Raw genomic sequence first — 72,089 nt, 5'->3', positions numbered from 1 at the left:
GGAACTTGCATGAAAAAATATCTGAAGACCCCTGGTCTATAAGACTATTAGGTAAAAGAATTCTAGTATGAGGTCACTCATATCACATTATAAATCGGTACGTATTGATACATCAATTACTCAAAATTACATAAATCTTCTATTGTGAAGAGGAGCTAAAACTCCTGATGCTGTACATTAGTTTTAATCAATATGTAAAAATGAAACCTCTAAAAATAAGACCTCCAAGACTCTCTTCTGAGACAAGGAAATATCCAGAATGACATTTTCCATCTAAATGCCTTTCGTTGCAAGGGACGAGACAAGGGAGTGGAGGAGGTGTGTGGGAACAGTATTTCCCAGCAAGAGCTCAGGCACGTTACTTGTTATTCTGGGACAATAGTGGGATTTGTTAAATATTTCTTTACTAGAAGGGTTCTGGGAGCTCTTAATAGGAACTCATAATATGCACTGTGAGTCCCTAGAGGCAGAAAATGTTGTGCAAAGTTCTTTGACCATGGGATTATGCTTTTGAGAAGCATTTTATAGGAATGGTATGCCAATGAATGTAGTTGGAAAATATTGGCTAAAATAGATTTTTGTTTTCTCTGAAGTTTCCTGCCCAGCAGTCAAACCTCTACCCTTAAATTAGTGTCCACTCCAATTTAAGCTCATTCTATCTTAATGGAGGCCTTTCCAATGATCAGAATAAATTCTGTCTCTTTTCTCTTCTACTTCGTTCCTCTTATATTCAATAAATACTTACTGAGTGCTTTTCATTTCTCCAGTACTGTGCTAAGAGTAGGGAGACAATGGTAAACAGGCCTGGTCTTTGTCCTAACTGAATTTAATCCAATTGGAGAGACAGACATTATGCATGTAATTATCTACAACTGCTATAAGGGAGAAGTTGTAAATGGGTATGACAGGGACACTGGGCTTAATTTGATGCGTTAGGGCAACACCATGAAGAAGTGGTGTTTTTGCTGAGATGGGAAGGAAGAATTCCAAGTGAACATGTGGAGAGTTCCTGAAACAAGAAAGAAATGTGCAAATGCTCTGAGATGGGAGACACTTGGTTATAGTCACCGTTAGACAGAGGGCCAGTGCGGCTGGAAGAGAGTGGGTGAGGCAGAACACAACATGGACTGAGGTGGCAAAATCAACAGGAACCAGATTACACAGGGCCTTGAAGGCTACAGCAAGGCTTCGGGGTTTAATCAAGAGTACCTGGAAATTATGAAAAGTTTTAAGTAAGGAGTGATATGCTCAGAGTTCTCTTTGAAATAATCACTCTGGATGTTGTGTGGATAACAAATTGCAGGGAGACAAAAAAGAGGCATTTCCATATTCCTCCAGATAAACCCCACAAAGGCAAGGACGTTTTCTCTTCACAGAAGTACTCAAGCATCTATGATAGTGGTGGGCACATGCTAAAAGCCCGATAAATATTTGCTGAAAAAGGGAATTAAGGTATAGATCCAGTTAAGACCATAGACCGCCAATTCACACAGAAATGTTAGTGTGCTGGACTTGAAGTTGACAGCGTAGAGAACCCTAGACACAAGACAGACATGCTTGATTGGAAGAGTGACGGCTGGTGGTGAAAAACAATTGGTTGGAAGAAATCTAAAGTGATTCTCAACACAATTTTTGTGATTAACGATTGGTTCGATCTGCCACTACTTTCTGAAATACGTGCATTTCACTGGGAGACAGTGTTCTGGTGAAATATCGCATATTAGCCAGACAGTGACAGTGTATGTATTTTGGAGGCGCGGGCGATTCCTAGCCGCTCACGTCATAGGCAGCTGTCTGCTGAGCCTGCGCACTTGACAGCAGTGCTTAGTCACTTTTCACTTTCTGACTCTTCGTTTGAACTTTAAGTGTTTCAAAATTAAAACAAACAACCATAGACTCTAACTCGAAGTATTTGATTTATTATTTTAAATCCACAATATTTAGGTTTTTATCTTTTTTCTTTGCTTTCATTTATTTCTTCTTTTTCAGCTTTATTGAGATATGATTAACAAAGAAAACTGCATATATTTAGGTTGTACAATATGAGTTTTAAAAAGATGTACAATGTGATGATTTAATATATGTGTAAGTCATAAAATGATACTACAATCTAGTTAGTTAATGCATCACCTCACTTAGTTACCTTTTTGTATGTGTGAGTGGTGAGAACATGCAAGGTTTACTATCTTAGCAAGTTTCAAGTCTACAATATAGTATTGCTAACTGTAATCACCCTGCTGTATGTTAAATCCCCAGAACACTGAAAGCTTATACACTCTGCAACATCTCTCCATTTCTCCCATCTCCCAGTCCTTGGCAACCAATGTTCAATTCTCTTTCTATAAATTTTGGATGTTACTGTAAATTATTTTCTTAATTTCTTCTTTGAACAGTTTGCTGTTAGTGTATAAAAATGCAATTGGTTTTTGTATATTGATTTTGTATCCTGCAACATTACTAAATTCATTTATTATTTCTAACAGGTTTTTTTTTTTTGGTGGGGGGTGGAGTCTTTAGGATCTTCTGTTTATAAGACAATTGCCATTTGAAAACAGAGGTAATTTAAGTTATTCCTTTCTAATTTGGATAATCTATATTGTTTTGAAGAGCCATCCACATACTATTTTTAGTACATGTTTTTATAATCTGTAGATTTTAGGCAAAAAATAAATTGTAAATAATGTTTCAAATAAAAATGAGGCAAGTGACTTTTATGGGTTGAATTGTGTTCCTTCAAAATTTATGTGTTGAAATCTTAAACCCCAGTACCTCCAAGTGTGATATTATTTGGAGAGACAGCCTTTAAAAAGGTAACCAAATTAAGATGAGGCCATTAAGGCAGGTTCTTATTGAAGATATATATATATATATATATATATATATATATATATATATATATATATATATATATATACAGGGAAAACACTGCATGGATGTAAAGATGGCGATTTACAAGGTAAGGAGAGGGCCTGGAACAGATCCTTCCCTCACAGACCTTGGAAGGAACCAACCCTGCAACACCTTGATTTCGGACTTCTAGCCTCCGGAACTGTCAGTCAAGACATTTCAGACAGTTTATAATATTTTGTCACTGCAGCACTAACAAAGCACTGTATCTGTAACAGCAACAACTTGGCTATTAACCGTCACTGTGTTTCTTATTGTGGTTAACTCTGCCAAATTTAACAGCACAAGCTAGTTGCTGCTGAGTATCGTGAATAGCTCTGTTGTTTACAAAGTTATACAAATAGTATTTTAAATGTTATTTTAAAGTTGGGAAAAGGTTGGAAAGCAGGAATAGCAATCACAGCTTCAGCTAAGGCCTGTTTCCGACCCTTTATTATTGTTAGGAATATACAAAAGCAGGAAAGTACTATCTTGCATTGAGAAGCCAGCTCTTTCCCTGTGTGGTTATTCAGAATAAATATTATTGGCAAGGTCACTGGAGCGCTAGTTTGAGATGGTGCAAATGTTATATGAATTCTCAGCATTTTGCTTTTCTGAAACAGGTTTTTTTCCCATTTAGCTATGAAAACACCCACTCCATCTTCTTCAGAAAGAAAATGTTTTCTTCACTATGACTGAGCCACCACTTTTAAATATATTTAAACATTTAATGTTCGAAATGACATAAATATTTTAATTTGTTGCGTCATGCTTTTGGGATTGGAGGATATAACATTTAAATCATATTAATACACAAGGATCTAAGGGTTATCTTGAATTTAATGCTGTTAAATTCTCCAGAGTCTAATACCACGCAGATCACATTTGTATTTATCCTCAATGTTTTTTCTTAATCAGAAGGTTCAATATTTCAAAGAACTTTTCAGATTTTATACCTTCATTTCTAAAATCATTGTCAATAAAGATGCTACAGAAAGCTAGACCCAGAGTTATAATTCTTCAGTGTTGGAAATATTACATACTGTTCTCTTTTCATCATTATTTGTAAATTGCCTAGAATGACAATACACACAACTGAAGTTGCCAACAAAATTGAAGACGCAACTCTTGTTTTTATATAGACAGAGAAGGTTTCACAGAATAAGTTGAACCTGGGTTAAAGTAAAAGACTGTGTGTGTGTGCGTGCGCACACATGCACTAACAGAGTAGCATGAGCCAAACACAAAAGCCATGGTGAGTACACTTTAAGTGAAGGTAAGTACATTTGTCTGATTAGCTGTCAATGAGACTTGAGTTACATTAGAATGTGTGTGTGAGAAGAGATTCCTGGGGGCTTCAAATGCCAGGAATGAAGTTGTACCTGAGGTTGATGGTAACAGGGGCTTGTTGCAGAGAATCCAGAGTCCCATGGCCTGGCTTTCCCCGCTGGCTTGGTGACTTACTACTCACTGCACTGCGCGTTCCTGCCCTGTTTTATTTTTACAGCATGTGTCACTCTACCAGACATTGCTATAAGATCCTTTGTTAATTTATTTTATTAAACTGTTTAAAACTGCACTAGTCTATCTTCCCCAGCAAGATGCCCTACTTCTAGGACAGAATTTTGTTTGGTCCACCGTTACTTCCTAGGTGCTATGAACCATGCCTGGGATGTTGTAAAAACTCAATAAAAGTGTACTGATTGGATGGATGAATCAGTGACCTAGCACAATTGTTTAATGTGTCTCGAACTCAGTTTCCTTACATGGATATGGTGGTTATGATGAAGAGGTTAATAATAATAACAATAATGGTACATATATAGTGGCACCATGAGGTTTACACAGAGATGCACCTTATACAGTGCTTTGCATGTACTTAGTGCTCAGTAAACTTAGACATTATTTTTCTCATTGCAGATTCTTGCTTTGAAACCAAAGTAAGAGTAGCACTCTAACATGAGTCTTGTGGATTTATTTTCAGATGTTAATTATTTGCAATTTGTCCATTAAAAAGTAAAAAACTCAAGGGTAAAATAAGTGCATAGTCCTGGTCCTCAAGGATCAAAAACTTTGTTTGAAATTAAACTCAAACATAAAGGTAGCAAATGATGAAGACAATGCATGAATTGTGAGATCCAGGATATAGCAGAGCATTTGGAAAAAGAAAAATATCAGTGAGAGCAAGGACAAGACACACGTGAGTCTTCAGGAAAGGCTTCATGGGAGAAGAGAGGATTTGAATTCGGGGTTGGAGAACAGGCCAGATCTGAATCCATGCAGAAGAGCTTTCCTTGGGAGATGAAGGGCAAAGAACACAGAGTTCAGTTGGAATGACTATGGTATAAAGGCGAAGGTGGTGTTGATGAAAGACAAAAAGAGGTGGGCGTTTGGAAGAGGATTATGCCTGCATATGCGGGATAGCAGGTCCTTCAGTAAACATGCAGGACACTGGTTTAGCCTGTTCAGGCCTCAGCAACAGAATGCAACAGACTGGGTGGCTTATAAACAGAAATTTATTTTCCCACAATTCTGGAGGCTGGAAGTCCAAGATCAGGGTGCCAGCAGATTCACTGTCTGGTGAGGATACAAATAGTCGATAGCAGACACTGAAAGTCAGGCAGAAGAGTTTAATTTTGATGTCATAAGAAAGAGATAGTTGCTAAAATGTGTGTGTGTGCAGTAAAATGTCATAAAGTCACCAAGGAAGATTGGAATTAAGTAAAAGCTTAGAATAAGGCAAGCTAGGTAGGAGACTGTTTTTACATCTTCATCCCGTCCTCCATTTTCCTTCCTCTTTCTTACCAGCACGATCATTCTTAGCTCTAGACATGTTTATGCACTTGTCTGCCCAAATTCTGATCATCTACCTCCAGGGTCAAGTCCAAAGTCATTCAAGATCTGTAGTAAACCAGGCTCAGCGTCTCTCCAGCTTCATCTCCTAACAACCCCTCCAAACCCAAACAAGTTCTACAAGCCCCGCCCCCGCCCCACAGGCACACCAACGTTCTCGCCATCCCTTTAAAAAAGTTCTGAATATTTACAGCCTGGAATAGCATTTCTCTTTCTCTTATGCCTCATATAAAACCCTTCAGCCTATCTTTCAACGTCAAATGTGGCCTCTCCCTTTAAGCCTTTTCTAATATTGTCCCACGCCTCTCCGGGCTCCTTCTTTTCGCCTTCCATTACAACTCATACATCTTGTACTTGCAGCATGAGACTTATTTAAATTCCGTTTATCTTCCCACTTCTCACATTCAATCCTGAGTTTCCTGAAGGTCAAGCGACTTTGCATCTACAGTGCCTACCACTGAAGTGACACATTCTAAGAATGTAATGAATGGTTGATGCATAATATATACAATTTCATGACATGTGGAAGGCAAATGCATATGAGGCACTAGAAAAACATATTTAACCGTGAACGAATGATGTTGCTACATAGAGCAATAGGGTCAGCAGGAAATAGGGCTGGCTTAGAGTAGATGGTAAGTTTAGAGTTCTCTTGTTAAATTGGATATGTCAAAAGGTATCTGAGAAAAAAATATTCTGCTATACTTAGAACTACAAAAGTGGCTCTTGAGATAGGGAGAGAGCTACACCATTGGAGGTGATAACTGAAAAATGGAGACTAGGTGTGGACTCTGAATGAATGTTAAAGGAAATAAATATCTGATTAGAACTAGGACTTTGCGGCATTAGGGGAGGAGTAAATTTAGTGGATCAGGAAAGAGTGATCAAGAGAGTACTCTGAGAGGTGAGAGGAGAATGAGGATGATGTGGCACAGAGGACCTGGACCAGAGTACATTCAAGAAGATAATGATCAACACTATCAAATGCCTGGAGACATCAGGGAAGTTGAATCTGAGAAATGATCAGAAGGGAGTAATTGCTCATTTGAGAGAGAGATTTATGCAGTGTGATTGGTATTGAGGATGTGGAATTCAGATAACAAAAGAAGTTGTTAAGCAAGAATTGCAGTTTTTATAAGTGGGTTTCAGGCATGTCCACAGCTTTAGAAACAGGAAAAAGAACGTTGTTAAGTGTGAATATACTGTTACGGGTTTTTTTTTTTTTTTTATTTGTTTGTTTTGTTTTGTGATACTACTGCGTTCTAAAGCCTGAGCTTTTAACTTCAAGTTCAGTTATGGGATAAATAGAGCATATTTGGAGCTTGAGAACTCCCCAAATGAGATTTTCATTCTCTCATCAGTCACTTCTGAAGAAGGTTTCCGTGTTAAGGATTCCCTTTGCAAACTTCGCTTTTCATGTAGGAAATTCTACCCTTGGCCACATTTTCCTTTGCATACTCTCTAAAAGAGTTAGATTTTGTGGGTGAGTTCTGCAGACGTATTGAGAGCAGCATTTCCCCAAATATGGAACCCTAGTGTCATAGACTGTTAACAGGTTAATTAAATGGAAACCAGTTGTCCTAGTCAAATGCATCTTTGAAATGCGGGTTGAAACAAGCTCAGACAGCTTTTCTTACTGCCACGGTCCTCACAGCCTCCGCCGTGTCCACTGTGACTCTCAGAGAAGTATTTATATTCGCAGTTGTTTCCCGAACATTTTTTGACTAAGAAATCATTTTGTCAGAAGCTCACGTTGGGGCATACTGCCCTAGACATATTTTATCTAATATTTTCCAGTTCTTTTTTTTCTCAAACTAAACATTGCATTGCACTTACATGTTGCCTAGCGTAGTATAAAAAATAACTCGGTAATAATACTAAGAAGCATGCATAGATCCACAGCCTTACTCCCTTCCTTCCTTCATATGTTCCCTCTAATTAGGAGATTGTGTCAGTGGACTTTCTAGTTTTTATTTTAATTAAGGAATTTGTACCAGTGAATTAGGTTGCAATTCATAACTATATGTGAAAAAAATGTAATAACTCCTGGGAAAATTCATTAACAGAATCTGTGGGACTAAGATATCTAAATTCCTTCATTTCTAGTTTGAAAGTTTTAGAATTGTAGGGTTTTAAGTTTCCTTGAATACATATGAGATTATCATATTGGGTGAAGTAAGTCAGACAGAGGCAAATATCATATAATATCTCTTATATGTGGAATCTGAATAAATTGACACAACACAAATGAAATTATTTACAAACCAGGAATAGACTCACAGACCTAGAAGACAAACTATGGGAAGGGGGTATGGGGAAGGATAAATTAGGAGTTTGGGATTAACATATACACACTATATATAAAACAGATAAACAGCAAGGTCCGGCTGTATAGCACAGGGAACTATATTCAATATCTTGTAAACACCTATAATGGAAAAGAATCTGAAAAGGAATGTATATACATATGTATGCATATGTATAATTGAATCACTTTGCCGTATACCCCAAACCAACACAACACTGTAAATCAACTATATTTCAATTAAAAGAAGAAAGAAAGAAAGAAAGAAAAAAACATATGAGGGTTTGAGGCGCTGGCATGCATCAAATTCTTCAGCAAAACAAAGATGTTGGATCTGCTTTTAACTTTAACACTAAGCTCTGCTGTGGCTGCCTCACAGCTCTTCAATCAGCTCTGGGCCAGACTACGGCAGCTCTCATCCTGCGGACTCATGAGGAGGGCATATGTCCTCAGCCGAGACGTGTGGGATGACTCTGCATTACATCACCACCACCCACCTTCATTTATGTTCTGGAAAAAGGCAAGCGCTACCAAATGTTTCCAATTTTTATTCTGCTTTCGTCTCCTACAGATACTTCTCAGGAATGTGCTTATCTCATCCTCCATGACTTTCTTGTTTTTCTACTTTGTTCGTCTGCCCTTCACTGAAGTTGTACGTTCAACCGCTCCCACTGCAAGTCAGTTGCGGGTGTCTGTTCCCTCAGTGGCACTCCTGACCCCTTCTCCTGTTTTTGTGGCTGTTCCCTTAGTGCCCGGAGGCTGCCACCCTGTTTCACAGTGAACTTGCTAATGTTGCCCGCTTTTTGATTTACACTTTCACCAGCCTCTAGTGCTTCTCCTGGGACGTGTTTGGCCTCCCTACATTTTTTTTAAGCTACTCCAAAGAAACACTGAGATTATGTATTTAAATTATTCAGATTGCTCTATAAAGCCAGTCCTTTGTGAAACTTCCCTTTGCAAATTCCAAGGTAACTTGACCACTTGGAATTCTGCATTCCTGTGGCCTGAAATTCTTGATATGCTGGTGCAGCAGAAAACAGGAATGCCCAGGAAGAGACCTGATAGTCTTCCCTGTGTCGTGATCAGACTTAAATCCCTGCTCTTGGGGCACCTTCACTCAGAAGCCCTTCCCCGAAAAAAGCCCGGGGCCCCTTCCCTGCTCCTATTGTTTCCCCCAGAAACAAGAAGAAAGAACACCCCCTTCCATTCCATAAAGAGGCAACTACTTCAGATGGAGTTGTTTAGGCTGAAGTCACAGGTCGTCTGACGATGCCTATTTCACAAGCATAAAATACTCTTAGTGACTGAGATATAAAAGAGTTGGTTTCATTAAAATCTCTGCAAATACTATGCATAACAATTTACACAGAACTCACGAAGCTGCTTGTTTAATAAATGAGGTTTATCTACAGTAAATGGCTTGGTGCAACCGAAGTGGCTCTAATCAAATTGGGGACAGATGAGTTCTGTAGATGTAGCTTATTTCATTAATTTACTACTGTTTAGGGTTCACAGTCAATGGCCAATTGATATTATTTGTGACAACACTAAATAAAATAAGTAAAGGAAAATAAGGTGCGTGATGTATTGCAGAGATAAATCACGGCCGGGCACGTGGGGAGGTGAAACCCTCCAGCTGAAGCACTTAGCACACTTCATGTGATTGCCATTCGTCAGCCTCAGTGCCCATGGCTCAAAAAGAATGCAAAGGTAAATGAACACCAAAATATGATTTACTGCGCTGGAAAACAGTCCTCCCCAAATAAATCGAGGTTCCACTCCATTTCAGGCATTGGTTTATTCATAATACGGGGCTCTTACAACCAAAACCCCACCGTTGTAAACAAACCCCCGTGAAACACGCACCTGCACCGGGGGATGACAGACACGAAACAGTGTGCGCGCAAAAGGCGAAAGAGGTTTAAAAATGATGGCATCTGTTGGGTGGATCGAAAAAGGAAATGAACAGCATATTTTAAAAGACCCTGCAGGTTTAAGAAATAACGTTACTGGGTTCTGCTCACATTGTCTGAGCAGAGAAGCCACATCAACTTTCAGAATATGTAGATTTAAAATGTTTAACTGGACGGTGTTTATATACATAGCTTTGTCAAAACTCCCGGGAAGTCTACCATGAGGGTCCATTCTCTCTCTGGGATTCTAAGAATTGAGTGAGTGGTGACATAAAAGGGGAAGGAGGGGGTTAAGGGAAGGGTATGTAGATCTATTAAACTGGTCGCCCAGACAGTGATTTAGTGAATTGTCATTCTAAGCTTAGCAGATTATAACTGCCTTCTCTTTAGTAAACATAGGTGGTTGCATGACATGAACATAGTTCCATGTTGATTTGTTTAATTAATAATAGACTTATTAAGAAATATATTACTCAGTTGGAAACAAACAAAAAGACAGGCTTAAGGTGGTAAGTTTTAAGAACAGCAGGGCTCTTATAGATCATCTAGAAGTCCAGTTACCAAATTCCAAAAAAGAGATCCCAGGAGGTACAATGAATGAGTTAGCCAAGCTCATACCACAGATTAATAACAGAGCCAGGCTCCGACCTTGGGTTTCTGGCTCTAAAGTAAATGAATCCTGTTAAGTAAAAAGACTTATTGCAGAACTTCAAATTCTTTGAAAGTTTTAAGCAAGCATATATTGAAATCTTTATATCCCACAGGCTTACTGTGATATACCATTAAATAGGAACATTTCGTATTCTTATCTATCCTGTGAGTGTGCACTCGTGTATGTCTCAGTGACTTTTTATTTTCAGTTTTCTGTTTCTCTTATAAACCTATTGCGATGTTTTATCTACTTTTATGATCTTCACACAATTTTCCCAGGAAGCATTCAGTGAGGTTTCCAATCTGGAAGTGGCCTCTCGCTGATTCTTTTAAGACTTGTTGCACTTTAAATGGCTTTTGTTTTTCCTCCTTCTCAATTGTCTCCTGGGAAAGAGACACTGGACTGGCTGGTTAGTGCCAAGTCCCCAAAGGTTATGCAAGGACTGTGTTTCCTTTAATGTGCTGCAAAGCAACTGCCTTGAGAAGCACCGAAAACCAAATACCGAGTGTTTATATATATACACACATGCACATTTTTCTTGGGAGATAATATACTGTTTCAGTATTTGTACTACAGATACTACTGATATTATTGGAAGTTAATATTTTATCCCTAGTTGCATAGGTATTACAAATTACCAAACCTACAAAACCTTGCTGTCTGAAATTAGGATTATACATTGCTGAGGTTTAAATAGCTGTTTGCCTAAGAGCGGCATTCTCTACAGAAAATAAGTTTTCAGAAGGAAAGTAGAAGCAGTTGCGTTTTCATTCTATTACCATTGAAATTGCACTTCTTTTTGTTAATGATTGAATAAATCAGAATTTTGGTGGTGTATTCTCAGCATTTTCTCCTATTTATTTCATCTGTTATGGGAAAGCACGGGCAGCTTGAGAAATAACCCACTTTATAGTCAAAAAGTATAGTCTGCAAATTTAAGCTGTTTATTGTGGGATAAAAATAACCATAAAACAAACCAGCTCTCCTTGAATGTTTGTGCCCCTGGTTGGAGAGCTCTTCCGTACCCTGGAAGAGTTTGGGCTATAAACCACGCTGAAACATAGTTCCTCACAGCCTTAGCTCACATGCAGGAAGCTGCTTCTCTCATTCCGATGAGCTTGACTACAGGTTTGCCTGGGGATTAAATAAACCACCTCACTTCCAAAACCCCTTTCAGGGGGAAAAGGTCTCGTCTGCCTTCTGTAGCTGTCGTAACGGCCCCTGACACCCAGGCGGGGGGTTTTACTTGGCCCAAACCACAGCACAGAAAAGAAACCCCAAAGAACATGAAGGCTTCCTGTGGCACTGCTGGGAAATGAGATTCTGGACCATTCCTCCTGGCTCATGTTTTCCCTACCTGTTACAAGCCATTTATTTTTATAACACCTTTAATGAAAGTGACCTATAGAACAGGTTTTATCTGGGCTGTGGGGAACTAAGGAAAGAAAAAGGAAACTTGGAATTATAGTGGTTTAAGTAACCATCAAGTAAATAAGAAGAATAAGAGAAGTATGTTCTCACGAGGAAAGATAAGTTATTAAAAAACTATTCTAGGCAAAATAATATAACACACAAGAGAAAGAAAATCTAATTGAGTGCTCTTTCCAACCATAATTGATTCAACAAATATGCATTCAACCCAAGCCACCTGCAAGCTTCACTGCTATCTTTGTCTTTTCAGTGTCCAAATGCTACCACTGCTGTAAATAAATACCTGTGCCTCAAAGTTGGTATTTTTATAACTTAATAAATTCCATTGACCCAGGTTAACTATTTCCCCCAAATTTACAGTCATTAAACATGTTTGTATTTTGAATGACAGAGAGGTTGGTATAACACATTTTTTACCCCCTTGTATTTATCTGATACTAAAGCTTGAGGGAGATGTCTAAGTTTTCCTTCTAAACAGTCTTGTAGATTATTTCCTTGTTTGGCAAGGGAATGGAATTTACCATCACTGGGGAAAATTCTGAAGTCAAGCTGTGAAATTGAACAAAATTTTCATCAGCAAAAATTGAATTTGAAAAACATGTGTTTCCCTTTTGGTAACAGGAGGCTGCAAGGTGGATAGGAGGCAGAATTGGAGAGCTGAAACCTTCATTATTCTTTGCGGTGGAACTCCTCCCAGAAAGGCAAAGAAAGGGGAGGAACGCCAGCTGCAATGCCCAAAGCAAAATCTTTATGAGAGTGAGTGATCGAACTCAGAGAAGCAAACCAGGTGTCTACCTCCTTGATCTTAACACACAACATTTGTATACACAACAGAGGAAGAAAGCCAAGCTAAGGAAGGACAGCTCACTGGGGAAAATGGGGGCAGAAAGTAGAGCATAAAGAACCTTAAGAGGCTGCTGAGCCTCGTGGTGCGCTCACGCGGGCTTGCAGAGCAGTGTGTCCAAGATCACACTTTCTTAAAGGACGTAGCGTAATTGGCTATTTCCTTCATTCACGTAAGCCCAGCCCAAAGGACGCAATCTCTTAGGGGTTTTACAACACTCTCTATTATCCCATTTGATCTTATCTGATCCGCACAACAAGTCTGTAAAAGAGATTACAATGACTCAAGAAGAACTTAATGCTCAGAGAGGTTAAATCATTTCCTCATGAGCCAGAATCACTATAATTTCTTGTGCCATTGAGCCAAGCAGATTAGACTAAACGGTAAAATGCCACAGCCCCATCAATTCTCCGGAAAGACAGTTACCTAGCTTTCAACGAAGGAAACATCTTTTGTAGGAATTGATACAAGTAACTTTAATGCATAGAAGAAATTAGGATGAGTGCTCATTCTAGCACTCATGCCCTTAGGAGTTGATTCAGTGGTCCTTGTTAGATAGATGCACAGAACTTCCACGTCGCACCGCTCAAACGCATTATTTGTGACTATCCTTTCACTCTTGGGTGCCGACATTACACTGTAGATTTTAAATTCTTTGGTGAGAGAGAAAATCAACACTATCCCCATCATTACCACCCAAAACATTTAGGGAGGCTCGATCTGTGCACCTGTTGTCATTCTACAAATTGGGTCACCAGACGTGGTTCTTGTCCACTGGGATCTTCAAGACAAAGGAAGGCAAACCTAAAGGACGTACAGACAACTAAACAAGCAATGAGACTTGTACACAGGCACATATGTGCTAGCTCCTATTTGCATATGGAAATGTCGACTTTGTAGATTCAAGTTAATGATGTTTTGCTTTTGTCAATCCATTATGAGTTGTCAGCTATTAAGATCTGGCCCCAAGTGGTGTCTCAGCGCAGCGACTTGCCCGCTCCTGCTGTTCTGTTGTGTAGGTTAACATCTCAGCACTCCCACTGAGCTTCAGGGAATTCTTAGCTTGTAAAGACTGTGCATTCAGGGTTACTGATATTTCAAGAAACAGCTCAGCCGAACATCATTTTTTTTCCCTTAAATTAAAAAAAAAAAATTACTTTAACGATTGGTACACCAAATAATCTGCTGTTCTCGTAAGTTAGAGTTTAGAGAAACTTTGGGAATTGAACATAAAGCTTAAACTAATTTCTATTTTGAACGCTGATAGAAGACTTGAGTCAACATAGAGCATCCTTATTTTTCAGTTTTTGGTACTATGAGGAAGAAGACTTATTCCTACCTTATGAATCCTCAAGTCTTATTAAAAATATGTTCTGCTTTATGGCATCATTTGTTGTGGAAATAAGAAAACAGGAAAATTGTCTATTTTTACCTTGTTCAAGGGCTAATAATTTTTTTGATATCGCATCCTTGCGGACAATGGACTAGGCAGTACACATGCATATGCTCATTTAAGAGTCATCACTGTTGCGTGGGATAGTGACTACTTGACCTCCTCTGTCCCACCAGACTGATGGGGAAACGCTAAATGAGTTAATGAATGCCATGCAATAAATGTGAACTTGAGACAGTATTCAAACTATAATTCGACTCCAAAGCTCATATACTTACCTCTACCTGTCTTTCCACTCTATGCAATACTTCTAAAAGGAGGGATCTTGAAAGATTTCTTAAGATTTTCCTATTTAATTTGCTTTCAAGTTCTTTCCCTCAAAAGAAGGTGCTCCTCCTTGGGGAGGCATTGATTATTGGGTGCCATAAGGGCAGAGTGCATTATACAGACACCCCTCCCTGACCACTTCAAATTCTCTCCGACCCCTCTCTTCCTCCAGTCTCTGCTGCACCATTCATTTGCACAACGGCTCTGAGCCGACTCACACAGGTAAACCTACAGTGTCTTATTTAAACTCCATGAAGCCCCCCGATGCTGAAGGATGGTGGCTCCCCTGTGCCAATCACGGGCATGCAGCAGGGTAGTGTGGGGGCATGCATGCCCATGAGATCACACTTGACAACTGGAGAATAGGAGCTGATGAATGAAACCATCTCCCTATCCGAGTGAGCAATTCTGAGACATCTCATCGGCCTGCTTAGAAAATCTGGCAGGATGGAGCACCATTTGCCCATGGTGGTGACCCATCCATTTATCTTTGGTTTGGTTTTCCCTTCTTCCTTGTTTCACTCCACTGTCTGTCACTCATGATCCTTGAGATTATATTCCTAATAAATTATCTTCATGCGAGCTCTTTTCCCAAGTCTTTCACTTGGCGCACTTCAAGCTAAAACACAGGCATTTTACGAATTATTACTAATGATATGTCTGACAGAGCACATACGCAGTGATGGTAGAATATAATTTTTTTTTTTTTAACATTGTACGCTTAGAACTTAGGTTTAAGGGAGTTAAGAAATTGTTATTTTTTCACAGCTGAGAAACGGGAGTGATGCTTAGTTGTTGCCATGGATATGTTGCCTTGGCGGCTGGCGAACCTGGACAAGGTTGAATCCATTATGGCCATTTCTAGGCGTATTAAGTGGGCACACACGCGCAGATGAAGTAACTTCTAATTCCCTTGATGCCAAGATCAATGTGCCCAGCACTATTGTTTTTTGCTTGTAAAAGCCGCGTTCCTAATACTAAAATTTCTAATACCATTTCTGTCACTCATTCTTTTATGTCCTGCCACAGAGTGAGCCTGCATTAAAGTCCTTCCATTTTCCCTGACATGGATAATTATTGCCGAGTAACTGGATGGCTCATATTCTAAATTAAAAGAAGCCCAGCTGATTGGTCCATATCCAATTTGTTATCAGATAGATACCAGTCTTTAAAAATAGAATCATAATTAGGATTAATTAAAACAATTTAGGAAGATCTTGGAAGGCAGACCAAGCCCTGAAGAGCAGTTGAAATTGAACCCTTTCTCCCTGTTGCTTCCTGATCAACGTTTCAGTGCCTGTGGGCTTTCTGGCAATAACGTGTCCTGGTGTGAAGGATGACAACTGGGCTCCCTTCAAGAGCAATAAATCCACTTAAAAATATGTAAATGTGTTTCACTTACCATTGACCTGGAGGTGAGAAGTTCTATATCAAATTACTCACAGCCTGAGCTAGCCATCCTCCTATTCTGATACTAATTAACACGAGCTGAGAAATGAGCTATGTGAGATTGTTCATTTATATCACAGTGAAAATGTGAGGAGGATTTACTCAGTGTCACTTGCCTCACAAAGCTGTAACTGCGGGAAAGCGAGGAAAGACTTTGATGTTCCTTCTAAAGAGTAAACATTTTTCTGAACTTATCCTCCCCCTCTTTTTTAAAAAAATTTCCATCACTATATTCTAAGACCTCATCACCTTAAGTTGATCCTTTCTAAAAGCCTTCTAGTTAGATTTCCTGAGACTTGGAGCTTCCTTCATGCGTCTTTACACTCCTAGAGCAACAGTCTTAAATGTTGTGTAGCACACAGCACTTCTGTGTCCCCAGATTGGCAGCGGGTGACCTTTACCCAGAGTAGAAAATTCAAACTTTTTAACCCAAGCATCCTGGTTACCTTGCCAAATGCCCATCCCATACACAGCTAACACGACTGCTAAGAGAAGCAAATAAAAATCCTCTACTAACAATAAAATGCCTTCTGAGTTGATTGTATGATAATGGTTATCACATTTCCATGTATTTTTCCCTGTCTATTGGAGACTCTGGGAGGTCAGGAAACATCTTTTTCCCTGTGTTTTTTACATTCACTAGGTACCCAAGCACCCTTTTATTAGTTGAATGGGTAATTATATCTCAGGGTGTTGTTTAGATGCCGTTCCACACATCTTATCTTTCATATGAAATGATTTTAATGAACAAATGGGCTCATCTCCGATATGGTTAGATTGAAAATCTACAGAAACCAGGGTAATATGGACAAAGGGCCAAATCCTGTCTCTAACTCAAGGCCATGCATATGGTTGGGCAGGTGGTAGACCACACAACTCTAGGAGCCTTGGCCACTCTGTGGTCGATGTGAATGATGGCCCCTGCCCCCGGGAAAGGGGCAGGACAACACTGGCCCAGCAATTCTTGGCAGCCCTGCCAACCTCCCCTACCCTTGTAGATTTGGACAAGTTACTTAACCTCTTCACTTAGGAATAGGGGACGGCATGCCTCCTTGAAGGACTGCAAAGGATGAAATCACATTTTATTCTTTACCAACACTGTTTGCAGCTGTGAATTTGGTTAATGTCTGACCTCCTACTAGAATGTATATCCTTCATGAATGTAGAGAGTCTGTCTGTTTTTGCTGATTATGATAGAACACTTTTTTGTCTGTTTTATTATGTGCCTGCTCTCAAAAAAGTATTTGGTAAGAAATGAATAAATGAATGAATGAATTAAGTCATACAAAGTACCTGGAACACAACTGGGGCTAAATAAATGTTGGTGTCTTTTCTCTCCCTTTTATTGTTTATTGAAGAGGAAAAGTGCGTAGGTAGCGATCAACAGCATCGAATATGTTTACCACTTTTTTGACCTATCTGTATGCTTCTTTAGCTTTGGAGGGAAGTAGGAAGATGGGATTAAATGTCTGAAGATCAAAACAAGATGTACTGGGCCTTCAAAGCACTGCCTTTGGAATTGATTTGATGTGATTTTGAGACCATGCTCTTAACAGTATAACTGAGGTAGTCTGAACTCCATTGTAATTAACAACACACGCAGCCCTTACCTGGCTCACAGGTTGATGGAAGGACAAATACAATATGTCGCCACTGTGACAGAGGTTTCCAAGCTGTGACCCCAGAGAACTCCGTGGCCTTGTGAGTTGAATCAAGGAATTATATCACTAATATTTTAAAAGGTTTGTATTCCCCTCCTTCACCAATAAGCAAAGCAAAGCAAATTACAACAGAAAAACATCAACACATACACACAAATAGAATTTTTATATTTTCCTTCTCAAGTTTTTTTTTTTCTTGTATCTTTGTTGCTTTTTATCTATATAAATTCTAGGATGATAACAATATCATAAAATAATACATCACATATCGTAAAATCAGATATATTTATGTTTACAAGGGAATAGCATCAATGCTTTTCTAGATCTGCCACTTGACCAAGTTGAGAAGCCCTACCAAAAATGAACTGTGTTTGCCATTGCAATTACAAATGTCTTCTGTTTTTAATACACAACTGGCCTGGAGAGCGAGGGACAGACTTTAGGAAGATTATTGTAAGACTGAAGAGATAGCTCATCAAAGACGAATAGCTAAGAATATGAGCAGTGACATCAAATGTGAGCGACCTGCAGAGAATGGCCTCTGAATTTGGCAAAGACAGCATCACAGGGCAGGGAACTGGGACGGGCACCCTGAGAACGGGTTTAAGCTGTGCTCTCTCACCTGCTAGCAGCTGAGAAGAGCCAGGGAGCATGATTCACTCGAGCAGACGGACAAGAGAAGGGAATCTCAGAAGAAAACAGGGTATATTTTCATGATGGTGCATGGTTAATTTCTAAAGCACCGCTACATACTCAAACTCAATGGAATGCATATTGGTAAATGGGTTTTGAGAGCACCACTTCACCATTTTAAGTTATTAAATATATATATGTATATTCTGTTTAATACATAGCACACACAAATCATGAGCTCTTAAGTCACAGATCCTCAGTGATGGACATCACTTTCTTCCATTTTCTGATAATACCCTGATTTTCTCTGCTGTGTGCTTTGCGCCTCCAACCGACCTCCTCCAGAGCTCAGGGGCAACCTTTAATTAAATTAAGCCAATTAGCATATCTCCTCCCTTGGGCAACAAGGATTGGTTTAGGAGATAGATGACTCAAGTCTGGCTAATCATGAATTCTATAGTAAAATAAAATAATAAAAATTCTATGCGTTTTGAGTGAGTTATTGAGGAAGCAGATTTCCTCTATTGCTGGATGTAAACCAGGAAGTATATTGCCTCGAATCTTTGGAACAATAGAGGGACATGGGATCAATACTGAAGATACAAGTCTAGAAAATGGAAAGAGGAAAAAATGAGGTCTAGTCATGCCATTTAAACACAGGATCAAGCTTATCGGACGCCAGATCTACTTCTGGACTGTGCAGTTATGTGAACAAATAAATCTGCCCTACCTTTTCTTTCTTGTTTTTATGAAAAGTCTCATTTGATTTACCATCCTCAGTCATCAGAAACTTTTCAGCCTCTGTTTGAAGGGATTTTATCTTTCCCAGACTTGTGTCATGTTTATAGTTTCTGGTGTATTCAGATTTTTTTCTTCTTCTATTGCTGTATATTGTAAGCTTTGCGAAGGCAGTATATTTTTTAAATTTGTTTTTCTCTCTGTACGAGCTAACATCATGTCTCAAAATAGTGATCCATTGATACATATAGAATAGTATGATGGCTAAAGCTCAGGCTTTGAAAGTGAAGATTATTGGTTGCAGTTCTTCTTGCCCTATTTATCTGTGTAAGTTTGAGTAAGTTGTCTGAGTTCTTTGAGCCTCAGTTCTATTAGTGAAATGAGGGTAGTAGAACCAAGCTTATAAAGTTATCGTGAAAAGCAGATTCAGTGATGCAGTGATATATATAAAGTGCTTGCATAGCCTGGTAGCACAAGGTAAGATTTTTTTTGCATTACTAAATGAAATTTTAAATGAGTGAATTAACAAATGGATATATGAAAAAATATCTAGCAGTTAATAATGAGGAGAATCATTACCTTATCTATTAGATGATAAAAATGTTAAATCTGAGAAAAACACCCCATAAATCTCCTGCTTTAAAGCAATCAGATGGCAAAGACTTCAACAATCGCTCAAGTAAATGAAGCAGAGACAGAGACAGCAAAATAACGAATGGTAAATGTATTTACTATAGTTTTATAAAATAACATTAACTGAGAAAAAGATCTTAGGAAAATGCTTCTGACCTTTGGGGATGAGGAGAAAAGCAGATTAGGAAATGTTTAGCAAGATAATAGAATATACAAAATGGTAGAATATTGCTCAAGAGGGTTTGAAATTACTCTTAAACTGGAATAATGACAGGGTAGCAAAAGCAAAGTCCATGCTGCTGGAGGTGGTACACAGCTGCCTTTTTCATGCATTTATGCAACCAATAAGTTTAGAGGCTATTTTGGAGCAAGTCCTAAGAATTAAACCAACTCTGATGAATTACACTGAATTGGGCAAACAGCTAGGGTTTGATGTTCACCATATCAACTCTTTGAATTACCCTGGGCTCTAGAAGCCAAGCTTTAAGAAATATTTTAGATTTTTTTTTTTTTAAACTAGACTTTGAAGAGATGTTTAAAACCAAAATGTGACTGAAATAAGTGTCTGTCAACAAAATTCAAACTGGAAATGTGTGAAGTTTTTAAGGCTCACAGGAGAAGGTTATATCAGTGTCCTCTGTTACCAACTGCTCCTTCTTGCATTTTGGTTTAAATTAAATGGAAGATCAATGGAAAATCAATATTTTGTTATTCCAAGCATTGCAATCACCTTGGGTGCACAATATTTGTATAATTCTAGTGAGAGATTCTTTGGGAAGGGGATTGAAAATGACTGGAAAAATGTTGAGACTGATCAAAAAAAGCTCCCACTGCAGGGTTGTCTTTCTACGTGGTAGTCAAAAAATTTGTAAAACAGAGGCTCTTCTTGACACTGACACTGTATGGCTTTAATTTACGTCTTAAGCGTGAGAGAACTCCTGCCTTAAAGCCATAAATACCCAGAAGCTTTTTAAGAATGGAACATTTCAGAAGAGAGGTGCACTCCCGTCTGTAGGTCGCATTCCAGGATCACCCAAGGTCAGCGGCTCATTCCCCTCTCCTGCCCCGGTATGTGTTATACTGCCAGATCTCCCAGCGGCGTTCTTGGAAACAAGGATGTGTAGAAGATAGGTTAGAGCTTTCAGTTTCTGAAACACCACCTGAGTCCAGGGGGTACATTGTCAAATGGTTTAAGAAATTCTATTCAGGTGTCCCGTTTTTAAGATATCACTCATTCATTTGTTTATCTTTCCATTTATTCAGTCAACAATGATATCTTGAGCAATTTTGATAGCATTGACATCTTTATTGCTCTCATCTGACTATACCTGAAATTCCACATAGAAACTCATTGCTTAGAAACCTGTTCAGTCTTCAATAGTCCTCCCTTGGAGTGAATAGCTGTGGAAAAAGCATCTTGTTGGTAGACGCTTGTTTTTCATAATAGCTAGCTCTGTGTGAGTGGGTGAAGAAATAAATTCTTCTTAAAGAATCTATACTTAATCATAACTGCATAGGGTGGGTTTTTAGATAAGGCATGATGATTAGCTGATTGGATCACAAGAACATTGCTAATTGTTATTATTTGCTTGAGGATGCCTAGATACGTGATTACTCGTGGGCTGGCTAGAGTTTCATGTTTACAAAGGTGAAACACACACATGAGAAACCCAACTCCTGTGATTAGAAAGACAAAGGATCTGCTAAAATAGACAGAGACGATGAAACATCAAGTGACAGAGAAGTAGACGGAAGAATGTCGAATACACCATTGCTTATTTCAACAGTTTACTTGGAATTTGCCCCATCAACATCCTTAAGAATGAAAACTTGTCAGAAGAAGAGAGTAAACAAAATACTTCCTCCATGTCATTTCGTTTGGATCCCATAACATCTCTGTGATGTTGGTGCCAATGTGAGGTCTCCGGAAAATTTAATGGTGAAGACCTGGACCCCAAGTCCTTAACAATTAATCCAGCCGCCAACTGTCCATGCAGAACTTGAAGCTGTGGGAAAGCTTACTACAAGCAAAGCCACACATTTCATTTATAGCTCGTGTATCTGCCTCATATCTGTGCTGAGCACACTGCCTTTATGGGGGCTGAGCCGAACAAGGTTCTTGACCGCCATCTCTCCTCTTTAAGACCTAGTCCTAATGCTGCCTGAAGGATTATGTTCCATGTAGTCTTTATTTAACTTCAATCTACTTCCTATTTTTGATATGTGGGTGGGGAGTGATCCCAGATCCTCACCGCTGACTCTGCCACAGAAGCCACAGCCAATATACAAGTGGGAAAAAACTTGCCATCTAGACCTATTAAAATGACTTAAATTATCTCATGAAAACTTCCCTCATCAGTATCATAGTGTGCGCTTTGTGACTTCTATTTTGTCCTTTCTTATCAGGGTTCCTCCTTGACAGATTGGGGGCAGAGAGGGTAATGACGTTAGGCTACTGAGGAAGTCTGACCCTCCCGCGTGGAACCCGTGATGGGCAGATGGAAAACTGACGCTCAAGAAGGTGCAATTGCTTGGCCAGAGTTACCCAGCTAACCAGCTGCTGGGATCTGGGATCTGGACTCTGATCTGCCTAAGTCTGAAGCCTCTACTTCTTGTACTTGATGCTTTATAGAAAGGGCAGAGTGAGAATTTTAAAGGTGAATTTCTAAAGTCTTTCAAAAAAAAGCATGATGAGATTATCCCACGGAAGATGTTTATATATAGCATCGCTCAGCATTCTAGAATGTAGAGAGTCTTAATAGCTTGTAATCTGTACAACCGCCAGTGCTCATCGTGCTCACACGGTGCACCGGACACCGCACGACGGCTTTACATGGCTAATTTCATTTTAATCCTGGATGCGAAGTATGATCACCTCCCACCACGTCTGACGGATAAAACTGAAGTTTGGAGGGAAAGCAGAAGCGGCGTGTGCGGGAGCTCCCCAGCATTCAGCACGCATTTTCAGACAGCCTGCCACAGCTTGTGAGTTGCCCAGCAGTACATGACATTAATGAGGCTCTCAAAAATCCCACTAAATTAAGACCAAAGATCTAAATCAACAAAACTTCATTAAGATTTTCTCTGAACTAGCCTACAAACTTTAGGAAAAGCAAGAGAAGGCAATTGAATAATCAGATTTCCAAATATATATGCACATCTCATTTCAAGACAAATGTAAGAGCAAACTTCAATCAGCATTCTATTTGCCAGTAGAAAAGCAGGCACTGTGCTATGCAATGAGAGAAACAATGGGGAACAAAGTTCATAGTTTCATGGAGTTTTCTGAGACGTAAACAGTCAATAGATTCAGTGTACTCATGTGAAAGCCATAGGAAGAATTATGTAATAAGCCACAGCAATTTAAAAGAATAAAATACATCTGTAACTATTGACATGGGTATATTTCTAGAAACATGTTAAGAACACAAATGGTATGTTTCTGTAAACTTACAACATATGCAATACAATGGTATATTATGATTAATCAAGTTTTTGTGTGTATGTGTGTGCAGAAGTTAAGAGTGAATTTGAAGTATTGAAATTAAACTCATGATAGTCGTTATCTTAGGTTAGGGCCAGATGCAAATAGTCTAGGTATAGAGATCAAAGTGTGCTCTGCACAGAAGATTTAAAATTAAATGTGAATTAATTCTTAGTTGTGGATCAATTTGTCATAGTCTTCCTTATCCTTCTGTGAATACATGTAAGCAAATTTCCTCTAACAAAAAAAAAAAAAAAAAGAAATCAGGAAACTATAAAATATACTAGAAAAACATAAAAATGGCTCCTCCCTAAATGGACAGGTTAGGGGAATCTCTGTTGAAAAAGTGATGCTTAAATTGAGATTCAAAGAGATAATAGCAATTTTCTGAATTTATTTCGGTAAGAAAGTGTACCCCAGGTAAAGAAGTAGCATGTTCAAAAACTTGGAATGAGAAGGATCTTAGTTTTTGTCTGCATCCTCTCTGGGCTGCTCTCGTGAACGGAGGCAGCAGGGGCCTGGGGGAATTGCCTGGAATCCACAGGAAAACTCCTATTCAGCAGCCTAGGAAGCCTAGGAATGCCTGGCCTGTTCTGAGCCACACTCACTCCGAAGGCTGAACACAAGGGTCTCTCTGCTGAGCGTTGCAGGCATGAAGAGCAACGGCGAGTAAGCGAGAAGTTTTGGGCTATATTCCCGCGGGGGTTAACACTAGACGGTTTCCCGACTGCCAGGTCGAGGCTGGCAATATGTTAGGGAATGCTTCTTCCCATACAGAAATACGGTTCTGCCAATTCACAGGCAAAAGGGCATGTGCTTTAAGATAAATTAATTTTTCACTTTTTTATTCATTTTCAGCACCCTCTCCTCCACCCACAAATTGTGACAAGACATCTGACTGCACTGGGTCCTGATTCTTCTTTGACGAAATAATGAATCTGAGTGACGGCTGCCTGGGGTTAAAGATTTAGCTTTCGACCTTAGGGCAGATCCAAACTGTCTGGCTCACACTCTGGTGCCAGCATCATCATGTTCTAATTCAAGTTTTTCAAAATGATTTACAGAACTTGAAATGTCTGAGAATACTGGCTAAGATTTTGAGAAGTGATTTATAAAAAGGAATTGGTATTTAAGTGTTTTGTAAACTCAGTGATTTAAAAAAAATTCTGATTGTTATAGAGATTTCTTTGAGATCTAGTAATTCAGTTTTGTAGAATTGATATAATGAGCTGAAACTATTTTCAAAGAGGTTTACTGGGGTCCCTTCTCTGGGCTAAGCCAGTAAAATTCTTTTTGATAAAGTTCACCTCCATCCTCTGATATAGGAATGCACTATATAACTATCAAGGGAATTTTGGATTGGCATCAAAATCAGGTTCCCAGGAATGAGCCAAATTTAAACTAAAAGCCAAGGTTTCTGCACTTTCAGAATGCCTTAGCGATACTTAGGAACATTTGATAGCAGACATTGCTCCAAGAATATCCTGTCATGTAGTGTGGAGTTAAACCATCTTTCTTTCTCTCTACATTCTCAGCACTTCTGACACCAGAAGAGTGGGTTTTTCCATGCCAGCTAATTCTCCAGTTCTCAGTGGGCACAGACTGGGTGTGCTACAATTTAACTCAATTCTGACACTAACTGCCCAGAGGTAGTGCAGACTTCATGAGTTAAGGGATCAGTCCCAAAAGACTGCTCCCCACCCCCACTACAAATGTCAGTGGCAAGTCTCAGGTTGTCACCTGTGCTTCTGACCAATGGGCTGTAAGTTGGGGGTTCCCATGTCCCCCTTCTTGGGTTTGATAATTTGCTAGAAGGTCTAGACAACGCAGGAAAACAGTTTACTTACTACTGTTTTATACCACTAAGTTTAGGGATAGTTTTTTCATAGACAACCAAAATCATCACTATGCATTAGAATTTTTGAGTATCTTTCAAATTTATTCATCTCTTTTCATCTCTGCCACTTTCCAAGGTCATGTCATTATCTCTTCTAAATATTATTACAATGTGTCTTAACTGATAGTATTCTGATTCCTTGTTATATCCTGCATTAATCCATTCTCGACTGTATAATGAAGTAATTAAAAAAATACAAATATAATTATGTTACACCTCTATTGTCTCCATATTCCTATGTGTGGCTTATAAAAGACCAAAAACTGGCTTGTTAATTACTTTTTGTTTTGTTTTGTTTTTGCTGTCTTATTTGTTCCATGCTTTGAACAACAACAACAAAAAAAATCCTATCAATGCTAGGGTTGGTTCTTCTCTAAATGAAATTTTACTCATCATCTGAGAACAGAATGATCAAACAGTAAGTATAATTCTTACTATTTCTTAATGTTCCTCCAATTTCTCATCGAAGACTGGACTAGGAGCCCCTTCTGCTTTATCCCATTGCTCCATGAGATTATCCTCATTGTAACACCCCTTCCACAATGAAACTTCTGCTTATTTGTCAACGTCTTACTCAGTCCTTAGAGTTTCTTGGAACAGTCACTGTTGTGTTCACAGTTTCATCTCTGGTGATTACTATAGTACTTAACAGCTAGGAAAGGTCAATAAATATTTGTGGAATGAATGAATGATATTGCACTACTTTTTATTTTTTATTATTTTTTTAACATTTTTTTATTGAGTTATAGTGATACTGCACTACTTTTTAGGCAATGTAATGACTTTTCTATATAGTACCTTAGGAAGAAAATGTCCATCAGATTTTTCTCAAACTTGGGAATTTGAGCATGTGCTTGTATGGGGCGGAGGCAAGGGTGAGAACAAGATTAACTTAAGTTTGTCAGCCTGAGGCCATCCTCAGCCTCTGACCTAGGAGGTGTGCTACTCTAGGCAGGCTTAGACGCCTCACTGTTACATTGGTGCAATTTGCTTGTAATCTCTTGTGATCAGTGTGGAATATGTGGATATTGCTAAAATCAAGGTGTCAGCAGGATTGCACTCCTCGCTAATGGCTCCAGGGGAGAATCCATTTCTTTGCCTTTTCCAGCCTCTACAGGGAACCCACAGTCCTTGGCTCACAGCCCACTTCCTCCACCTTCAAAGCCAACACTATTCCATTTCACTGACCATTTTTCTGTAGTCACATCTTCCTCTCTGACCACAGCCAGAAAATGTTCCCTGCTTTTAAGGATTTATATGATTAGACTGGTCTCACCTAGACAAGCCAGGACAGTCTCCCCATCACTTATATTTACTAAACAATTTGCATTCATTTTCTATTGCTGCCATGACAAATCACCACAAATTTAGTGGTTTAAAACAACCAATTTATAGTGGTGATGTCAGCAAGATGGTGAACAGGAGATACTAGCCTTCCTTCCCCAATGAAAACAACAATTAGACAGCTATTTATGACTGAAAATAGCCCTGGGAAGCCTCAGGAGTCCAATTACTAACTCACAGCAACAAAGTGGAGCAAAAAAGGAGAAGAACTGCACAGAGAGAATCACTAGGGAGATCAGCTTGGTGGAGATGTCTGGAGACAGCTAGGAGCAAAGAAGGGTGGGGGCTATTTGAATCAGCCACATGGTGGGCGCCATCAAGTCCCCAGTGACCTGCTCTGCAGATGATCTTGGCAGCCTTCTCCATTGAGAATCTCAGTAATCCCTCAGATGACCAGACTTCCCACAGCTTTCACAGCAGAGGACCTTGTGTGTTTGTCAGTGTGGACTCCAGTGGCCAGCTTTGCAGAGGACAGCAGCAACTTTTTTCACTGAAGATACCAACCACCATCACTGACACAGAACTCCTGGAGAGAAAGAAGCTACTGAGCCCCTCCAACTGCAGAAGAAGCGGCTGTTGCGCACCCCACACCCCGACCCTGGACCAGGGCTGGCATCTCCTCCCAGTCCTGTGCGTGCCCCAGACCAGAGCCACAGCTGCTCTACATGTGCCTGTGCTCTGGGCCCTGGCTCTGTGACTGTTCCATGTGCATCTGTGTCTGAGGCACAGAATCCTCCACCACCGTGAGGAGTCCTCAAATCACAAAGCAAGACAGCAAGAAAGGAAGAAAGGCACAAAAAACTGCACAACTAGAAAACAGTTAACAAGATAGCAAGAGCAAGTCCTTACTTATCAATAATTAATTTAAATTATTTTAAATGGAGTAAATCCCCCAGTCAAAAGACATAGAATGGGTGAATGGATAAAAACAATGCCCAATTATATGCTGCTTAAAAGAGATCATTTCAGCTTTAAGGGCATACATGGAATGAAGGTAAAAGGATGGAACAATATATTCCCAGCAAATAAAAACTAAAAGAGAGTAGGTGGAACTATTAGTGTGTATCAGATCAGACATAATAGACCATAAGTCAAAAACTGTAATAGGAGACAAAAATTAAGATAAACGGGTCAATCCACTAAGAGAATATAACTATTGTAAATACACAAATGTATCCAACATCAGCGCACCTAAATATATGAAGCAATTATTAACAGATGTGAAGGCAGAAATAGACTGCATTGTAATAATAGTAGGAGACTTCAATACCTCACTTGTTTTTAATACCTCGCTTTTAACAACAGGTTAAGAAAATCAACAAAGAAGTATTGGACTTCAATGCAACTTTACAACATTGTACCTAATAGACATATTCAGAACATTCCATCCAACAGCAGCAGAATATACATTCTTTTCAAGTGTATATGAACCATTCTCCAGGATAGATCATATGTTAGGTCACAAAGATTTTTTAACAAATTTAAGAAGTTTGAATTCATATTAAGTACTTTTATGACTATGATGATGTGAAACTAGAAATCAATAGTAGGAGGAAAACCAGAAAATTCACAAGTATATGAAATTAAAAACTCATTCCTGAATTATTAATGAGTCAAAGAAGAAATAAAAAGGAAAATCAAAAAATATCTTGAGATAAATGAAAATGGAAACACAACATACCAAAACTTTTGGGATGCAGCAAAAGCAGAAGTTCTAAGAGGGAAATTTATAGTGATAAATGCCTACATTAAGAAAGGTCTCAAATAAACAACTTATTTTAAAATCTCAAGTAACTAAGAAAAGAACAAACTAAGCCCAAAGTTAGCAAAAGAAAGGACTTGGCCAGATCAGACCAGAAGTAAATGAAATAGGCACTAAAAACAATAGAAAATATCAACAAAACTAAGAGCTAGAAAAGATAAATAAAATTGAAAAAAAAATAGAGGTAGACTAATTAAGAAAAAAAAAAGAGAGAGAGAAGACCCAGATAAATAATACCAGAAGTGTAAGAGGAGATAGTACAACAAATGCCACAAAAATAAAAAGGGTCAAAAAAGACTACTGTGAATAATTATATACCAATGAATTGGACAAACTAGAAGAAACGGATAAATTCCTACAAATGTACAAACTACCAACGGTAAATCATGAAAAATTTGAATAGACTGATAACGGGCAAAGAAACTGAATCATTAACAAAAAACCTCCCAGTGCAGAAAGGCCCAGGATCCGAAAGCTTCACTGATGAACTTTGCCAAATATTTAAAGAAGAATTAACATCAATCTTTCTTAAAATCTTCCCAAAAATGGATGGGGAGGAAACACTTTCAAACTGATTTTATTTGACTAGGAATTACCTGGATTACAAAGCTAAACAAGTAAACTCTAAGAAAAGAATTTCACAGGCCTAATATCTTTGTATATAGATGTAAAAATCCTCAACAAAATATTAGCAAACTAAATCCAGCAGTATATTAAAGGAGTGGTGCACCATAAATCAAGTGGAATTTATGCCTGGGATGCAAGGATGGTTCAACAGTTGCTCATCAATTAACATGATATACTGCATTCACAGAGGGAAGGATATAATTCATATAATCATTTCAATAGCTGCAGAAACAAACGCATTTGACAAAATTCAACATTCTTTCATGATAAAATTCTCAACAAATTAGATATAAGTACAATGTAACTCAAATATAATGAAGGCCATATATGAAAAGACCACAGCTAACCTTATACTCAATGGTGAAAAGTGGAAAGCTTTTTCTCTAAGATTAGGAAAAAGACAAGGATGACCACTTTTACCACTGTTCCGCATAGCACTGGAAGTCCTAGCCAGAGCAATGAGCAACTAGGCAAAAAAACAAACAAACAAACAAACCCAAACAAAAACAACAACAAAAATCCAAATCAGAAAGGAAAAAGTAAAATTCTCTCTGCAGATGACATGATCTTTTGTTTAGAAAACTGTAAAGACTTCATCAAAAAATGTTAGAGTTAATAAGTGAATTCAATAACATTTCAGGACACAAAGTCAATATACGGAAGTCAGTTATGTTTCTACACACTAACAAGCTATCTAAAAAAAAAAACTAAGAAAACAATCCCACTAAAAATAGCATCAAAAAATTAAAAATACTTAGGGATAAATTTAACCAAGGAGGTGAAAAATCTGTGTGCTGAAAACTATAAGGGGGCCCATCAATAGATGAATGGAGAGAAGATGTGACACACACACACACACCACACACACACACACACCACACACACACACACACTGGAATATTATTCAGCCATAAAAAGGAGATTCTGCCTTTTGTGACAACACAGATGAAACTAGAGGGCATTATGCTAACTGAAACAAGTCTGACAGACATAGACAAGTAGTGTATGGTATCACTTATAGGTTAAATCTAAATAGACAACAACAAAAAAAATCAAACTCATAAAAACAGTAGGACGGTGTGTGCGTAGGTGTGTGTGCATGTGTGAGATTGGGAGGATTGATGAATAAAGGAAAATATTCACTTTTCCCTACACACTTCCGTTTTATTTTAACTTAGGAATGGGTCTGTATATTATTGATATAACAATTATATTGTGGGAGAAATACTTGAAAACCATCAAAGCAAACCAAGTAGGAGCCAACACAAGCACCCCACTAATGAAGTCATGCATTGGCACACCAGTTGATTTTAAAAAGTTTCTGCAGAAAAATGAAGGTCTTCTTTAACATTTGTATAATGCTTTTTATTAACAGTAAAATAAAATATATTCACAAGTAAAAGATACGAAACTGCATGCTTTGAAAACACACTTGAAATAAATGTCTAAGGAGTCAACTTGAATTGCCCCAAAGAGATTCATGCTTTGCCTTCAGTGAAAATGTAGTATTTTCCTCAGATCATATATTAAAGTTTTAGTTCCATAACTCACCCTGACATAAGCTTCTTGTACTTACAGATTTACTATACATTATGCAGGGCAAAAGGGGGGAATTCTAGCAAATACACACGTCTTGAATTATGTGTGAACACAGGCTGATAAATTTTTAAAAACTCAATTGACAACGTGAATCACATTTAGATCAATATAGTTTGAAGGATAATGCTTAAAATCTAATTGTCTGAAGAAAATTGGGTGGACCTAGGGAAAATTGAAGTAGAAAAGTAAAAATCTATTAAATGACACATGAAAAGAGTTGTTTGCCCTGACATTTATAAATCTATCTTTAGTAGAATGGAGGCTATCAGGAAAGTGTTTATATAAATATTAGCAGAAAATTAGACATAATTAGAGGAAAAATGATTTTCTATAAAGTTAAAAATTAAATATTAAAATATTGTTTTTTTAAAAAAATGAGTATGTGAGGATGTAAGAAGTGTGACTTGTGCAAATGATAAATGGGATTAATCCCAGACATATATTCATTAACACCTAGAAAAAAAAAGAGTTCAACAGTAAGGAATTAGCAACCATTTCTATAAATTTATCTAATTTCAGAAATCCTTGAAACTAAGATGGAACTAACATAACATGACTTTTTAAAATACCTAGAGTCAGAAACAAAAACTCTTAGACTAGACTGCTTCTTTACAAAGCATGGAGAAAGTTCTGGACTATCAAATATAGAAAACTCAAATATAATGGGTGACAAAAAAGAAAAGGAAGGTAGGCATCAGGAGGGGGTGCTGATGAAGGAGGTAGAAGACCATCGCTTTTAGGAATTTTCATAGGCAATTTTTACTAAACAGGTCTGAGAAATAAAGTAGTAGTATGCTTTGTGGTATTTTGAGAATGTTCCCAGGCTCTAGGAAAAATTATCAAGCCTCTTTTTATATTTATTCTAGTGTCTGTAACTATTGCATTTTGAGGGTGACACATTCTGTAAGTTTACATAATTGTTTTGGTTTTCAAAACTAATGTTTTTTTTAACTGAAATACTGCTTTGTCACAGTTCACATTTTTAAGTAAGGCAGGATTAGTTCTTGTGAGACTGAAAACTAAATATTATGATCAGATTTTGGAATAATTAAAAATTCTGGATTATCTCAGCATTAACTGGGAGTTACTGGTATTCCCTTGTTTCCATTCAGATAGATCCATCTTCACTTGCCTTGAGGGCAAAGTAGTGTGTTAGCACTCTGCTTATAAACAACACTCTTCTTTGACAAGCAAAGTAATTCAGACCTCCCTCCACATGTGATTATAGGACTCAACTGGTAGGAAATATGAAACTCGGGGAAAACTATTATTGGGTTCCCTGGGCTTAAAGAGTCAAAACAGCAGCAGTCTACTCTTGCTCAGCAATCATCTCTCTCCCACTGCTCTCTCCTCCTCATGCTCGCCCGCTCTCCAATCAAGCCGAATTGCTCTGTTTGGGTCATCTCCCTCAGCTGGGCATCTCACAGACATTCAGGCAGCCAGGAGCGCAGTGAATGCACCAGGAGCCATGGACGAAGGGAGAGCAGACCAACTGAGTTATGCTGTAAATCGTGGAGAAGGATCTTCCTGGTTTAGGCAAATGGTACCCATCATATTTTATTTTTTTTTTCCCCAAGCAGCAAAACTTGAAAAGTGGGTCTGGTTGGACCAGGACCAGTGGAGACATCACTTTGAGAGCTGTGCCCACAAACCTTCTTTGAAGCACGTGTGAGATCCGTGACAGTCTGCGTTTTGCTGTGCACAAGTGATAGAAACCACCTCAAAGGAACTTTAGAAAACGAGAGAAGGAAATTATTGTATTACATGATTAAAGGGCAACAAGGGAGAACTGCGGTGGCTTCCGGGACTTTAGGGATTTCAATCACTTCTGGATTCTTTTTGTCCTGTTCATGCTTCGTGTACGTTGGCTTCATCCTTCAAAACAGCTTTTCACCTGAGGTTGGACTGTGGCCACTGAAAGCTCCAGACTAACAACTCCCTAGCGTGGCTTCTTGAGAGGAAAATCTCCTGTTCCATTAATTCTAATTTGGAAAATTTCAGGGAAAGTCTCTGATCGGCCCAACCCAGACCAGTCACTGCGGCTGGGAGAAGAGTGTGTAGGAGTCCTCATCCCCACACGTGGCGGCCAGGGTGGCCCCTGAGGGGCGACTCCCACCCCATCAGAGGGGCTGGGCAGACAAAGCAGCAGCTGCTTGTTTCAGTCTCTCAGTAGCAGACAGCAAAGGAACAGTGGGACTGGCAAGCCCTCATCTTTATCTTCTAATGGTAACTAACTCTTGCAGAGTGCTTTACAATTTTCAAAGGAGTATTTATTTAAATTGAATTATAGTTGGTTTACAATGTTGTGTTAGTTTCCAGTTTATAGCATAGTGACTTAGTTGTACATATATATTCATTTTCATATTCTTTTTCATTATAGACTATTACAGGGTATTGAATATAGTTCCCTGTGCTATACAGTAGGACCCGGATGTTTATCTATTTTATAGACAGCGGTGTGTATCTGCAAATCCTGTACTCCCAATTTATCTCTCCCCACCCGCTTTCTCCCCGGTAACCACAAGTTTGTTCTCTATGTCTGTGAGTCTGTCTCTGTCTTGTAAATAAGTACATTTGTGTCCATTTTTTAGATTCCACATATAAGTGATACCTTATAGTATTTTTCTTTCTCTTTCTGGCTCAAAGTATTCTTTTTGAGTGCAATGCCACTTGAATTCCCAGATAACCCTATTAAGTTATCATCCCCATTTTCCAAATGGGTAAATTTTAGAAAGTGCAGTTGTACAAGAGCTTGTGTTACTTCCCCAAAATAAATGGAAGAGAAGTATTCAAATCTCAGTCTTGCAAGTTCTGATTTCCAGCTTTTTGAACAAACAATGTGACCTAAGGAAGCTGTACTGCCAGCAAGTCCCTAGATGCTAAAGGGAGCTGTAGGTGTTTTTGACACTGGTGACACTTCATATATACAGAACAACCACTAAAACGCTAACAACATTTTTTTCCCTAAATATCAAGCAAGAAGAAGCAGAAGAATAGTAGAAGAAGATGGAGAAGAGGAGGAGGAAGAAGAAACACACAGACAAAAGAAACTAACCAGCTTCGCTTTCCTCAATAATAATCACATTGACAATATGCTGCCTGGAAAGGCTGTGTAAACTGTTTCACATAAATTACTGCATAAAATGCCACAACAGCATAGAGAAGAAAAAAAAAATCATGCTTCATCCCTGTTTTGCAGAGGAGCTTTAGGGAGGGTAAGACATGTTTGCATATAAACAGTAAATGTCGAGGTTGTAGCTAAATGTCAGATCATCAACCTTTGGCCACAAGAGGATGTAACCCTGGTTGTTGATACTTCCTTGTATTTCCTCTGAGTTTTTTCAGTTTTACAATAGAATCTTGAGTATGTGAGCATCTCAAATGAGGATCGCGGCAGCATGGCAAGGGGCAACAGGACCACTTCATGCAAGTTTTTGTGTGCCCATGTTTCTGCGGGGAGCATTCTTCGCTTTCACCCGATCATCCCAAACTCTACATTTCCCATAGAAGGAGCTTAAGAACTACAGTTTTCCTTCTTTTTTCCCCCTTGCTTTTAAATTCGGTTCCATTAGATACACACTGACGGAGTGCCCACTGTGCCTGCATGGTTCTTATGCACTCAGAGTGCTGGGAGCCTTGGTCCGTGCCTTCAGCCATCACAGCCAAGGAGACACTCAACACACAAGATCATTCCCTTTGTTCATTGTATGACATGGACCACAGCTTCTTGATGCTATTCCTATTTATACAATTATATTCTGCCCCCAGATCAGTATTACTTAGAAGTTCTCCAAAATGCAGCTAAAATACCAATCATCTCAGTGCTGGGTGTTTACACAAGTGGGCTGACTCTTCAGTGTGTTCCTGGATCACAAATGGCTTTTCACAGATTCGTGGCTGCCCAACAGCTCCTTCTGGCTCGTTCAGTTGAGATTTAGTGCCCATGAGGACCCGCACATGGGATGAGTGAGGATTTCAAGTGGGCATCGGGAGCTAGGGTGGGCAGATCAGAGCAAGGAGAAGGATCGAGACAGCCACACAGGGCGTCTGCTGATTGCTGCAGAGCGGCGGCCGTGGGCACTGCTGGAAAGAGGTTGGAACAAAGCCACCAGCTGCGCCTTACCAGCTCGGGATCCAGGAGGGGCACTCTTGGCATTAAGGATGACAGAAGTCGTTGAGATGTACAAAGGAGCCAGTGCCTGGGTGGTGATGGGGTCTGGTGATGGAAAGGCATTGCTGTCGTAGCGGCTTGAAGTCTGATTAAAGTGCAAATGCCAAGTGAAGAATTCCTTCAAAAGAACAGCACTGTAATAGCAACATATCGAAGTTGTTTGGGCTATTCATTTTCAAACTACAGCCTATTGCACAAGGAAAAAATAGGGCAACCCGAGAGAATAGACAGAGGGTCCTTTCAGACAGAAAATATCAATAGATAGGATCATACCTGTAAGTGGAAAGGGGCAAAGAGATTCTGAGCAGCAAGTATTTGAAAAGTACTGTTCCAGCCCCTTCTTTTATAGTTCAATATTGCACCACCACATTCAATACAAAATTCAGTACAGTATTAGATTTCAAAGTCTGGCCATATTGAAGTCACCTAAAAGGCAAGGAAGCAAAGTCTTTTATCACCCTCATTGTGAATGTGACAGACTTTCAAAGGAAAACTGCCTTCTGTTTCTGATAGTTCATTCCCATTTCACAAAGATGTATCGGGATCCGCTCGTGTCTCTGCCCTCGTACCCACTGCTTCTCCGATTGAATCCACCACTTTCTTGCTTTCATGTGGGGGCCGGAGCCGGGGCTTCCCCGGGGACTGGAAGATGAGTCAGTAGGAAATGTGTTAAGATGCTCCTCGGCTGAGGCAGATGGTTTGCTTCGTACAAAGATGTTTTCTTTCTGCTGCCCCATGCCTGTTTCTTCACTCAATAGTTAGTTCTCATGGTCCTGAGATAGATTTTTAAAAAGTTGATATAATAGAGTAGAAAGAGGTAAGATTTAAGGTCAGGAGGACGAATTCTAAATCTGCCTTCTTTAGGAAGAGCCAGATGAGGTTGGCCATGCAGCATAGCTTCTCTGTGCTTCAGTCTCCTCTTAGCAATTTAAATTTATGCTTAGAGAGGAGTAGAGGAGACCGTGCACTTGAAAGGCCTTGCACGGTGCCTGTTCTACGCTGGGTTTTGCTCATCCTGCTGCCCCTTGGCTTCCTGCTCCCCTTGCAGCTCCAGGCTGTTGCCTCATACATGGCTGCCTGCTTCGTTCTTGTCTTACATGCGCACCCTCTGGCTCTCTTGGTCCCTTCTGCCTGTGTCCTGCTTTAGCTCAAATTTATAGCACTTGCTTATAGCTACATACCAAACAGGTCTTTTGATGCTGTTTTGACCCCTGCTTTGGTGTGTGTGAAGCTGCTCAGATCTGCTGCCGAACGTGTAACTGACGGCCGCCCTGCATCCCTCCCCGCTGCCTCCGCGCCCCGGCTGCTCCTCCTGTCGGCTGCTCCCCGCCCGTCACTGAGCATGCGAGCCAGACAGGGCTGGGCAATCTTGTGTGTCGACATAAAGAGATACTTGGTCAGACATTATTCTGGTTGTTTCTTGAAAGTGTTTTTCAGATGAGATCAACATTTCCATCAGTAGACTTTGAGTAAAGCAGATTAGCCTCCAAAATGTGGGTGGGCTTCATCCAATCAGCCTCACTTGGAAAAAAAAGGACTAACTTCCTGACCTCCCTGGAGAAAGAGGGGATTCTGCCTGTAGACGGCCCTCGGGCTCTAACTGCACCTCTTCCCTGGGTTTCGTTTCCAGCCTGCCTCCACAGTCATGTGAGCCAACTCCTTAAAAGCTCTCCATCTCTCCCTCTCTTGTCCTCTCCCTGTCTCTCTCTATTAACTACAGCCCGTCACCTATTGGTCCTGCACTATGTTTTTCTAAGGTGAAGAACTTCCACGAAAGGCACTAAAGCTCACCTCCTTGAGCTCTTGTGTGTTCTTGGGGGTGGGCCAGGGTCAGAGCAGGGGAAGAGTTTAGGGACAATGTTTCCTCTGCCAAATCGTGGTGACTAGGCCCTGTAATAACTGTTTTTTAAGATATTGATAAGAAGACATTCAACAAAATGCACAGCAAAGAGCCTGGTACACAATAGATTGATAGTAATGATTAAAGGCTTTTATGTGGAGTCTTAAAAAAATGACACAAATGACCTTATTTACAAAACAGAAACAGACTCACAGACATAGAAAACAAAGTTGTGGTTACCAAGAGGGGGAAAGAATGGGTGGAGGGATAAATTAGGAGTTCTAGGAGTTTGGGATTTCCAGATACTGACTACTATATGCAGAATAAATAACAAGGTCCTACTCTGTATGCAGCACAGGGAACTATCTTCAGTATCTTGTAGCAGCCTATAATGAAAAAGGACGTGAAAAGGAACATACACATATATATCCATATATATATCTATATCTATCTATCTATATCTATCTATCTATATATGGATTGAAAAAAAAAATAATGATTCAAGGCTTCTAACCCTACTTCTCTGTTCCTTTTCTTCTCTGATGTCTTTTCATCAACTTTCATCACTGCTTGATGCCCATAGTCGGAGTTAAATAGACATTTGGTGAGAGTGGTGGTGACAGACTCTGGGAAGAACATCGTCCCTTCCATTGCTCACCCCTCCCACTCTTCCAAGCCACATATGCTCTGAATCTGCAAGTCCTTACTGAGTACCCTGCAGAAGGAAAGCATAGTTTTAGACGCTGATGAGGAAAGGGGCAGAGACATAAAGATGCAGAAGACAGAAATCCCCGCTTTCTAGGAATCTGTGGCCTAATGAGAAAGACAGACACATAGATTAATTCAAACACAAGAGAGACTGAAGATCCGCTTAGAATACCCGTTCACACACCGTCTCTAATAGGATCTCCTGGAGAACGTTTAATCTCAGCCCACCCCTGTGAATGTGTAGCCCAGGCGATACCTTGCTCAGTAGTTGGTATCCAGCTCAGTGACAGTCCATGCAGGGAGCTGTTAATGTTAACTGTGAATTACATAACTATGAATTACATCCTTCTCGTTTAGATTTTGTGTTACCTAACTTCACTTGAATGCTTAGTACTATAAAAAAAAAAAAAAAAAAAAAAAAAGACCGACAGGGAGTACTCAACTAGACTTTTTGTTTTAACATTTAATTTGTTACCCTCTTCTAGCAAATCTCCTCTTACTTTCTCTTCTTTCCAAGTGAAATATTCCCGGCCTTTTCCATCATTTATCACAGGTGTCTAATCATTCCATTGCCACTTCTATGGACTTTTCCTGTAGCCTTTCTGCCGGGAACAGATCCTTTTATTGAGATATTCATTGTGACTGTTAGGCATTTCTCTGGAAAGGCTGTAGTTAATTCGAAACCCACCAGCATTCATCAGTAGTCTAAATTATTCCTTATAACATGAAGTGCCAGTCTCTCACCTTGGCTCAATTTTATCTGACACCGGATTAGTTAGCTACCTATTTTTTTGTTGGGTTCTTCTGGACTTCCTCAAAATGGTCCCCACTCCTGACTAATCTCGCCGTTCTCTGTTACCAACACATTTTGCAACCTCATTATTCAGAAGGCTCTCCAGATTGATTGGTGTTAACATATATAAGAAATCCAGGTCCAACCCCATTCCCTGGGGCACCTTCCTATTAGCCTCCTTTCAAGTTAACAGCATCATTTATTTCTACCTTTCATTTTCATCGCTATCCTTTTTTTTTTAAACTTCAAGGTTTTATAAGACAAAATTTTACCTCTCACCTCTGTGGTCCTACATAAAGCTGAAATGGATCCTAAATGTCTCTGGGTAGGTGCTTGATCAAATGCCTTTTGAATGTCTAAATATTTAATACCCACTACTTCTCGACACTTCACTGTTTTGTTAACTCTTTCAAAAATTCTGAGCAGATTAGCGAGGCATGATTTATCCCGGCTGAAGCTGCACATACTAACCACCTGGGTGTTTTACAACCCTCAGGAATGATTTTATCAGCTATTTTTCCTCATTCTGACGGTAACGCTCACTGGTAAGTAATTCCCCAGGTGACTGGGAGCTCATTATTTAAAGATGGGCACTCCCGCCTGTTTGTCCAGACAAATAGGCACCTAATGGAAATTCAGACCAAATAACATAAAACCTATTTTCTCTCTGACATATCCAGCCACCGTCCTAAAACACCTTGGGGCATGTCAGAACGAAAAAGAAAGCCTTAGTTCGACTATCAAATGAACACTGTGTACTTTGCCTGCCCTAAAAGGAACATTAAAGCTAGATTTAGTTTAGATATAAGAAAAACTCCCTGACAGGCCTCTTTAACCCTGAATTGACTGTGGAGGGAGGAGGCTGGGGGTCCTCCTTTCTCCAGAAATCTCTGAAAGCAGTATAAGTCTCCATCCTCAAATGCAGTTCTTCCGAAGAGGGGCGGGATGTAATAAGCTCTGGGAGCCGCCTTTCAGTCCTGTTTTATGACTCGGGTTTTGAACTCAATGTATCTCAGGGGGGAAAAGGGAGAGCGAACGCGTGGGCGGTCTCACCGAGCAGACTGAATGACAGCAGCTGTCAGAGGGTACAGGCAAGTTACAAATGTATTTAAATGAAAACTGAAGTGCCCTCAAGGGGACCCAACTAAATCTGCTGAAAGGGCGAAAGGAATTGACAAAACTAATCAACAAAGGTGACCTGAATGTCCACTAAGAGTTCCAGGTGCAGTGTTGCAAAAGGACCCTCCACTCGGACGAGAAGGGCTCAAACGAATGACAGTCAGAGGCGAAGAGAAGCACCGGAGGGGAGCAGACAGCGAGCAGGAAGAAGACAGGATCGGTGGCAGAAGAGGGCTCTTTTTGTCTTTCCTTTTCTGGCTTCCAGTGATTCGAGTTTATAAAAGGATCACAACAGGCGTATAATAATTGAAAACTTGCTCTCAGGCAGTGGTTGTACCCGAGCACTGCCTTCAGGCGGGGGAGATGGACAGTAGAACTCACAGCAGGAATGGAAGTTCAAGGGTGGTCTTTCTGGGATGTAAATCCGATCATGCCATTTCCTAGATGAAAGCAGTCTGGTGGTGTCTCGTTGCTCTGTGAAAGAAGAAAATATTACGAGGGTGGTCATGCGGTTTATCCAGGCCTAGCTGCAAAGTTTGCCGGGCCTTGTTCAGAAAAGCAGGAAAACAATCAGGAGCCATAAAGAATATTAAAGTGTAAGACTTTGTCTTTCCTCCATGCTGTTTTTCTCTGCCTCCCATGGTGCGTTCCATTTGCTATGTGATGCTCTCTTTTCTCAGGAGCAGCGATCCTCCCCTTCTCAGGCCTCTCTCCCTCTTGTAGGCCTGATGCCCCAACCCACAGCGGACGGGCAACCACAGGATTGCAGCCTCTGGGCTCCCACGTGGATCAGGACTGGACAAGAGGCCCGTGAGCTGTGCTTTGCCATAATCCACCCTAAAAACGTCATGGCGCCCTCAGCTGTCCCCGGCCCTCCCTGCACCTCAGGCAGCACGGTGGTGGTTAATGGCACTTCACCTTACACCTGTCGGAATGGCCGTCATCAAAAAGAACACAAATAACCAACGTTGACAAGGATGTGGAGGAAAAGGAACCTTTGTGCGCTGTTGGTGGGAGTGGAAATTGGTGCAGCTACTGTGAAAACAGTATGATGGTTTCTCAAAAAACTGAAGCTAGAACTACCATGTGACCCAGTGATTCCACTCCTGGCCGTATATCTGAAAAAAAACCAAAAAATCTAATTCAAAAAGATACACACATCCCAAGGCTCATAGCAGCATTCTTTACAATAGTCAAGATATAGAAGGAACCTAAGTGTCCATCAACAGATAAATGGATAAAGAAGACGTGGTGTGTACATATATGTACATATATATACACACATACATAAAATGGAATTATATATATTCCATAGACTTGGAGGGCATTATGCTCAATGAAATAAGTCAGATAGAGACAAATACAAATATGATATGACTTATATGTGGAATCTAAAAAATATAGCAAAGTAGTAAATATAACAGCAACAAAAAAGAAGCAGACTCACAGATATAGAGAACAAACTAGTGGTTGCCAGTGGGGAGAGGGGAGGGAGGGGCAAGATGGGGGTGGAGGAGTCAGAGGTACAAACTCTTGGGTGTATGACAAGCTCAAGGATGTACTGTACAACACAGGGAATACAGCCAATATAACTGTACACAAAAAGTAACCTTTAAACATTGTGTAACAATTAAAAAAAAGGACAGTAGCAGGGAGTTGGGGGGCCAGATGGGACCCAAGACACCAGCACGTGGAGAAAAAGGGAGCCAAGATATACCAGGAAGGTGAGGAGATGTCATGAGGTAGGACTGTATAGGACCCAAGTCTCCAAGCTTTTCTACCTCCTTACATATTCCATTGTCCATTATTAAACCAACTTCACTTAACGTCAAAAATAGCTTAATATGCAAAAAACCAAGCAACCCAATCAAAATATGGGCAGAAAACCTAAATAGACATTTCTCCAAAGAAGACATCCAGATGGCCAACAAGCACATGAAAAGATGCTCAATATCACTAATTGTTAGAGGAATGCAAATCAAAACTACAATGAGACATCACCTCACACCTGTCAGAATGGCCATCATTAAAAAGTCCACAAACAATAAATGCTGGAGAAGGTGTGGTGAAAAAGGAAGTCTCCTACACTGTTGATAGGAATGTAGATTGGTGCAGCCACTGTGGAGGACAGTATGGAGATTCCTCAAAAAACTAAAAATAGAGTTACCATATGACCCAGCAATCCCTATCCTGAGCATAACTCTGGAGGAAAATATAATTAGAAAAGACACATGTGTCCCAATGTTCATAGCAGCACCATATACAATAGCCAAGACATGGAAACAAACCAAAAGTCCATCAACAGATGACTGGATAAATAAGATGTGGTATATATGTATGCAATGGAATACTATTCAGCCATAGAAAAGAATAAAATAATGCCATTTGAAGCAACATAGTTGGACATGGAGATTGTCATTCCAAGTGAAATAAGTCAGAAAGAGAAAGAAAAATACCATATGATATAGCTTATAGGTAGAATCTAGACAAAGGACACAAATGAACTTATCTACAAAACAGAAACAGACTCACAGACATAGAGAACAAACTTATGGTTACTAAGGGAGAAAGGGGGTGGGAAGGGACAAATTGGGAATTTGAAATTTGTACCTCTTGGGGAGTGATGGAAATGTTAGTTATCTTGATTGTGGTGGTGGTTTCATTGGTATGTACATCTATCAAAACCATCAAATTGTATGTCTGAAATATGTGTAGTTAACTCTACAGGAATCATACCATGCTAAGCGTGTTAAAAAGAAAATAAATCTTACTCAAAACTTTTATGAAGACCTATATGGCCATGAGAACATATTCCCAAGGCCTCTCCCATGACCTTTGAAGAGGCACATGCAACTAAGGAGCCTTGAAATGTAAGCTTTCTTAGCTTCACGTTAAAACTGTTTCTTCTGACTTTGCCCCATGGTGGTTTATTTTATGATATGACTTGCCATTTTTAATTAAGAATTCATCTTCAGTGGAATTTTCATTTTTAAAAATTTTGGTGGTGTTTCATGCACTCTAGACTGTTAATATTTTCTTACACAGCGTAACGGAATATTCTGCTGGAAGCCTCAGGGTAATCCATAGTCCTTGGAAGCAGTTCTTGTATGCCTTTCTCTGCTGAATGTTTCCACATCATTTAGGTAGCATGCGTTTCTACCTTACGTCCTGACCTGGAGCAGGTCTGCAGTTTTTATTTTTACATGTAGACCCTGGCTTAAATGGAAAGTTTTATAGCTACTTCTGTGGGTCAGTGAGTGGGTGTATATCTGGTATGGATCTGTCTATGAGGATGAGAGAACATTAACCCCCTGGACTTTGTGCAGGGGGTGTGGTCCAATCCCACACCTCACGCAGTCCATGAGCATGCCTCTTATCTCTACATGGGTTTTAGAACCTTCCAGATGGTCAACATCTGGTCTGAAACGCTGGTGGATCCTGCAGTGTAAGTCTCAACCACTCTAGCTTTCCTCTATCCCTTTCTTTCTGCCTTATGAAACTTCTTTTGCTTCCTTTTGGAATTGGTAGTATAGCTAAAATCACATTTTGTTACATAGCAAGCATTTATATCTTTTTTCAGGTGAGGGGGGTCAGTTCAGATCCATTTGTCCCACTGTATGGCTAGAGATGATGTCTTTTTCTTTGCCATGACACCGTTCTTACTCTTCTGACTCACTAGGCTACAGCCACACTGACCTGCAATTTCTTTAGCTCACCCTGCTCCCTCCTGGCTCTCGATCCTGACCACTTCCCTCACAGGGGATAGATACTTCATTAACTTCTAATTGTCTTATTAATCTGGGTTCAAACGTCACTTCCTCAGGGAAGTTGCTGGCCCACACCAGGACCCTTGGTCACACATTCCTATTGTACCAGGCACTGTTCTGCCGTATCACTTGTCAGCACTTACAATGATATATTTCAGTGATGGATTAATATCTGTCATTCGCACTAATATATGCATTACGGTGTACAGTGCTGAATAGGGTCTCTTCTTTGGTGGGGTCTGGGGTGGCAGAATAGTGACTAAGACTCATGACTGAGAACAAAAGCATCCTATGTTAGAGCTTTGCCGGATCAGACTCTGCTTAGCAAACCGGAGTGTAAAAGCTACCGCATGCATTGTGTTTTTAGAAGTCTACTACACCTTTGCTTGTAATCTGCATGGCTGTGCTGAGATAACCAACATTTTTTACCATCAAATAACTCTTCAGGGAAGTGCTAATACAAAACATCTTTCATCTTGACTATGTGCTTTACACGCATTATCTTATTTAATTTTCATAAGCAATCTTAAAGAGTAGGGCATACTTAAATTCTGTTTCCTGTTGCTAAGAGCGTTGACTAATGTAACCTGTAAAATATGAACTTCTAGGTGGTGAAACTGCTATATTTTAAGTGTACAGGCCTTATTATTACTCTCATCACCAGTCTGATGGGTTTGCTAAACGGGAAAGGAATATGCAGCATCCACTGCTAAAAACTGGGAATGCTAGATGACACCTCTGTGTGTTACAAGATGGCACATGGCATTTTTTTTATAAAGGAAATTTTATATTTATTTAAGTGTTTGTTAAAAAATGCATCAGGGGTTGGATTGAGATGGTTTGATTGGTTGTATACTGTGGCCCCAATAGTTCTGGATTTCACAGACTAGTAAAATTTAAGCAACACACTAAAATGATCATCTATTATCAGCACTATTGTTATCGAACTCAGGTTCAACTGCTTGCCGCTTAAAAGCCAATAACTGAGAGGCAAGTGTCAATACAAAGGAAAAGTTCTTTAATCAGAAAAGCCAGCAATCTGGAGAAATGGTGGACTCATGTCCAGAGACCATCTCTGAAGGTTCTGCTCAGCCATGACAGATTTTAAAGGGAAAAATGGTGTGTGTGTAGGAGAATCTGAGTGGACCATTGAGGCAGAAGGTCGGGTTCTGCATCATTCTCTGTTGTGTGCAGACTGGTCGACCCTTTTCAGGTGTTGTCTTGTTCTTGTGATCCGCCCACAGGATTGCTAAGGGCCTTGATGCGAGCAGGGAGCTAACCACTCTAACTGCTTAATTCTTCATTCTTCTTTTATCTAGGAAAAGAATCAACAGGTTAAACAAGGCATGGTGTGCATCCAGGAGAGCATAAGCCGACTTAGGGAATTAGTTTCAATTGCTTAGTGATCTCATTCCTGTAATTAGGTTCTTTTAAGGTTAGAGGAGGAGCAAAAGAGCTGCTGTCACTATTTCATAAAAAATGTCTTCTGTCTTATTTTATTTTTTAATGGGGGCACTGAGGATTGAACCCCGGACCTCATGCATGTTAAGCACGTACTCTACCACTGAACTATACCCACTCTTACCCCCTCCATCTTGTGTTTTTAACACCAAAAAGGAAGGAAAAGCATAATCTCAGAATAAAATACACAGCCATGTAATTTGAATATATTTTTTCCAAAAAAAATGACTTCATTTTCTTTATTTTTCTGATTTCACCACAACCTGGTGAAAACTTCCTGAAGAACTAATATTTAAGAACCACTAGCATCGAAAGGAAATTGAACCTCATGTGGCTCAGACAAAAGATCTTAAAGGTTAAATGTGAAGAGCCATTCCTATTGAAGATCCATCAGAAAAGATGAATCGTTTCTGGCTTTATAACAGGATTTGATTTGCACAGAGCTTTTCAGGAATGCACTAGGCAAAGAGAGGTGCAGCTGCATCCTTTTCATGTGCATCCTTCTTGGCAAGGGAGGCCCACAGATACGTGGATACCTCAGCCTGTAGTAGCAAACAGTGTGACTCTCTTAATTCCTTCTCAGGAAAGCTTGCTCTGAGTGCCATGTTATCGCCTTCTCCTTACAAGCCTCTGAATTCTAGATGTACAACACGGAGTGCCACCCAGCGCTTTTTAATGCTTTCTTCACAGCCGGCTATTTTCAGCTTCATTCTTCACGTTTGTTTTAGCTCTCAGACGTGTCAACATGTTCCCTTCAGCACTACATATCGTAATAGATCTCTCCGAAAGTGACAAAAGAGGCTGAGAAAAAAAATCCCTGTGCAGAACAGTAATGCCACACTTCAAAATAAATGCTGTCTTGCCTGGTTAACATATTTCCAGATATATTCCAAAATCATTATCTTTACACCCCCATTTCCTCATTTGGCCGCAGAGTGCTCTGTTCTGTGACCTTGCTGTGAGTGGAGTGACTGTTTCACATATGTTCCACTCCTCTTCGGGAAGAGAAATCATCGTGACTGTGTGAGCATCACAGTGGTACAGGCATTGCCGTGGGAGAGGGCAGCGTACTCTCCAGGGCACAGCCCGTCCCCGGGTATCTCAGAGAGTGACATTTAGTTTTACAGGGCACGAGGGTAGCTTTTACCTCGTAGCATCGTATAGGTTCAGTGCATCTGAGTCTCACGAGTCTAAGAGGAGAAAACGGAACGCACAACACCATCAGTGCCATTTGTTCCCAGCACAGTCAACACCCACACGGGGGGCCGCCGAAGGGGCAGTCCGCAGGGGCAGGAGCCAGCTGTGCACACTGTCCTCTCAGCCTCGGAATTCTCTGAGGTGCAGGACAGGCCGAGAGCGGGAAAGAACTTGTCGTGTGGGACGAGACACCACTAAGTGGTGCAGCGTTTGGTGAGAAAAACTATTTTGAGAAGCATTTTTCATCCTGAAATGTCATGATCTTTTTTTTGGGGGGGGGCTTTATTCTCTATTGTTTTTCGAAGAATATATTTGTATCAGTCCTTTGAAAAAGATGCAAGCTAGGAAAAAATGGCATTTCATTGAAAAAAAGTATCTCTGTTCTCACTGTCTGCTTTTACATACTGGACTGTTACTAGGAAACAGATCTGTGTCATAAATGGAATAGGCCCATAATAATCTCCTGGGATGGCAAACGCATCGTTACAAAGTTTAGGAACCCCACCATATGTCTATATGTGTGTGTATGTGTGTGTATGAATGTATGCGTGTGTGTGTATGAACGTGTGTGTGTGCATGAATACAGATTAACATTGAAAATTATTCATATATATATATATATATATATACACACACATTCATACATATATAATCTTTCAATGGCTTTATAAGCTTAAAATTTTCTCCATAAAACATGCAATGACTTTTGCTTTTAGGCTCAAGTCATATTTTACTGTCATTTGGTCACATATTTAGTCCTGGCCTCAGAGCTTATAACTGCTTAGATTATGTTCCTACATTTATGTGTATGGAACTAGTTTTCTATAGGCCTTTGGAGAAAAATATTTAAATAAAAAAATTACCTCTTTCTTTTGTGAGGGGTTATGTATTTATTTGCAGAGGCGGCATAGGGGATTGAACCCAGGACCCTGGGCGTGCTAAGCATGCACTTCACTGCTTGAACTATGCCCTCCCCCCTTATTTGTCTTTCTCTAATCTCAGTATATTGCACTTGGCTTTATATAGATATTTCATACGTAAAGCTAAACTGGTATTTATATATAAAATGAGACATACATCAATTGGGGGGAAAAGTGGTTAGTTATGAAAACATCGGGACTCTCCAGTTCTGATCTTGCTTCTATATTCAAAACAAACATGGAAACCTGTTTTATGTTAGGCTCATCTATCTGAGGGCGAGTTAAGCGTGAAGGTCAGCGGAAGTTATGTTGGTGACTGCTTCTCTCTGATGGCTCACCAGAGAAGTGACTTGAAAGGTATTATTTCAGGTTACCTCTTATAACTGAACGTCAGGGAGTTGGTAATGACTGGTAGGGAGCAGGAGGTGCCTAACGTTTGGCTGTTTAATGAAGGTATTGATACATTGACTTATGTTCACAGAAAATCTGTACTGGGTCCTTGTCTCTAAAAATGTCCTAGTCTAGTTAGGGCGATGGCAAAATCAAGAGGCAGTTATAATTCAGAGTATTCCTGGGGAACTTCTGTAATTAAGAGGCATTAATTCCCTGGGGGGCTTCACGCCTTCCTGATCTCCAGGGTCCCATCCCAGTCTATAAAGAGAGTAGGAGTTAACCAGGGGAAAACAAGCCAGTGTTCACTGGAGTTCTCTAAGGGTAACTACCTTGTAGGGTAGATATTAATACTCTTATTTTCCAATGAGGAAATTGAAACTTGGAAAAGACATAATTACTATGAGATAGAGGCAGAATTTGAGCCCAGGTCAGAGTCACTCTAAAACTCATATTACTTCTCCTTATTGATCCCCACTATGCCAAACTCTCTATTTAAAAAGGCCATACTTAATGCCATAATTATGCACTGAACTCTGCACCTACCTGTGGTTTGGAATATGCCGTCGTGCACTATTACCACGCTCAATAGCTATTACAGGTACATATGTATGCTACGCAAGTTGTAAAAGAAATAATAAAGAAATAAATTTACAAGGTGCATGCTGTACTGTGATGATGCCAATTTGTTTCCTCTCCCAAATGCTGCTAATGTCACTGTCATCTCTACTGCCAGAGGCACTGCTGTATAACCTGTCTGCTGCCATGCTCGTTTAGAAAAGGAAACCTGTCAGTACAGCAGGCTAGAAATTGCCCCCTCCCTTCCCGCTATGAGCTTCATTTCAAAAAGCTGTTTGTTTTGTCCTAATTGTAATTGAATGAGTCTTTGTCATCCATCAGTGTCTGCATTTCGCAATCTGAAGTTGATATCTCATATTCATCTTGGGCCGAGTAATGGCACCAAATGACACACATAATAACACTGCTTAAAATGAAGTTGGTTCAGTCAAGGAGGGGCTAGCATCTGCAGAAGTCACCGTGCCTGGCCTTAGTCTCACAAATGTTTCCACAAATGTAGGGCTCTTATCTTCTGGCTCTAATGCAAACCCAGTGGAGGAAATAAAAATGGTGGCAAGGAAAGAGGTGCTGGCCCCCAGGATTCCTTGATCCCAGACTTAGAAGCCCTGGGAACTTGAACTTCACAAGTATAGTCAAGATTAATTCTATGTAACCTCATAAAAAGGTGGGGGAATGAAGAGAAGGAAGGAAACAGCACGTATGGTTCCCCATATATACCAGGCTCTGTACTGGGCATACGGCATGTCTGGTCTTACTGAGTCCTCACAACTCTGTTAGGAAACTACTAGTTCACTCATCTTTATTATTCAGAAGTTCCAAAATTGGCCAAGGTCACATGTCAGGGCAAATCCATGATTCCCATTTGAGGTGACTCATTCAGCCTGCTTTTGGCTACGTATGGTAGGCAGGCAACATGCAGTGGAAGGCAAAACAGGTGCTCAAGAAATCCCCCCAAGGCCTGCACCCTATTTTCCCACCTACGCTCCTAGAGCAAACTTTCCCTACCATTGGATGACTTCAGCCTCTATCCCCTTGCCCCAATTTGTGGCTCCTATTTCTAGACCTGCTTAATTCTGAAAATTCACTCACTAATCACTGAGCTGGAAAATTACATTAGGATCAAATGTTTTCCAAGTACTCAATAGAGAAGACAATCTCCCTCTGCTGTTCTCAGGTTGTTAACAAGCACAAGAGGGAGGGAACTGCAGCCAAATGCCCAGTCCTTACCTTTGACGGGGCTTCTGCGGTCCTGCCGCCGAGATGGGCTAGATGGTGGGGAAGCTGGCAAGGCTCTTTCTCTTGCCCTCTTGAAACAGAGCTCAAAGCAGTTCTTTTGCTCCACCGGCCCACACCCTGGTGCCCCTTTCAATTGTTCAGGACCAAAGACACCAGTCAAGCTGTTTGTAGCCCCAACCCTCGGGGATAACCACTCCATTACAAAATCAGGGAAAGTGAGTAGAAGGAAACTGAAAGAGTAATTTGCATGCCAGGATCTGCAAAAATGGGGAAAAAAACATTCTGTTTCTGAAAAGGACATATGGGAAAAGTCTCAGGCAAAAAGTGGATGTGTTGTTTTTACCGTAATTACTATTAGCCTTGGAGGAAGACCTAGTTTCAAGGATCCCAATCTCCTTATCTTTTTCTCTCTTTCCCTCTCTTTTCTTTTTTTTTTTTTTTAATTCTATCTTAAGGTTTCTAAGAGAAGGAAAGCAATCACAAAATGCACTTTTAGAAATGCTGGTTTTGGTGCAGGCTCTCTGGGCTGTCCCTTCCAGCCTACAGGCCTGCGAAGACGATACACATTTATTTTCACTGCTGCAGTCTTAGCCTCTTCTGTTTTCATGTCTGTCTGAAATTTACTGATCTCTTTTACACTGACTATTAAAAAAAAATGGCTGTCTCCCTCCTTGTGAACGTTAACAAGTTTGTTCATTTTAAATCCTAACTTACTACCTCATACCCTCAGAAGAGTTCTCCACCACATACTACGCCTACGAGTTTGACTCCACTGAGCTGTGGATCTGAATAGAAGGGTCCCCACATCCTAAAAGCACTCAGACTGCCATCAGCCATTCTTAATTACCCTGAGAGTTGCTGGGATCAATGTAGTAGTTACCATTGTTCTGTTGTGGATTAGTCCATAATTTGTCCTCATGTACGATTTTATCCTTTTCAGAGAGTTCTGGGAGGATCTACTATCCCTGATCGTTGTAGTAATGGAGAGAACTATGTGCAGGTCAAACACCAGTGCCCAGCTCTTTAAGGTCAGCATTCTCAATAGGCAATATTAGTGTCATCCATAAGATTTTTTTTTCTGTACATATTTTTTTTTCTGTGTATTTCTTTTCTTTATGGTATGTGGTAAAAAACAGAAACAGTGACATTCAAGAATCTGTTTGGTTGTGGCTCCTTTCTTAAAATCCTTAAAGAGCTTGAGAAAACTCTTGGGAGAATTACTATGTGTCTGGAACTTTGCCAGGTGATAAGGACCCAGAAATGAAGACATAGCCCGCAGTTACGTGAGAAAGGGAGACTCAAAAAGATATCATCATAATATTTTGTACTGACACCGTATTAGCACATTTCAAAGTATAATGGTTACGTTATACAAAGGATTGAGGGGTCAGGAAAAAGCTCCACAGAATGTATCTTGTGTGATAAAATATGATGTATGTGAATTGAGGCTAAAGTACAGAAATATACGATATTGGAGAATCAGCAGGGAAGATTCTGGAGTGGAGTCTCTGGAGAGAAATAAAAATAAAGAGGGTATTGGGAACAATCAAAATACAAGACAACTGCCTTCTGCCCTAAGGAATAGTTGGTGTTTAGAAACATGTACTTCCAGGGTGAGATAGCAGTTTAAAGAGACAGATACCACTGCTTGCATAAATTGTGACTTCCTTGAAGTCAGAGGAGAGAGAATGTATCTGCCTGAGCAGGGCGGTGAGGCTTTCTGCTTGGCTCCAGATGTGCATGAGCACGAACAACAGGCTTCGAGAAAAATGTTGCATGTCAGGGGCTTAGCATGTAGGGTGTTAGAGCAATGTTCGCGTGGTTGATTACAGTATCTGGTTTGAGTCCGGAAGCAAGAGTGGTCAGATGGGGATTATTGATGCGGACAAAGTATTAATTTGGGTTCTGCTTAATGTTTAAAGCAGAGCGTGCGGCGAGGGGAGAGGAACAAGGAGAAGGCAAGCGGGAAAGGCAGGAAAGACAACAGCCTACCAGGCGCGTTTCACTGTGAAGTGTTTTCCTGGAGGGTGGTTCGATAGTAGGCGTGTCAGTTCGGAGATCTTGAAATTAAAGTCCCAGAGAGGACAATGCCCCAGTATTTCACCTGTGGCTTCACCTGTAATCCCCACGCCGGGAGTTACTCACCAGTAATACCACTCCTTCCCTCTGGTCTCAATTTGGCTTCAAGATCCTCCTCAGCCCAGCCGTGCAGTCAGCCATTAACAGTTTATTGATATTGATATGAGAGATACAAATCTCACAGCTCCCCCTGACTTAAGTACCACTTCCTTGAAACTGTAATGTGAGATGAACCCCCTTTGCCGTCTTTGACTTCAGGTTGCTGCCTCTGCAGGAAGGAATGATTTATTTTCATTTCCTATTCCATTTTCTTTTACCATCATTTTTGGGACAAAAGATTATGCTCCAAACCTATTTTTTACTGGTGCCAAAATTTTCACCTCGAAACTAACCAGTATTATAGCATGGATGGTTTTCAGACTCTCCTTTCAGGCAGGGTTATTAAAGGAGTTTATGCAACTTATTTCCGGAGGTGGATAGTGAGCTTCAAAAAGAAACTCCTATTTATTTTGTATTCTCCTCAGTGCCTGGCCCCATTCGGAGTACACAGCAGGTACATAATAAATACTTGTTGACTTGGCCGAATTTCACACCTTTCATATGAGCCAGTACAGTTTAGCTAAAGGATGGGTATAGGCTTTAGAAGGGCTAATTGGAGCCAATAGCTGACCTGCACTGGTTCTGAAGTACTTAGTGGTAGTAATACTGTTTTTGCAAGATGGATATTTTACTGTTGAGCCTGTCTGGTTTGAGAGGCTCACTGTTTTATGGTCTGTATGTGGTGATCATTTGGATGTAATGATCAAATGGGGGTTGCCCAAATTGATCATTACAACGGGATTCCACTGTAATTACATTTCCATAAATGATGCTCAGATTCACTGGGGAAATCAGCAGCCCCTCGGTGTGCCTACTTCCAGCACTGATGGCAAGTTCAGGTTCTATAGCACTTTCTAAACAAAAGGTAATTAAAATTTTACAACCCATGGTTAAGCCAAAATGAAAAGACGGCTTTTTGTTCTAGATTCAGAAGTGCTGCTCTTTGTAGACATCAGAAGACAATTCAGTTTAGCAGAATAAGCAGATGCTTGGATCTTATTACAAATTAATACATGAATGTTGTTGACACAATAGAGAGTAAGCATGTTAGGCTCAGAGAGTCATGGGTTCAAATCCCAGCTCCGTTATTTCTTTATCGATGTCATCTCATTAAATCTCTCTGAGCTTCAGTTTCCTCAGCTTTAATGTAGGGATAATGTAGTTTCTTACTCACTAGTTTTTTGAAACAATTAAACAATCTATTGCTTGGGAAGTGCTGAGCACAGTGCTGACTGGGCATGTTAGCAAATTTTCAACATACCTCAGTTATTATTATTGTCATTCAGATTTTCTTTTTAGATCTGGCCATCTATTCCCTGGTGAAATCATAAGAAACAATACATATTTCTTTTGTCTTAGCAAGAGTTGAATGTCTCGAACCCCATGTACGCCAATACCTGGCATCCGTAGTTTATTAATTCTTTTGTTCTGGAATTCTCTGGCTTAACCTCCATGTCTCAGACATATTTAATTGTGTCCACTTCCAGGCAGGGAGTTTTCTACCTTATCAGCTTAATTAGAATTCCTTCGGCCTCAGGTTCTCATTGCCTTAAAGCACCTATCGCTATAAGCATGCAAAAGGTCACGAGATGATTCCAAATGGCACATTCCCATGGTGCCTTCCCACAAAGGGTGCAGGAGGAGGCATTTTACATCAATCTAAATACCATTATGCCATCAAAATAACATTTAGGATAACGTTCCAGCTTTTGAGCCTTTTCCAAATGCCGGGAGAACCTCTAAAGCATTGCATTTTAGTGCAGAAATTACCCTACTCAGCAGAAGTTCAGCCAACAAAAATCATCCTTTCCAAAAAGAAACAAACTAAAGAGAAATGTGTCATCCTTCACCACCCATGTAGTCTGTACCCCATCATCAAAATGTATTGGTGAGTTGAGTTATAAAGTTCAAGTGTCACTACAACCACATATCAGGATACAAAAATACAGAAAGGATAGACGTGCCAATGCTCGCATAGGACGTTTTCTGTTCTTGAGAAGCATGTTCAAAAAGGAACTTGTTCCAATAGTAATCAAGCATCATAAAAAGTAAAAGCCTCTGTCCAGACACAGCTCCTACTTTCTCTTCTTCTCTTAAGTTATTATTTCTAGGTTAGTTTGACAGTAAGAGAAAAATGAGAGACTGATTGTTTTAAAACAGTGACCTCTCCAACTGTGAGAACGCATATCAAGTTATATTACTGGGACACATACATTCCTTCGATTTGTTTCATTAAATGAGAATAACTGCATAGGCAGAAATTTTGTCCAGAAGGGAAAAATATCTTAACATTTCTATTGCTTACACTTTTTTTTTAGAACATATATTTTTTTTTCTTCTGAGTTTTATTCTTTCAGATGCCTTCATAACCCTTAGGTTTTTTATCTTTGACTTTCTGTTACTTCTCCCAGTAGTGTTTTTAGTATATATTTTATTTACTTTTATAAAGCCAATACTATTTTTGAACATTAGTATAATTTTATTTCTGGCGGCCACATTTTATCATAAGTAAATAGAATCCATAATGATCAACCCATTGACTAAATACTCTGTTCTAGAACACACTCAGTCACACAACAACTATTCATCCAGTGCTTTCTGTGTCCCATGCTTTGTGCTAAATACTAAAATTGCAGTAGATCGAGCAGGAAGTAATCATACAAAAAATGACAGAGAAATAAACTATTAGTTGAACTGTGCTAGTTTCTTTAATCACATTTTTAATGTATAAACTGTCTTATGGTCTAGCTACTGAGAGCTCTTGCCATTGAACGAACATTAAGATAAATATCAGACTTGTTCTTCGGGGCCCAGTATAAATCAAAGTTGGTGAGTTCCCTATAAATTCTCCAACATAGTTTGACTGATATTATCTACTTAAGGTGAACATGCAAGGCCGTGCACCAGCCAGTGGAATGTAGGCAATACCAAAGTGTTTGATCACAACATATTTATATCATAATATATCTCATATACGTTGTACCTTATAATGTATTACAAGGTGTATTGCAACATATTTTAAAATTTTAAACCTTGTTGGATTGCAATTAATTTACATAGTTTTGAACTTTTTTTTTTTTCCAGTGGCAAAAACACCTGGGAAAGTCATTAAATTTTCTAGCTAATTCTTCATGGTATCCCCTCTCACTACCCTTGCCCTCACCCTACACCTAGATTTTTTTCCACACCTGAGTCAAATTTTATGCTGTTTTCTTGATCTTTGCTTGGGCTTATCATCATATAGGGACCTTTACTCTTCTATTGATTCAATCCAGGCTTTCAAAATCAAAGACAGATGGGAAATGGAAACTTGAAAACCTGTTCTTGACCCTTTGTCTCTCTCCCAATTTCCTGCTGAGATTATCATTGTTAGATCATGGGAGACGTCCTGGTACATCTGGATATCCAGGCTCAATTTAGAAGGTACCTGAGGGGTGCATAATTGTTTAAACAGTGTGATTAAACAAGGTGGTGGAGAAGATTAAGAACTAGGCCATTTGAAAACATGCTCTGGCTTTCTTTCAAGTCTAGGGGAGGCCAATGAGGGTGACAGAGAGTGCAAACTTAGGAGCATTCCCTCAATACAGGCAGGGGATTGCTCTGGTCAATGCATGATGTGTAGTTGTAGAGAGAAACTGATATTATTGTTCCTGATAGTAGAGGCAGTGCAGACACCTTTTGTAGTGTGCCCATCTTCACGCACTTGCACCTGAGAAACAGAGAACTGTCTCCACATATTGCCTAAAAGTGAGTTCCCCGATTTGCGATTCATTTGATTGACAGTTGATGTGACTCACTGAAAAACACATTCACTTTGTATCTTCACTGATTTCCGGTTCACCATTACTTGGAGGCATCCACCATGGACAAATTCAAACATGACCCCAGGAAACATCACAATCAGTTTAACTTGATACAGTAGATCACAAGAGGGAAACCAAGCCAAAGAACCAGCTTGGTTGTTCCATGCAAGTAGAGCTACTAGAAAAAGTAAGTATGTAAAAAAGAAAGAAAGAAAGAAAGAAAGAAGAAAGAAAGAAAGAAAGAAAGAAGGAAAGAAGGAAAGAAAGAAGGAAAGAAGGAAAGAAAGAAGGAAAAAAAGAGAGAGGGAGAGAGGGGGAGGGAGGGAGGAAGGAAGGAAGGAAGAAAGACAAATTTCTTTTGCAAATTGGGAATTCGAAATTTGCACCTCTTTGGGAAGTGATGGAAATGTTAACTATCTTGATTGTGGTGATGGTTTCATTGGTGTGTATACCTATTAAAATTCAGCAAATCGTACATCTGAAAAAGAAAGAAAGGAGGAGAAAAAGAAAAGAAAATTAAGTACAACTACAATGAAATCTTTTGAAGAGATATGATTAAACCTTAAATATGTATTTCTGGAATGAAATAAGACATTCTTTTCAAAATCTGAAAGACAAAATAATATAGTTCAGAAACAATTTAGTCTCCATTTATTTATTTGTGTGTTCAATACATAAATTGTTCAGAATCTACCGTGTAACAGGCACAGTGTGTTTAGCAGGATACAGGACAGATCGCCCTGCCTTTAAGGAACTTCTGTTTAAGTGAGAGAGACAGGAAGCGAACGAGAGAACGGCAATGTAAGAGAATGATAAATTGTATGAAATGCCATGAAGACAACGAGAAGGGTGTTAGGACAGGAAATAAAGGGGGAGACAGGAAATACTTACGCAGGGTTGTAGATTAATCCTTTCTATGGAGGGGATAGCAGAGTCCCAAAGCATTGGAGGAATTTAGCAAATGAATATTGTTTCAGTCACAGGAAATGATGCCTAAGAGGCCAGAGACAGGAAGGAACTCAAATGCCCGATGAACTATGAGTGGGCCAGTAAAGCTAGCACGTGGTATACGTAAGGAAAGTGATCAGGAAACGTGGGAGAGATGGTCAGGGATCTGTACGTTTTGCATTAGGTCAACTTTTAGGCTACAAATAGGTAGGAATCATAGGCTGGATCATGACATGATAATGTTTTGATTATTAAAGGGTGATTCTGGCAGCTGTCTGGAGAACAGGGTAAGGGGCTCTTGTTACGAGAGTGGAAGTGGGCAGGGTAATTAGGGAGCTATTGCATAACTCAGCACGTGTGCGATGATGCTAGACTGATCAAGACAGTGGCATGGAGATGGTAACAGGAGGGCAGATTCAAGATACGTTTTGGAGGTAAAACCAATTATACATGTTAATGCAGTTGTGGAAGGACTTACAGGAATCAAAGCTGATTTTTAGGAGTTTGATGTAAGAAATTGACTATGTGGTGGTGACATTTAATAAGATAAGAAAGACTGGGAAAAGAAAACATATAATGGGGAGGGGGCAAGATTAGGAATTCAGTCTGGACCATGTGAAGGCTGAGATGCAAATAAGACATCAAAATGGAGATACCGAATGAGCAGATACGAGTCTAGGATGCAAAGGAGATAAATAGGTAGAGATATAACTTTAGGAATTACCATCATGTTGATAGTGTTTCAAGTCAAGAAATGGACAGGGTGAGTCGGAGAGAGAGTGTAATGCATTGTGAAGCCAGTACTGATGTGAAAGGGGGGAAGACAACTGGGTAGGAATCAGGGCATCAAGTGAGGTCGCTCACAATATTTAAGACAAAAATATTAAACTCTATTTATTGAGTGCTACAAGTCAGGAACTATGCCAGTTGCTTCAAATTAATAAATTATTTACTCTTAACAATACCATGAGGTAAATACTGGCATTTCCCCCTTATTAAATGAGGAAAGAGATTTATAGAAAATATAATTAAATTGTTCAGCATTAGAAGACTAGAATTTGGTAGAGTTCAGCTTTGGAGCCCCATAGGTTGATTCCAGAACCACAATGTTCTATTTCCTGCTACCATAGCATGTTTATATGCTAATCTAAGTGGATATATAGAGATAAGGGATAACAGGATGGGGAGTTAGGATTTAGGTCACACAAATAGAATAGTCAATCACTGCAACAGGGACAAAAGTGAAAAAAGGGGGAGTGCAGCAGAGTTACTTGCAAACAGATCTTGTGCTAGGAAAATGAAGTCTCTGACAGCTTGTGTACTCAGAGAAGCATGGTGAGTTGCCCTCAGTGAGAAGAAAGAGGGAAGAGACAGGCCAATTTCAAAGAAAAACAACATGGCAGGAAATAGGTATCTTGGATAATTGTTATCTTGGAGAGCAAATTGAAGCAATAAGCACCAATGCAGAACAAACTCACAAAGGAATGGAAAATATGAGCAAAATAATCTGAGCTATGGAAGAGAGATTTGGGATAACTAATGTGAGAATAGTATAATTACTAGGGGACAAATGGAACCGATGAGAAATAATGAACAAAGAAATAATAGAATACCAGTTCACTGAACTGAAGGAAAAAACCTGAAATTTCAGAAAGGACCATTGAGTTCCAGGCATAATTAACAAGACACACATATGTACTGTTGTAAAAATTTATAAACGTCAAAGCTACAGGAAAAAAAAAAAAAGAGTAAAATGTCTTCTAACTTCCATAAGTCCAGTGAAAGCCAGAAGATAATGGAATATTATTTTTCAAATGTTAATAAGAGAAAATAATAATTAACCAAATGATTTCGAATCCAACAAAACTGTCTTTAAATAATGAAGATAATGAAGGTAAATAAGGGTATATTCAGAGAAAAATAGGAGTGTTCACAGCCAACAGAAGCTCATGAGAGGGAATTTCTAAACAAAAGAAGGGAATGAAACCAGAAGGGATGTGTGGCAGAGACAGTCCTGTTTCTCTGGGTTTAGCAGCCTGGCTCTGCTGTGCAGTGACTGTGGTCAGCAGGTGGCCATCCTGCAGGTTCTGACTAATGAACCCTAAGAGGGAGGGACATGAGATCCTGGTGGCATATGTAATCCCAGAGTAGCATCATGGAATGATGAGGTCTTCATTGGCCTGGGTCCCTGACTATTTTTAAGGAAAAATGGCTCCACTCACCTTCATTTGACATTTGGTAGGAGTGAGAAATAAATTTTGACAGTTAACTCACTGAGATTTTAGGGTTAATTTGCTGCTTCAGCACAACCTGCCTATTCTGGCCCATACAGAAATGCTAAAATTCAGTCTACCCAGGCAATAGAAGTAAAAGCAAAAATAAACAAATAGGATCTAATTAAACTTATAAGCTTCTGCACAGCAAAGGAAACCATTAGCAAAACAAAAAGACAACCTACGGAATGGGAGGAAATATTTGCAAAAGATGAGACTGACAAGGACTTATTTTCCAGAATATATAAACGGCTCATACAACTTAATAATAAAAAACCAAACAATCCAATCCAAAAATGGGCAGAAGGCCTAAACAAGAAATTCTCCAATCAAGACATACAAATGGCCAACAGGTACATGAAAAAATGCTCAATATGGCTAATTATCAGAGAAATGAAAATCAAAACTACAATGAGGTATCACCGCACACCAGTCAGAATGGCCATCACTCAAAAGTCCACAAATAATAAATTCTGGAGAGGCTGTGGAGAAAAAGGAACCCTCCTACACTGCTAGTGGGAATGCAGTTTGGTGCAGCCATTATGGAAAACAGTATGGAGATTCCTCAAAAGACTAAAAATAGACTTACCATATGATGCAGCAATCCCACTCCGGGGCATATATCCAGAGGGAACCTTAATTCTAAGATACATGTGCCCTAATGTTCATGGCAGCATTATTTACAATACCCAAGACAAGGAAATAACCAAACTGTCCATTGATGGATGACTGGATAAAGAAGTTGAGGTATATTTATACAATGGAATACTACTCAGCTATAAAAAAATGCCATTCGCAGCAACATGGATGGACCTGGAGGTTGTCATTCTAAATGAAGTAAGCCAGAAAGAGAAAGAAAAATATCATATGATATCACTTATATGTGGAATCTAAAAAAAAAAAAATGACAAATGGACCTATATACAGAACAGAAACAGACTCACATAGAAAAAAACTTATGGTTACCAGAGGGGAAGGGACTGGGAAGGGATAAATTGGGAGTTTGAGATTTGTAGATACTAACTACTATATATAAAATAGATAAACAATAAATTTATACTATGTGGCACAGGGAACTATTCAGTATCTTGTAGCAACTTATAATGAAAAAGAATATGAAAACAAATATATGTATGTATATGTATGACTGAAAGATTATGCTGTACACCAGAAATTGACACAACATTGTAAACTGACTATACTTCAAAAAAGCAAACAAAATAATTATACATAAAGAAAATCTTACATAAATCAATAAGGATTCTCTCAAAAAAAAGCCAAAATTAAGGAAATAATAAGCAAAAATATTAGTAAGCATGTAGAACTCTAAACAAACATTATTTGTAAATCTGTATTTAAAGAAACAAAAAAATAGGAGCAGGAGGGTAGAACTCAGCAGTAGAGTGCATGCTTAGCATGCACGAGGTCCTGGGTTCAATCCCAGTAGCTCCATTAAATCAATCAATCAATCAATCAATCAATCAATCAATCTAATTACCCCCAAAACAAAACAAACAAACAAAAACCAAAAAAAAAAAAAAAAGAAAAATGGAATCTAAAAGAACTCTAGGATTTAAAACAAGCCAAACCAAACCCCCCAAAAATGAAAATGTTTAATTTGTAGAGTTAAAAAATACTAGAACTGAGGTAGTATTGTAGCTAATTAACAAAATCCACGGTCTCTTTTTCCTGGTGCATTTCTCAACTCCTCTTGCAGTCATTTGTGTCCATGTGACCAGGATGGTCTGCATGACTTTTTTCCCATGTGGCTGCTTAGAACAGAGATAATCTCCAAGATGACCTTCGGTGTCACATTTCAAAAATAATGGTGCCACAAGCTGGAAACAGACTAAATCCTGAATCACTGCTTGAAGTGACCACCAATGACTTTTCTGAATTTTCACCTGAGTGAGAAACACATTTTTATCATGTCAATTCATTAGTATGCTTGTGGTTTATCAAATAAAGCCAAGTAAAGAATAGCTAATCTTAAAGCACTCAAAATTGACCATATTCCAGTCCATAAAGGAGCCTCTGACCAAAGAGCAATTAAATTGTAAATCAATAAAAAGGTCAATTAAAACAAGGCATCTGTTAAATAAGAAATCAGATGTAAATAACTCGTGGGTCAGGAAATAAACACTACTAAAAATTTCAAACATTTAGGTCTGAAAGACAATGAAATTACAATGTGTCAAAACTTGTACAATACTGTTAAAGACGTAGCTAGAGGAAAACTTATGGTCTGAAATGTTCATATTAGAAAAGAAAGAGGTTGAAAATTAAAAGCTAAAGATCTAAACCTAAGGTTTAAAAAAAAAAAGAAATAGCAGGATAAACTGAAATATTGTAGGAAAAAAAAAGAAATGGTAAGAACAGAAATTAACTGAAATAGAAAATAAATTTTAAAGAGAACTATAATCATCTCCATTTTTACAGGAAAATAACCTGAGGAATAGAGACGTTTAATAACAAAATCCAATGAAAATTCCTTAGCAACAGCAATAGACAAACTGTTGGTGAAATTAATCAAGAGAAAACGGTAGAACACACACATAAATAGAAACAGGAGTGAAAAATGGGTCAGAACTAGAGCTACAGTAGCATTTCTAAAGCCACCATGAGGGAAACTCAGCAGAAACAGCAGTGCTAGCTCCCATCTTGGTACTGAGTCCCACTTCAAAGTCAGCATTTTGGAAGCTGAACAGCCCGTCGCTTACTTTAACATTATAGTTGACGTCTCTGAATTCTGCATTATCTCTGCTTCTGTGATTCCATGGTTTCTTAAGATAAGTAATTACTGTAACTGTGTTAATAGGGACAAGGAATAACATTTGCATGTATTGTTAATGCCCACTCACATTCAAATATAGGCAAATATTTTAGATATAACTTGAAAGAAAGATCTCCTTCTGAATTTTAAATGATAAATTGTATCAGTCAGCTGAAGTATAAATCAAAGAATAAAATACAATAATAATTAGCAATGCTGGAAGCACTTATTTTTATGTCCAAAATGATTATCAAGAACTGGATATGTGGGGAAATAGTGACAATGAAAACATTAAGATAGAGTAGGTTGGCCACATAATTTTACAAAGAAAATTTTGTCCTTTTTTGAGCTCTCCACTTCTTGTAAATTTACATACTACGATACAGGATCATAGTTTAGATGATGTGAAAATTCTAGTCTGGCTAGACTTACCTGGTACACTAGGTCTGGCAGACATACTGTAGAGTGACCCCCGATGAGTCACACCCTTGTATAACCTCGTCTTCTTGAGTGTAGTGAACCTGTGTCTTGTTTCTATCCAAAAGACTATAACAAAATGATGAGATGTCACTCTTTGATAAGGTTACCTTATATGCCAAAGGTGATGGTTTGTCACTCCACTGATCTCATTATGTTCTTTGAGCCTGTTTTAGCGTACTAAAGAGAGCTGCTCTCTTACTGGTCTTAGAGAGGCCAACTTACGTGTCCTGCAGAACGTTATCTGACAGGGGAGGTGAGGTGGTACCTTGAGGAGCTGAATTCTGCCAACAGCCAGCGAATTTATTGACCATTCATAATTTGTGCCATGGTTCATGGATTTGGGCTTGGAAGTTGGTGCAACACGGCATGGCTTCTTAGGCGGTGACTTACTACTCGTATAACTTTTGGTAAAGTTTCAAGTCTTTCTGAGAATTAGTGTCTGCAATGGCAATATAATGCTGGTTGCCTTGCAGTGTTGTGAAGACTAGAGATAATGTATGTAAAATGCCAGGCACTTCGCAATTATGGTTATTATCAGAGGAAAGGAGTGGAGGTCATGGACTTCTCCAAACTTCTGATTTTCATCTGATAATACTACCTACAACATCACTGGGGTGGGGGGAAGAAAGTCCCTTGCCTGGTACATACTAAGTGCTTAGTAAGAGGTAGCTACCCACATGCTAATGCTGCCTTTTTGCTCATATGTTTACATATATGCATTACATATACATATATATTACATATACACATGCATATTACATATACACATTACATATACATATGCATATTACATATACATACACATATACACGGAGGCAGAGAATGCCAATACTAAAATTAAGTCATCTGATAAACTTTTCTAAACACTAAAAGCTGACAAAAATTTTGGATCTGTGATCAGCTCTGAAATCACTTTTTATTGTGAGCAAAAATATTCTTCAAGATGTTTCAGGGAACAGTCTATTTCTCTTATAAACTATCATTACCATTTCTCTTTCAGAAAATGAAACCATAATTTCCGGGAAGGAAGAGGATGCAAATACGCGTCTTCCGCAGCGCTCCCCGTATCTTACAGCGTTCTGAGATTCCATCCGTTACTCCTCAGTCTTGGAATTCAGATCCATCCATTGTATAATTATATGTTATTCAAGAGAAATTGATGAGAATGTGAATACTCTGAAACAGTATCTGGTTTCCTCAGATAAAACATAATATTTTCTATTTCTACAGATGACTTGAAAAGCTGGAGCAATCAGTACCAATCACTCCTCACTCAGAAAGAACACACAGCCCTGCTGCCCAGAGAGCGTTAGTTCTCATCTGTGACCTTAAACAGCAAACACACTGGCAAGCGCTAAGATTTCAGATGCAGATGAGTTTGATAGTTCTAGCTTGTCTATGAAGAGCACTTAGCAGATTCAAAGTACTTTCACAAAAACTATCTCCTTCGACCCTCTCAGGCAGAAGATATTATTATCCCTGTGTTACAGGAAGAAAAAAAATGTATATATAAATACAGAAGAAGTAGGTGCCCTTCTCAAGCCCACTTTATAAGCAAATGGCAGAGCCAAACCTAACATCTGGGCATCTCTTCTCCTTAATGGCGGTTTTCAAAGTTTGTAATGGATGTACCTTCATACAATGATGACCTTGAGCTTTTGAAATTTGATGAAAATTGGGTTTGAGTCTCAGCTCTTTCTTTTCTGAGCTATGTGCAAAATACACAGACTACAAGCAAATTGTTTAAACTTTTTACAATATAATTTTCTTACTTGTAAAATGAGGTAATAATTGGGTATTTAGAGTTATGAAAGGTTGAATGAGATGATATTTGCCAAACACTCAACACTTATTAGAACCTCAAAGTTAACTCTAATGATTGTCATAAGAAAACTTGCATTCTGCTGTTATAAACAATTGTCCATCTACATAAGAAATATTCAGTATATGACACCAATTTCTAGTAGAGATATTTCTAAGAAAAAAAAGTCTTTACTATTTGTAAAAATGGAATACATTTCTTTTCCTGGGGTTCATAAAAAATGAAACACTTAGCAAGTTGTAGTTCCAACAGTATAGGATTTTCCATGCTCTCAAAAAAGTGTATTTTCACAAGCAAATGAGGCAAAATATGCTTTTGTCACTCTAGAAACCCAAGTGGGACAGCTTCAGTGAAAGCTCAGGAATATATATATTTTTAATGATGAAAATAGTTTCTCCAAGACCATAAGTATTTCATCTTTATGTCTAGCCAAATTTTGCTGTATAGAATTCCAATAAAAAAAACCCATAGATCTATATGTCGATATAGAACTTAGTAAACGGGTATTTCTCACTCATTTTGGACTCTCTTGTCAAAATTACTTGATATTTGGCATCAGGTGGACAGACATAGCTTCAGAGAAGGCAAGAGAGAAATTACATCTCATCAAAGACAGGATATGGGCAGGCAGTTTTTAGGGTGACTCTTTCTAATATTTTATGTTAGTGACTGCTTTTTTTTTTTTAGTTTTCTCTATGCTTATACTTTTAATGTTAACATGGTACATATTAGCGATGTCAGAAGAAGAACTGAAGTAGTTACAAGTCAGACAGCCCAGTGTAGCATAAATGTGACCATATTAAAAGTTTTTCAATGCATCTAATAACAAAAAGTAAATCAAATAACCATTTGTTTCTAGAAGGTAGACTAAAGCAAAAGGTACCAAAATTGGCTTTAAAGATTAGAATTGTGTCTTAACGTGTTCGCAGAAGGAGCAATCAGTATAAAGGACACATATGAGTCCCCCAAATTAAACCATGGATCTTTGTCCCAGTTAGAATGTTAGTTTTTCAGGAAATGAACTCAAAAGGTATGAATTCAAAACAATGCAACAAAACAGATACCGAGCCTATTTCAAACTTCCTGGCTGGAGAGTAAAAGAAACTGTGCGAGTCTGTTATTACCAAGGGATGGCTTTAGACGGCATCGGTGGTGAACCCACCTCCTTGAACATCACATGGCTGGTGCGCATCAGCACTGAGCTGAGATCACAAGGAAAAGACTCGCTGAATCACCACTCTGCAAGTGACTCTCAGAGCCAATAATTTTTTTATCTTAAATGTAAATAAATGAAAAACATATGGAAAGAAATTTAGTTCACAGAGTGATTGAAGGCTTGTGGAAGTGTGCCAAGAAAAAGAACATCATCTTCATGCATTATAGTCCAAGAACCTTTGGTTTCAAGCTTCATGGCTTCTAGGAGATTTCTCTGCCCAAAGATCCGCATGGGGAGTCCTCTTGTTTCGATTACGCAGTGATAGTGGGAGTCAGTTTATAAGCTGTAAAGTTCAGTTTCAACTATTTTGCAGGGCCGAGATCTCGGAACGCCTTCCTGGCAGACATTGTGGTGATTAGATACTGTCACGAGCGGCCCGGCGAGTGAGAAGACTGCTCCTCTCTGGGCTGGGACAGGTGGGAGGGGGCCACCGACAGGGCTGCTGTGGCTCTCAGGGGGTCTTGGTTTTTCCACCTCATTTCTGTGCAGTTAGCAAATGGTTTTAGAAGCTCTTCTCCCACTTTACCTCTCTTAATATTCTGTTTCCCTCCTGAACTAGTTAAGGTTCCTTGGGTTACATTTAATAACAGAAATCAAATTGAGCCAATGCAAACCGAAAGGAAAGAAATGAGGGAAGCAGGAGGCAAGAAGCCTTTGGGAGCGTGGAGCTCTCAGCCTAGCCATCTCTTGTCTTGGGTTCTCTTATCACGTGTGCTTGGCTTTTGACTCAGCACAGTCCGACTTTCTTCATGTCTTCGCATAAGGGAAAGAAGAACAGTCATCTCTCAGCCCACAATGGCTGACTGCCTCGCAGCCCTAGTGACAGGTTTCTGAGGGAGAAGCCATCTGACTGATCTCCGTAGGGAGCACCTCCCCGACCAGGTCAGTTACCTGCAGCCAGCCGGTGGGTCCTATGTGACAAACACTGTCATCAGATCTAGAGCATGGGGTTGATGTGTGACGAGCAGCTCTGAAAGAAAGGGGACTGATTCAGTTACCCTGGAAGTTGTCTTCTACACCTTATTTTCCACGGCCAGGGAAGAAATGTTAACATAGATGGGAATTTTCTGTATCCCTCTGTTTTAAAACTCTCTACCCCTTCTGGAAGACTATTTTGAGTTTTGCTTTTAATATAACCACACCAAACAAAGAATGTTACGGGGAAAAGCTTTGAAAAGGATTTGCAGCTAACGAGGCGCTGAGTGAATAACTCTGGTGAGTTAGTTACCATGCCTCGTAGTGTGCGCTTGCTCTTCCAAGGGCAGGTAAAGGTCATAGCTCTGTTCTGGCTCATCCTAACCTTGCTAGGGTACAGCCCAAAAGCAAGAGAGAGGGAAAGAATGCTTCCAATTCATCTGAGACATGAGCGTCAAATAAAGGATATTCTAAATGGTAAGAGCAACAAAAGTGTGAGAACTTTTGAGATAATTTATTACGTCTTCATTCTTAAAAAAAAAAGAAACCATCTATTACCATGTCAAATTTCCATATGATGCTCTGTTTTAAAGAGAATAGTTAAAATCATCATCAAGAAAAATAAACACATGTAACCAAAATGCGTAGGATGTGGAACTCTGCATGATTCACAACACATTTCAACAGTTGATTTTTATAAACGGTACATAAAGGTTACAAAGTAGATGTAGGTGTCAGAATGCCCTGCACTCCAATCCCAGCTCTGCTTCTTACCTTGACGGGGGCACACTTTGATCCTCTTTAGCTTGGATTTCTTTTTTGAATCTTTGTATGTGAGTAATAAAATCTGCTTCACACAATCGTTGCGAAGATCAAACTAGGTACCTACTGGTCCCTAGTATATAGCACACACTTGGCAAATATTCAGTATTATTAATTTGTTCACTTTTTACAATTCTGTGTAGCAGACATAGGTAATGGGTTAGATATTATGTTGCTAAAACTGTAAAGCAATAAACCTAAGGTAAATCGTCCATGATTACATGAATTTGCTGCTTACCCATTAAGCTTCTTTAGTTACATTTAATGACAAAAAATCTATTGTTTTGGTGTGTGTGCATGCAAGCAGAAAGCGAGAAACAAGTGAAATGGGAAGGACCTAGGACCAGGAACTAAGAAGCCAGGGCAGCAAGGGCAGAGCAGTCTGCTCATCCCCAGAGTCTATCCCAGCATTCTTCTTCAGTCATCGAACTGTGCCTCTTAGCAGGGCTTATCACCACTCAAAACAAAGACCACAATCTAGTCATCTTTGAAGCTACACATGGGTTGTTAACCAACAGAATATTAGCAAGTGTGCTTGGTGTTCAACTACCAACAAGTTTTCTTCAAGAGAGGTGTTTACTCATTTTGACTTTCTGTTGTCTGCGATGGGAACACAGTAGCTGGGGGTCCAACAGTTTCTTGGATCATGAGATGACCTGAGATCTGAAGCCATGATCCAAAGACAGAGCAGAGAGAGAAAATGAAGCTAGATCCCCGTGCTGTGGGCCATCACATCAACCCTAGATTGCATCACTTTGAAGGTTAGAAAGAAATACATTATCTTGGTTAAAGCATAATGATTTGGGTTTTTTCCTGATATGTGTAACTAAATTTAACCCTAGGTAGTTTTATCAGGATCATCCAAGTATAAATGTGTACTGGGTGCCTGTCTGAGTATAGTGCCAGACTTTGAGGTCATACATAGTGTCAGATATTCCTGAGGGACTTCCAGCTAGCTAGGAAAATAATACACAGACTTAAAGCAAGGCAAATCATGATATGACCATCCTACAAAGATGGCAGAGTCACTAGCACCATCATACAGATGTATATCAGGGTTAATTAAGTGAAATTTATAAGCAGGGAGATGGCAGCGCCCATACGATGCTCCAGACTTGGCTTCTTGGAGGTCTGCTGAGACCACGAGAAGCATCCCAGGAGTAAGGGACGCATCCCTTATATATGCTGCACTTTACAGGGTCAGAGGTAGAGAGCAAAGAAGGTCCCCGGATGCAGAAGCGGAGTCAGAAAAGAAGGACTCAGAGCTGAGCATCTCCAACAGCCTGAACTGCACAACTGCATGACCCCAGGCTAGTCTGCTTGTCTTAAATGGCCAGTTTGCTTTACCAAGCCCCTCTGGCTCGGGTGGCACCATCGGATGCTGCCCCACATGGGAAATATCTGTTTGGGTGTTTCCCAAAGTTCTAAGAAACACTGTAAGAAACGATGTGGACAACAGTGAGGTGGGGCAGAGGGGAGAAGGTTGATCAAATAGAAGTGATGGGGGGATTAGACCAAATGGTTTATAGGTTTATTTAATTAAAAAAATAGAACTCACTATTTATCAATCATTAATTTAATCATCACAATAGCTTCATGAAGTAGATACTACTATTATTTCCCATGTCAAATTTTTATTTAGTTTTTATTTTAAAAGTTTTTTTTTTAATGAAAGGTTTTCTTTTTTAATTCATTTATTTTATTTTTAGTTTTTTGTTTTGTTTTGTTTCAGACACAGAGATGTCAATTGCCGTGTAAGTTCGCACACACTGTGGACGCTGGAGGCGGGACTTGAACCAAGGCAGCAGGAACCCCGCCTCCAACTTGTGTCTTCATGAGCTGCCCCCCAGCTGAGGAAAGTAGCTAACATGAACTGCTGTGTGTTCTGTGTGCTGTGTGCAGCCCGGTACTAAACGCTCTGTAGAGATGATCTCACTTAATCGTCCCAACAACCTTAGGAAGCAGTTGCTATGTTAGCCCCGTTTTATAGATGAGTGAACCGCAGATCAGAGAAATTAAGTTAATCATTCCAGGGTGCAATTGCTTTTGAATGAAAGAGCTAAGATTTCCACCTTGGCCTCATAGACTCCAGAGTAAGTGCTGATAACCACCGCTCCCATATTACAGCGTGTGCAAGATGGATGAGGGGAGAGAGGCAAGGGGACATTAATGTAATTCAAACTGGGTGGAGGAAGGAACTCGAATCTGAAGTGGGAGAGCCAGGGGCAACGAGAACCCATACATTCCTGTATCACTAATGCAATAATTCAGTTTTCCTTTTTTAAAAGGGTATGTTTTATTCATTGGTAGAAATATAATCATAAACTGCATTGCATGGGAGAGTTTATGAAAGGAGGGGGCCTCGAATGTCGGAGATCTAAAATTAACAAAGACCCCTTCTGAAGGTTAGCTTGGGGGGCCTAGAATTTAAATTTATACCCCCCAGCTGGACTGGAAAAATATAAAAGCCAAACGGCCATGTTAGCCTTGGAACCCTTATTTTGCCCTCCAAGAAGCATGCATCCTGATTGAGTGTTGAGCACAGCAGGAAATATCATTACAGACCTGGAATCCAGATTTCTACCAGAAAATGCGAAGCATCTGGCAGTTTTGAAAGGTAATCTTTCCAGATTTACTTTCACATAAACTATACTCCGCTACAGTACCAGAAATCATGGGGGAAGATTGTTTTTAATATAGTGGTTCAGAGAACAGCACAGGGAAACTCAGATGAAGACAGCATTTCATCTCCAGGTCTTGATTAGCAAAAAATAGCACCCCTAGACCTTACTTACTTGTTAAGAAAGGTGGGCTCACTTGGACAGTAGGAAGACACTTCCCCATGCCTCCGATGTAGCACATTAATTCCCAGGGAATTCTGTGGGGCGCCTCTTTTCTGAAGCAATTGGCCATTGATTACCCATTAGTTTGGTGGTTGTTATGTTTCTCTATAGGAAGCTAACTGAGGTTTCAAATTATCTTCCATGACTTTGCTGTGAGCACAGCACTGAGTTTCTTTTTTATTAGTTGGAAAGACAGGTTTCTTATTTTGTTTTGGGTTTTTTTTTTTTTTTAATTACACTTCCAGTTTTAAATCCATGTGGATGGAAGGGAAATACATTGTTTTCTTTTTTTTCTTTTCTTTCCTTATTTTTGGAAATAAATGTGGATTGAGCAATGCCTAAAAAATTGAGAAAACGCTTTCATGGTTATCATTGTGCTCCGAACATCTCTTAGATGGTTTCCCTCAGTGCAAGACCTGCCATAAGCAAGAGAAGGTCAGAGTACAAGTTAGTCTTGGAGAGAGAGGTGGACAAAAACTAGAGCAAAACAGGACAACTTGTGAAATTCTGAGTATAAAATTATGCCATGTCCTCAACATCATGAAATGGAAGCAAGAGAGGTTAAAAAAAAAAAAAAAAAAGAGAGAGACGTCTTTGAAATAGTCATTTGTCACAAAATACACAATGTGAGATGTTTGAACTGTGTGCGAAATATAAAAGCCAAGCTGAAAATGTACATTATCATGATTGTTAGACAACACTGCATTATCACTTTTCCAAAAGCAGAGCATGAATTTGGATCTTAATTACAATGAAAGCAAATGTGTGAAAGGAAAGTTTATTTCCTATTGTTTGTCTATAATTGATTGTGTGACAAATAATTGCACCACTATTGTGGATGGCAGATAAGTAACTTCAGTAGAAATCTTGCCCTACATGGCAACCAAACAGCTGCTTATCATTGGCCTAATTATCAAGTTAATGAGATGCTAATTTCCATATTCAGAAGGCATGCTTGAGCAAGTACGAGTGTATGCAAAACAGGGTTTAGGGACAAACTTCATAAATAAAATAGCAAGGTATTGGTAAATAAACACAAATGGTTTTCAAACCGAGGACTCAGCTCTTTGGGAAACTGCACGGTTCCAGGATGCACGCCCAGCGTCGACTGTGTCTAAAGCATGCACAACGCCGACGGCAGCCCTCTCTCCCTCCCGTGTCTCGATTCAGCCCCTGCCGTGTCTGTGGAACTCCTATCACAGTCACTCAGTGGGGGCGGAATCAGACACACTGTGCAGATTTGCGGTTGGCCGTTTCAGTCCCAATGGGATCGTGGTGCCAGGCTTCCAATTTCCCAAGTACAAGGTGGGATGTCCCTTTTCTGGAAATAAATATTATCAGGAAAACCCTTGAATAAACACTGCAGTGAAACATGTTTTCCCTTCTCCCAGTCAACAGTGCCCCTGTGGATAGAGTTTGTCTACAGTATCCAGATTTGGGCTTTCCTTGTTGGTCTGGAGAAAGGAACTGTTATTTAAAATAATAATAATGACAACAACACGAAAAGTAAGAATAAGACTTACGTAGTTAAACCAAATAGTAAAGCACATGCCAGTTTTCAAAATTTGGTTTGAAGGTCTGGGATGGCAGAAAGGAAAATGATTTTGGTTTTGGGGGGTAGTGGAATTCGGAACTTTTAACATGGCTGCGAAATGCTGGCTTATTTCAGCTCCCTTTTGCCACAGAATAGCAGGTCATTAACCGTGCTCTTTGGGAACAACTCAATTGCCATCATGAGATCACTTACCTCGAGGACTGCCTCACTCCCTTCTGCTCTGTAAGATGTCACGCAGAAGAAGGAAAGTGGTGGATTTAGAGCAGAGCGACACAGCCCGATGATCAACTTTCCCTCGTTCATTTTTCGGAATGCAGCCAGAGGCATGGTGTGTTGGACAGTTTACAGTGGAGGTAAAGAAATGACTGGAGAAGACAGAGCCAAGAACATGGATGCTGTGTCTTTTTTTAATAGCCTGATACATGATTGAAAGGCCTGGGTCGATGTCAAATATCAAGGTGTACTGTTCACTTCCTGAACTGAAGCCTACAGAAGGGGGTGAGTGAATGAAGGGCGGGCGCCGTGGTATGTTCCCAATCATGCTATGAATCTCTGTTCTTGCAAGTAACTGAATGACAACAGCTGGTTCCTTCATTCCAATGACATTATTATTAATGATAATGCTACCTTGCATTTTGATGATCACATGTTGATTTATATAAATTTCCCAGTAAGTCTGGGAGTTTAGACTGTGTGTAGGTCAAGGTCACCATATTACAGTGCAGTTAGCGGAGCCCAGGTTAGAGAGCCTAGACTAGAATTCTGAAACTCTGCTCATTCTCTTTCCCTTTCTCCTTCAGTAGACAAGCTGGAAAATGATCAGGGTGTTTAACACGGCATGTTTTGCAAATTTGCTTGTAACAAACAAAACAGAAAAGTGTCTGATGTCTGACATGATTATAAAATGGGATCTTCTGATTTTCCTATACACACTAATAATTGGTCACGTGTCCCCAGGAGATAAGAATGCAATTCACCAGAGATTCAGAATTCTCTGCTATTAACAGAATAACTCATTTTCTAATATAACCTTTTCCTGATCATTCAAAAGGGACTTTAGGATTTTCTCAGGACTTCAACTCATTCACTTCAACAAACACCTGTACAGAACTCATCACATAATAAGAATCCCAGAAAGCACGGCTTTGTGTTATGGGGTTGTGTCATCTGTAGTGGAAATTGGGACAATTTTCCAGGCAATTCAGGTGCTGTTGAAGCAAACATTAGGGTAGAATTACATGGCTGATCCCATTACATTGATCAAATTCAACTAATTATAAATTAATTTGATTCTGTTGGCTTGGGTCAAAACTGCCTTAATGAATTGTCATGGATAAGTTTTAATTCTAATTATTTCTTTAGATCCAAGACTTTGAGGAGTGGTGATTTGCAGAAATAAAGCAGAGTCAGCTCTGGGATTTTGGAGGTGAGATGGGTGAGATGGCTAGCCCAGAGTTCTCAAACTTTAGTATGCATCAGGAAGAACCAGTCTCTGACTTTCTGAATCAGTCTCCAAAAGAGGAGACCAACACCTTCATTTTTAATAGGATTCTTAGGTAAAGTTGACATTTACTTAAGTCTGAAAATCCCTAGGTAGGTCTTTGAACTCCAAAAAGTCAAGAATATGTCTCAGGAAGTTCTGAGTTATCTGAATAAATATCCTGGAATAAATGAACTCATTAAAAAAGTGGAAACTTGGGAAAATACTATAAAACCAGAGGTAATGTCACAGAGTTGGATGTAATCAAAGCAAATGAGGATGTCTCTCTCAGGTCAAAGCTCCAGGATGACCAAAATCAGAACAGCACCTCGGAACAAAAAATTCCCCCAAGTCAGACCCGACAAAGGC

This window comes from Camelus dromedarius, chromosome 14, assembly GCF_036321535.1.
Source record: "Camelus dromedarius isolate mCamDro1 chromosome 14, mCamDro1.pat, whole genome shotgun sequence".
Classification (NCBI taxonomy): domain Eukaryota; kingdom Metazoa; phylum Chordata; class Mammalia; order Artiodactyla; family Camelidae; genus Camelus; species Camelus dromedarius.
Note: the sequence above shows the minus strand (reverse complement) of the source record.